Genomic DNA, 70,623 nt, shown 5'->3' on the forward strand with positions numbered 1-70,623 from the left:
ATTCCTTCAGCTGAGACACCAACAGCCCTGCCCAGCCTCCTCCAACTCAGACACCCCAAGGGGTGCTTCCCTTGTGGTATGGGATCTCCACCTGGAGACAAAACAATCAGAGACCTCACCCCTGGAAAGCCACCTAAAGGATACCTGGGCTGGACCAGCACCCTCATGCCACATCTCCCAGTGTGGCCAGAAAGGTTTCCTAGCCCTGGGTGGGCAGGGCAGGAGAGGACCAAGGAGCTCCAGCCTGCATCTATCTGCGGCTGAGGAGTCAGGGAAAAAGCACCCTTTGGAGATGCTGGTGATCCAACCCAGGACCTCCCACATGCGAAGCGGGCACTCTTCCACTTAGCTACATCCCCTTGACATCTGCCAGCAGGAGACACTCTACTCCCATGACAAGTCTATGACAAGCATGATCCTGTTGTCCTTGAGTGCCCAGGGACCCTCTGCAGAAAGCAGCACTTGAAGCCTTCAGAGACAGAGGAGGTTGGGACTGCCTCTCTGCTGCAGCCTGATCCTGGCACAGGGCTGCACTGCAGAGCTCTCCCCCTTCAACGTCTCTGCAGGGCAATGGGGCAGTAGGAGACTTTTGCTGCAGGTGCCACTCCCACTCTCTGGCCCACTCCAGGGTGTTTCAATGGAGAGGAGCACACTCCTTCCCCTGAGCCTCCTCTGCCACCCAGGGCTACAGCCCTCTGTGTCACATCTGTCCCCAGCCCCAAAGCAGGAACAATGCAACAGGGTGAGGGAAACGCCCTTTTTGGGGTGAGGTGTCCCCAAGACAGATATCTTACACTCTCTCCTCCAGGTACTGGGCCTCCTTCTGCACCCCCCTGTGCCCCCCATCCGTGGAAGTGAGTGGAATAGCAGGCTTCTGTCTCCATGCAGCTGGGGCTGGGGATTGGGCCTAGGGACCTTCCCACTCCTGTAACCCTGAGGACTGTTGAGACAGCAGAGCAGTTCCCTACGACAGCCCTGGCTGGAACCTCTGTGGCAGGGTGGGTGAGTTTGGGTTAACCACATGCAGGGATGGAGTCCTTGTGGTCGTACAACTGGGGTAGTTGCATTGCCCAATGCCATAAAGTTTTCCCCGCTGGGCCCCTGCCTGGCAGAGACGATCTGGGGGAATCAATGACCAGCAAAAGGTTGCAAGAGGAGAACCCAGTAGACTGCTGGAGCTCACGAGCAGCAAGAGGTTGCAAGAAGAGAACCCAGCAGCTTGTTGACCTCATGAACAGCAAGAAGTTGCAAGACGAGAACCCAGCAGCTTGTTGGAGCTCATGAGCAGGTCTTTCTTCCTCTGGTCAAGGAGTGATGGCTTGGAGGGGCTGTAGCTGGGCTGGGCAGTGCAGACTGGTGGGGACAAGGTTTGGGCAAGGAAACTGGGGAGAGTCGAGACACTTGTGCTGTGAGCCCTGCGTGTGGTGCTGAGGGGATGGAGAGCACAGTGCAATGTCATGTGCAGAGGAAGGTACATTTGGAGAGTAAAACGACATCGAGTGTTTGGGCTGGGGCTGTGCTGAAGACAGAGTGTGAGAGCTGATGACCTTCCTTGCAAGACCTCAGGCAAGCCACTGCTGGCATTTCTGTCCCATCTTGTGCCCTTGCCACAGGGAGGAACTGATACTGAGGGATGTTCATGAGGGACTCCAGAGGGATCCCCCTGTGCTGTGTATCTCCCTGCTGATGCACAGAGAGGAGCACGTAGGTGTTTCGTCAGTGGTTGCAGCAAAGGGGCAAAGCAGGCCAAGAAACTCTGCTCAGGACAGCATGTCACTAAACACCACTGGTGCCCAGACACTGAAGTGGATGATCCTCAGCACGGTTTTGTCAACTGTCCTGGGCACATCAGAGGTCTCCCTGTGACAGACCTCTGGAGAAAGGATGCTGCCATTCAGGTCTCTGCTCCAGGGAATACCTGACCCTGAGACTGTGGAGGAGGTGGAATCTGGTCTGGGAACTGAGGACGAGGTGAAGGATGTGTGTGAGGAGGGAAGCAGGCTGTGCGCCATTGAGAATGACCAAGAGAGAAACAGAGTCTTTGCAGAGCCTAGCAAGAGATGAAAGAGCAAGTGTGGCTGGGGCAGGCTGGAAGAGGCAGAAGGTCTCTGCAAAAAATACAAGGGAGAAAAACATTGCGGAAAACTGGAATTGAACCAGGAACCTTTAGATCTTTAGTCTAATGCTCTCCTAGCTGAGCTACTTCTGCCTTGCTCTGCTGAAATAGCCCTTGTCCCTGTGTCACCCATGCCAGCCCACAGTCTGACAAAGACACGGAGCAGTCCACAGGCAGGTTCTCTGGGAAAAGTTGTGCCCAGACCCAGGCAGAGGTGACCTGCCTGCTCTGTGACTCCATGGCCAGGTGGGCTCCAGGTTTGGGTGGATGTCAGCTTACACTGGGCGTGTGTCATAGTTTAACTTCGCAGCTGGCAACTACAGACTGGACAGCCACTCGCTCACCCCTCCTCTTCCCCCTCGGCAGGATGGGGAGGAGAAATGGACAAAAGGGAAAGTTCATGGGATGAGATAAAGAAAGTTTAATAATGCAACAAGGTAAATACTAATACTTATAATACTACTAATAAAGACAATAATGAACATGCAAAACAAACTATACATAATACAGTTTTTTGCTGATCATCTGATGGCCAGTTCACAGCCCAAAGAAAAATCTCGAACTCCTGGCCAAGAGTAGATTCGAAAACTCACAGAAACTGAAAAGCTGATAGCTTTCTTTCACCGGCCAACCCCATTGATAAACTGAGCAGGACGTCTATGGTATGGAACATTTCTGTTGGCTTAGCATGGCTATCTGTCTGGCTCTGCTCCCTCCTGCACACCTACTTGTTAGCTGAATAGAAGAAAGTGGAAGATGTCCTTTATTTACAGAAGCAACTGTAAACATTGCTGTTATCAGCATTCTTCTCGTCCAAACCACAGCAACTACTGGGAGGAAAATTAACTCTATTCCAGACAAAACCAGGACAGTGTGCCAAGACGTCTGTGGACCTTGTACAAATGTGACAGTGGTGGAGGTATGTGGGCAGACCAGGCATGTGCAACTGCAAAGGCTGAGGGTGGAAGAAGCGTGAGGCTGGTGGAAGACCTTATCTCCTTCCCCATAGAAGGCCTTTTCCCACCCTTTTTTTCTCTGGCTCCACTTCACTTCTTGATTCTGTAGGAGTAACTTTGAATCACTGTTATATCCTTTGTGCAGTAAGTAATAGAGTGAAACTTCCATCAAAGTCGTTAAGTTTCGGTAAAAACACTTTTGCTGCTCCCTTTGGCATGGGTACATTAAATGCTCTAATTCACCTGTCCATGAAGAATTGGCATAGTCAGCAGTATTCTGCATCAAGATCCGTGACAGATCTTATTGCAGCTGTGCAAGGTCTAAAGGAGGCTTATGAGATGGAGAGAGACTTTCACCAGGACCTGTAGTGATAAGAGAAAGGGTAATGGTTTTAAAATCAAAGAGGTTAAATTTAAATTGGACATAAGACGATGTTTTTATGGTGAAGTTGGTGAGACACCGGAACACATTGGCCAGAGAAGTCATGGATGCCCCATTCCTGGAAGTGTTAAAGGTCAGGTTGGATGGGGATTTGAGCAACCTGGTCTAGTGAAAGATTTCCCTGCCCACTGCTGGGAGGCTGGACTAGATGATCTTTAAAGGTTCCTTTCCAACCCAAACCATTCAATGATTCCATGAGTCCATGGTTCTATCTTGTTCAACTTCCCTCTTCTTTGCAGCAGGCAGGTGAGCAGAGGTTCAGAGAGAGGAGAATGGTCAAGGGTGGAGAACCCAGGTACAGGGAAGGGCACCCTGGTGTCATCTGCCTCCGTGTCCTGCCGCATCCCTGGGTGTAGAGGGCACAGACCTTGCATCTGTGCCGTGGTGTTGGTGTCACTGGACTCCTTAGGGAGGCCCTGCGGTGTCTGCCCCACACCAGCTCTAACAGGGTTTGGCTCTTCTGGAGGTTCAGTGCGGTGTTTGCCTGCTGAGTGGCGTTGTGTTTGGCACCCTGGCACCTGGCATGGTGATTGAGGCTGCTTTTATTTTTTTATGACGTGAACATGACAGCCCTGGAATAAATGTCTTCAGTGCAGGGATGTGGATTTTTCTTTGATTTATAGTGACTGGAACTTCAGTGAGTACACTGCAGAGAGAGACACCTGGGTCTCCTTCTGGGGCAGTCATCGGTTTGATCAGTGCAGGGACATTCAGGCACATTCAGGTGCCCGAAACATCTGCAGGAGAACAGCTCTGTGGAGAGAGACCTGGGTGTGCTGGTGGACAACAAGTTAACCATGAGCCAACAGTGTGTCCTGGTTGCCAAGAAGGCCAATGGGATCCTGGGGTGCATTAAGAGGAGTGTGGCCAGCAGGTCGAGGGAGGTTCTCCTCCCCCTCTACTCTGCCCGAGTGAGGTCCCATCTGGAGTACTGGGTCCAGTTCTGGGCTCCCCAGTTCAAGAAAGATGAGGAGCTACTGGAGAGAGTCCGGCGGAGGGCTACGAGAATGATGAGGGGACTGGAGCATCTCTCCTATGAGGAGAAGCTGAGGGACTGGGCTTGTTCAGCCTGAAGAAGAGAAGGCTGAGAGGGGACCTAATAAATGTTCATAAATATCTGAAGGGTGGGTGTCAGGAGGATGGGGCCAGACTCTTTTCAGTGATGCCCAGTGACAGGAGAAGGGGCAACGGGCACAAAACAAAGCAGAGGAAGTTGCAGCTGAACATGAGGAAGAAATTCTTCACTCTGAGGGTCACTGAGCCTTGGAACAGGTTACCCAGAGGGGTTGTGGATTCTCCTTCTCCGGAGATATTCAAGACCCGCTTGGACATGGCCCTGTGCAGCCTTCTCTAGGTGACCCTGCTTCGGCAGGGGAGTTGGACTGGGTGACCCACAGAGGGCCTTTCCAACCCCTACCATGCTGTGATTCTCTACTTCTGTGGTGTTACTGTGGGTGGCCAAGGATATGCCCATTCTCCCTCTGGCCCTAAGGTGATGCTCACAAAGGATGTGCACCTGAGTTCCCACTGAAGAAAGATAAGGAGCTCAGAATTGGGGCTCACATACTGAAAACTCTTTCATGCATCCCCAAACTGAACCAAGAGGATTCTCAGCTCCTCTGGGGCTCTGGGGCCAATGAGGGGAGCTGAATCCCGCTTCAACCCAAGGGCTTATTGGTCAGGATGAGATGCCTGTACATCTTCAGCTCAATCCTTTCCCTACACAGTGGAAGCCAACCCCCTCCCTGCCCCTGTCGGTGTGTACTTCTTGTTAATGGTCAAGAATATCAGTGTCCAGAGAGGAACACTGATGCCTATTGTAGAGGACCACATTCTGCTAGAGGAATCCATGCTGTGGGACTCAGTGTCTCTGCCCTGCTGGTCATTATTTCAGGTGACTTGAAGCCATGCTCACCAGGGTGCATTTAAGGAGCTGTCAGCTCCAGTGCCTCAGCAGCATCTCCAGTGAGCCCAGAAGGGGAACAGAAAGTGATACCTTGGGCTGGTCCTCTGCTGCTGAGCTGGGCAGGGCTCCTGGGATGGAGGGAGCTCATGGCAACCAGGCAGCGCTGCAGAGAGACAGCTCAGTCTGGGAGAAGCTCCTCTGTGAAGTACAGCAGGGCTGAGGGCACTGCCTGCAGGCAGCGAGGGGAGAGGAGTGAGGCAGAGAGAGGTTAATGGCAGTCTGGGGTGGAAGGACAGAGAAGAGCTTACTTGGAGAAAAATCTGAAGAACCCTTAATAAGGTAGGTCTTTGACTGCAGGGCAATGCAGCTGCTGTCATTGGAACAATGCCCTAAAGCTGGCACAAATCACAGCCTGTGGGATCTGTCTGGAGGTCTTGCAGTTTCTCCAGTGTAGAGGAAAAGGCCGTGCTCTGCAGCACAGCTTCTCTGTGCCCCATCAGAGGGACGGGGCATGTCAGCTGCCTTCACTAGGGGATGGCTGCAGGGCGTGAAGCCGGGTGTGCACCCAGGGTGTTGTACTAAGGAATCAAAAGGGGAATCAAAATGTGAAACGATAATTGAAATTGATCAGACTATTGCAGCTGTGGGTATTTTTGTAAAGCCCTGCCCTCATTACAGTTAAAAGTTTCATAATCTTGTAAGCTTATAATTATCTATAGGACATTTAGAGAAAATAAGAAACAGGATTTTGAATAATGTGTTATTGTTTCATAAGAAGGATGTAGCTGTCGAAAGCAGAACCAGAGAGTGGTAAATTGTAAGAATATCTAACGAGCTGTGAAGAACAGGTGAGATTCCCAAAAGAAACGGGTAACTAGGGGAAAGGTAATTCTGGCATGGGGAGATTGCAGCCACCAACTCATGGACCACCTACCCCGATTGTAACCCAGACTAAAAAGATGAAGAAATGGAGCATGTGTACTAACTAACACGCTGGACAAAGAGCCACTAACCAATCATTCCACAGAATAACAATGCATATGTATTAGGGAGTTGAATATGTTAATGCTTTGTGCATAAATATTGATATGTGAACAAGGTGTGCTGTCTTGCGACAGACACCCTTATCTGCGCAAATATGCAATAAAATACCTGTGCTCTGGGTGTAGATTAGCATATTGCACATGGGATAAACAAACCCCGATTTTGGGGGACAACAAGGGGTGCTCAGGGCTGTCCTTCTAAGCAGAGTCCCTGCACCCCAGGGAGATGTGTACCATGAGAGGGACTCTGCTGCCTGCCAGGGTCAGCACTCAGCCTGCCCAGGGAGCTCCCCAAGGTGGGGCAGGGAGAAGCTGCAGGTGGGAGAAGCAACTCCAGGCAGGAAAGCATCCTTCTGCTGTCAAGAGGGTGCTGCGTGGGTCAGGGCTGCTTACAGCTCCAGATCACTGCCAGGACATTTCCGAGGGCACTTTTCAAGAGGAAGGTCGAGGCAGGGATTACTACAAAGAGATGAGCTTTTCTCAGTCTGTTTTCAGTTTCCTGCTTTTAAAGGATTTGGAAAAGGAGCTTCACCAAGTCTCTGAGACTTGTGGGCTGTAACGTTGAGTGATGAGTAAGTCTTACAGGAGCCCACTAAAGTGACTGATTTCCACTGGTCTGTGATACTGTTATCGTTACCTTGTTCGTGCTGTCAGGCTCTCTGGGGATGGGCATTGCTGCAGCCAAGTCAGGCACCAGTGTTGCGATTCCTTCGTGCACATGTGTCCATGGGAATGAAGTGTCCAAGCTTTCCTCTAACCTGTAGGGCTGTGGGCGGAGTAGTCTGGGGACTGGGGAAGGAGCTGAGTCTCTCTTATTGAGTTATCTTCAACAAGACACTTGGGTATCTCCTTGGGGTGTCCTTCCTAGCTGTGAGCTTCCCTCCATGATGCAAATGTTTCCTGTAGCATCTTGGTGTTATCCGAATACCCCATGGAGAACTGCAGAGATGCCACAACTGAGGAAATGCTGTGTGTCCTTGGTGAGAAGCGGCGTGCTGACACCTTGCTCAGGTACCGTAAGAAAAGGTGAGACTTTTAGTGATCCGACCACTCTCAGCAGTGTCTGGCTTCTTTTCAGGGTAAGACAAGAATAGATTGTCCTTTGACACCCACAAGTGCAAGAACAGGGTACTTTGGAATAATCTTATCCAGCCTCCCCTCCCCTCATCCTTAGCCACAGTGAATCCCTTTGTCTCTTAGCCTTACAGTCTCTAGCTCAAAGTGCAGCAGAAGTGCTGGGGATTGCTGACTGCAGAAAACCAAGCATGATGTCTGGGTAGGAAAAGGGTTCTCAAAAACTCCTTTCTAACCCTCACATTCTTTACAACTGGGAGTGCAGATGCTAACAAGTCTCTCTGTGTAAGGAGTGGTTTACTCTGATGAATTCTGAATATCCAACCCATTCCCCCTGTCCCATTCCCATGTACCCACTCCAGCAGCACAGGGATGACCTCTTGAGAGCCTGCTCGCAGACACCTGGCTACTCACAGCACAAGGAGACAGCACAAAATAAAGCTCAAGTCAGGGACCTGAATGCAGACTTCCCCCTGAAAAGGAAACCGCGTGGAAGCGTCAGAGTGACAGAGCAATGGCATTGGTTTTGCTCAAAGTAGCATGTCCTAACTTGGCACTGTCTTTTCCTTTTTCAGCAGTGCCCCATGTCCAGAGTCAGCAAATGTCCAACGGCAGCTCCATCAACCAGTTCCTCCTCCTGGCATTCGCAGACACCCGGGAGCTGCAGCTCTTGCACTTCTGGCTCTTCCTGGCCATCTACTTGTCTGCCCTCCTCAGCAATGGCCTCATCATCACTGCCATAGTCTATGACCATTGCCTCCACACACTCATGTACTTCTTCCTCCTCAACCTCTCTGTTCTTGACCTGGGCTCCATCTCTACTACCCTCCCCAAATCCATGGCCGATTCTCTCTGGGACTCCAGGACCATCTCCTATGCAGGATGTGCTGCACAAGTCTTTCTGTTAGTCTTTTTGATCTCAACAGAGTTTTCTCTGCTCACCATCATGGCCTATGACCGCTATGCTGCCATCTACAAACCCCTGCACTATGGGTTCCTCCTGGGCAGCAGCACTTGTCTCAAAACGGCTACAGCTGCCTGGGGCAGTGGGTTTCTCAATGCTGTGCTGCACACTGTCAATACATTTTCCATACCCCTCTGCAAGGGCAATACTGTCGACCAGTTCTTCTGTGAAATCCCTCATATCCTCAAGCTCTTCTGCTCACATGCCTACCTCAGAGAAATTGGCTTTGTCATTTTTAGTGCTTTTGTATTTTGGTGGTGTTTTGTTTTGATTGTGCTGTCCTATGTGCAGATCTTCAGGGCTGTGCTGAGGATCCCCTCTGAGCAGGGATGGCACAAAACGTTTTCGACGTGTCTCCCTCACGTGGCTGTGGTCTCCCTGTTTATCAGTACTGGCGTATTTTCCAACCTCAATCCCCCCTCCATCTCCTCCCCATCCTTGGACCTTGTGGTGGCAGTCCTGTAAGTGGTGTTTCCTCCAGCAGTGAACCCCCTCCTCTACAGCATGAGGAACAAGGAGCTCATGAATTCCCTGAAGAAAGTGATGACTGTATTTTTTCAGAAGAACTAAACCCTCTATGTTTTTCTGGAAATTACTCATAATGTAACTTCTCATAGCTGCAGCCTGTTTTCCACCATTTGTTTGGGGTTTTTTTGTTTGGTTTGATTTTTTTTTTCTAATTGTGATATTTTCCACAAAGAGATATCATTAGTTGTACCTTTTCTACACCAGTATCTATCATTCTTGTGTGACCCAGAGACTTTCAGGACTCACAGTCTCTCTCTATTTAAATAAAGTAAAGTACCCTGCACTGACTTGTTTGTCCAAGATCCTTCCTCAGACCTTCTCTGGAACCACAGGGACAGTACATGTGTGCAGAGGTGGAGAGGAAGAGCATCCAAGCACAGCAGCACGACCAGGGATAACCAGTGCTTACTCTTTCCAAAGCTGTCCTTTCCATCTCCACATGCTGCTTCTGAGCCCTTCTGTTAGTTTCAGGCCTGAGTGCTCCTATAGTTTGGTCATAATCCTGCGTTTAAAAGTCCTCTGACCACAAGCCGGGACAGGCAATGGGCATTTTTGTGACAGAGGTGGCCTCCATAACAGCAGTTCTATCATGAAAGGGGATCTGCTGAGGGCAGTGCCTGAAGGCTTAGATCTTTCAAAGCTGCTCTCAAGAACATGTCCAAGGAACAGACTCTGAAGAGGCTCATTGTGTTGCTTGTTTCTCCATGGGCTCAGTGTCATGAGATCAGGGTTCCTTTATAGTTATTAGGGAGTGAGGACTGGTTCAGGCATTACTTGTTAGCGTCCAGCAGCCATGCAGGTGGTGAATGGTCTCCAGTCAACCTGTCTGGGACACTAGTATGTGTTAGTGCTGATTGTAGATGAGTGTTTTCTTGGAGTGAATTGAGAGTTTCTAGAATCTGGTGATGGCAGAGTAACATCTGCACACCTCCATAGACTTCTTCCTGGCCAAGCCGTCCTCCCTGATGACCTGCTATGGCTCCAAGGGTCTCGACAGTACTTAGAGACTTTAACAGCCCTGACCAAACTCATATAGGACCTCCACCCACTCCTGCCGCCCAGGGGCCCAGGGGCTTTCTTTAAGCTCAAGCCTGGGCCTTCAGTCCCTGTCTGATACATGATGCAGTAGCACTGATCTGGCTTTAGCCATGCCTTACTATGGAGCCTGTTCATCTGGACTCAGATGCAGAGACTGATATCCTTGCTGTGTCCTGGATCTGTGTTGCCACTGCAGATCTGCCTGGCTATCACTTGACTGCATGTGACCCTGCTTACGCTCATCAGCCTGACCCTGACTTGTGTATTGACTTCCATGTGGGGCCTCAGCTCTGACTGATCCTCACAAACCTGGCTGTGACCTGGAAACTTGTTTGACCCTGGTTGCCATCCCCAGCCTACTCTGCTCACCTCACTCAGTTGTTGTGGGATGGGCCCTAGGCTGGCAACGCCCCTGCCCTACTCACTTGCTTTCTGTGTTAAGCCCCTTGGTTCCTGGCTCCCCATCCCTGAGGGTGCAGTCAGGCTCTCTGCGTCCTAGTACAGGACTTGTTGACCTGGAAGAAGAAAGTCCTTCTGGTTCTGCTTCAACAGACATGAAGACCTGGAAAGGACATGCTGTGCACCAAGCAACCCTTTAGGCATGTAGGATTTTCAGTTTATTTACTGAGAAGAGGCAGAGCAGAATTTACTGAGAAGAGGCAGATCAGAAGCCAGGTCCTAAGGTAGAAGAGAATGGAGAAAACATTGCTTCCTTGTTTGTTTTTTTAGGTAAATGAAATGCTGGTCCTGTCTTTGGGGGCTGTCAAATGACATGCCCTTCTCTGGATGTGATCAGAATACAAGACTTTGGGAGCTCTTTCCAGGAGCCATCTTGACCACGTCTTCCCTCTGTGGAATTATTGGGATGGGGGTGGTCGCCTTCAGGTTTGCGTGTTCCCAAGGCAGATTTGTGCAGTTCATCACAATATTCCAGCTCCTTGGCTTTTCTGTGATCGTGTCCAGGTCAGCAGCATTGCACATACCCATGCAGGTGTCTCCCGTGATTGCAGTTGCCTGGGGTTCCTCAGGCTCACCTGTATGCTGGGCACAAGGAGTGAGGGCCTTGGGAAGAAGTCAGCTGTGGACTGGGGGCAGAGGGCAAATGGGCGAGATGGTGAAGCATCAAGGTATCTGCAAAAGCCCTCATCACCCATGTGTGGTGAACAGTGCTTATTTCTGCAGGCAGAGACTTCACTGCCAGCCTTGTTTTCCCCCAAATTAGGGTTCTTTTACCTGGTGTGAGAAAAGCAAATCAACACACAGAGTCAAGATATTTATTTACTTCATGTCTGTGCAGAGATGGGTGCAAGGTGGCAGCTCCACAAAGCTACCACCTTTTGCCTAACACAGAATAAACATTTATAGATTTCGAGCATCAGTTACCAGAACTTTTGCAGTTATGCTTAATAACCCTCTTTCCCACTGGTCCTTACATGTCTCGTCTCTGCTTAAAGTCGCAGTATCCGTCCTTTTTTGCTGTGCATGTTCCATGAGGGACTTTTTTTTGGTAGAGAGCTTTTGCTACTTGAGGCTGAGTTTTCTAACGTGCTAACTAGGATTGTTCAATCATACTTGAAGTAGTCTTCTCTTTATCGGCAGTTTTGTTGCACTTAGTGTCTTGTTTTAATTACTGCGGTGACTCTTCAAGGCTGTCATGCTGGTCCTTGTTTGTTTCTTGTGTGCTTTTGCTATCCTCCTCTTAGTTGTTTGTCATCAATCCCTTAGCCTGGAACTCACACGAACCTCCTGGACTGAGCTTCCATAACTGCTGGGGAAGTGGGAAGGACTTGTGCTACACACAGAAGTGCAGGGAGAGACTGGTGTGAGTGTGTAGAAGTCATTGTGCTAAAGGCAGGAAGAAGACTTGAATTAGTGTGGAACAGGTACAGTCTGGAATTTGAGGCAGCAGAAGCAGGACGAGCATTTCAGTGCCGGGATGTGGGGAGCAATAGCAGATCCAAGCAAGTCTGTGGCTGTGACATCTTGCGTACTAGAGAAGCATTAACAGGGCGCTGGAAAAAACTGGTGTTGGGAAACCGAGAGGCATTGGCAAACCCTCAGGTAAACACAGCTTTTTGTTTGAAGCAACAGTGAATGAGGACAGAGGGACATCAGGAAAGCTTGGGAGATCCGAGGGTCGGAGTGAGGTGGGGAAATGAGGCAGTAGCTAAAGTCTGCAAGGAAACAAGCACAGGCATAGGACAGTGTAGGACAGCCTGTGGTGGGAATGACCAAGGGCCTTGGGCCAGCTGGGACCACCCCCTGACAACACAAATGCAGTCTTCATCCTCTTGGCTATGGCTACTCTCCCTTCCACTGAGGCCCATGAGAAGACACCAGTGCCTTACAACCCCAGGGCATTGTTGGTTTCTCACTCACCCCCACAGAGCCTGGGAGGTTTCCCATTGCTCTCCTGCACTGAACAGTCCACACCCCACATCACACTGCTCCAAAGAAGTGCCACGAACAGGCTGTGAGGCAACAGAGCCCGATTCCCAGGGGATGGGGGTCAGGGCTTGGCTGTCCTGCTTTGCAAAAGACATCAAGGTCTTCCACAGCCACACTCCAAACTTGATTTTCCACCTGTAACCAGTGCCTCTGACTTCCTGCTTCATCCTGGGGGATGCATCAGGGATGCTCACCTCTTCTTGTAATTCCCTCCACGATCTCTTTGCAATGATGGTGCTGAGTTGGGCTTGATAACATCCTCAGAAACTTGGAGAGTTGCTGCTGAATTTTACTTCTCTAGAGACTTGCTCAGTCTTTCATGATCTGCAGTTCAGGAATTCAGCACCAGAGGGCTCATTAACATTCAAAATGCCTTTACAAGCCAAGCCTCTGGGAAGAACTTCAAGTTCTCAATTCTTCTGTGGTTAACTAAACAGCTTTCAGGAGCAGAATTCAAAGTGAAATAAACAACAATAAGAAAATATTTTTCCCTCTCTTTTTTTTGGATTCTTTACACATTACTTGATGTCAGCAATCTCCAACTGCTATTAATCCTGAGCATCTCCTAAGGCAGTCTGAATATATATGAAAATCAAGACTCTTTATTTATGACAATCAAGCAGTCTTTGTCCCTAGCCCCTACCTCACCATTTCCCTCATCAAACACCTGGGACTTACAGAAGCCTTGTTCCAATCTCAGCTTGCTCCCCTTAAGGCTGTAGATACAGGTTTCAGCCCGTTGGCACAAACTCCCACTTATTTTACTTGCAGAAAGAGCTGCAAGTAGACACAGAAAGATCTTTCTTAATGGCCAGTGAATAAAAACACAGGAAGGCATAGTTTGATTTAAAAAAAAAAAAAAAAATCATTCCTCTGCTGTATATTAAATCCACTTCACCTCCACGAAAGTGCACTTTCCACCGCAGATAACCTTAGACCAATGGAAAACACCTCCTGTGTCAAGCATAGATCCCAAGATCACCCCAAACACTCCCTGTCCCAGACTCTGTCAATATTTCCTCTTTGCACACAACAAGTTACCCACTAAAGTCACAAGCTCCCTCAATTCATAGGGCGAAGAAAGGAGAAGTGCTCTCTTTTGCACAGCCAAGTCTGCACTAATCCAAATATTTTGGGGTTACAGGGACTTTACCAAGTGTACCCTGAAGCATCTACTCCCACTCATTTTTTATTTTTTGCAGGGTTAACTACGTGTGTCTCCAATGTAGGGGAAGGCAGAGAACAGAGTTATTTCATCTGGTGTTGGACACTTTGAGCTCAATTTCCCAGCTTTCCCTTTCTAGTCAAGAGAAAGAAATCAGCTCTCTTAACTGAGATGCCTTGGGCTTCCCTGCCTGGCCACCAGCTTCTCCTGCACATATGTTCCTATAGGACCTCAGTCACATTTCCCAGTCTCACGTGGGGTCTTCAGCTACCTCAGGGTGTCTTGGAGGCACTGCCCACCTCTCTGTGGGTGACTGAATCAACCCCCGAATGAAGACTTCAGGTGTACAATGGCATATCACTATGGGCCTCCAAGTAGTCAACATGGCTTCATGAAGGGCAAGTCAACACGAAGGGAGCAGTCAATACGGCTTCACGAAGCGGAAGTCATTTTTAGCTGACCTTATAGCCTTCTCCAATGACATGACTGGCTTGGTAGATGAGGAGACAGGAGTGGTGATTTGCCTATATTTCAGAAAATCTTTCAGCACTGTCCCCCTATGATATCGTCAGATAGAAGCTGTTAAAGTCTGGACTGGATGAGAAGAAAGAGAGGTGGACTGAAAACTTGCAGGCCCATCAGTGGCGATCAGTGGCATGAAGTCTAACCATCCACTGCAGGGTTTTCTCCTCCAGGGTCCTGCCTCCAGCCACAAAGGCCTGGGAGAACACAGAGTCAAAGAAGCCATTGAGTACCTCAGCCCTACCTGCTCCTACTCTAATGAAGGTCAGCAGCAGGCTCACATTACACCTCTACATTCTTTTAATGAAGCAGTATCAGCTCATCTTGCAGCCCTTACCATCCTCTGCAAGCATCAAGACTACGGGAGCTTTGGCTTTGTCATCATTCTCACATCCATGGACGAGGTTTCTAAATTCCCCCTTTGCATCTTCCCCTGTTTCCAGCTCCTGTGTTCTGCCTTTCTGCCCTGGAACTCAAACAGCTCATGTCATCAGCCTCCTGAGAAGAATTCTTCTCTTCATGAGTGTTCAGATAGATCATCCTTGTCCTCCGAGGAGGCTGTAAGCCTTATCAGATTTCCTGAGCTCCTTCCCCCTGCAGAGCTGCTTCCCATGACACCACCAGTATCAGTATCCCAGGTATGTCAAAGTCGTCTTCTCTGGACTTCACCCATCTGTACTCCTCTGCTGGCCTTCCTCACTCCTGGCACCTGGGACCCCACCATTCTCTGGTCACTACAGCCAAGGCACACGCTGATGATCACATCCCCAACCAGCTGTTCCTTGTTGGCTGGGGCCAGGTCCTGGTGAGCATCGCCCTTCTCAGCCCACTTGGCAGCTGTGTTAACAAGTTGTCCCAAGATCCTCCAGACTGCTGGCACCCTGTTTCCTTGCCTGGCTGAGGAATGCCGGGGCAGTTACTGTCCCCCATGGGAACCTGCTCATTGACCTGAGACTTCCTCGGGTTGCAGACAGAAGACTTCTTCTGCTTCCTCACCCTGATCAAGTAGTTTGTAACTTCCAACACAATGTCACTCTTGCTGACTTCTCCTCTCAACCTCACACACAAAAGTTAACCAAACATGTTACTCAGCTTCTAGAGGAGCTCCATATATCCGAGCTGATCCCTCACACACAGAGCCTCCCCCTGGTACTCATCCTCCCTGCCACTTCCTGCGGCAGAGCCTGTATCTTTCTGTTGCATCACCCGAGCTCAGATAATTGTCCCACCACATCTCCAGTAATCCAAAAACTTCGTAGTGCTGTGAGAAGTCATTGGGCTTCAGCTCCTCCTGCCCGTGCTCCAGCTCCTCCTGGCCATGCACATTCGGGTTGCAACATCTCAGCTGTCGCACCAAGGTGGAGCACAGACTGCTCACAGGGAAAGCTGAGCTCTGCTCCTGACCAGAAGACCACTGTAGATTGAGCAGTTTGTGCTGCGCTGCATAGATCGCTCAGCAGCAGGACAACCTCAGCAGCTCGTTGTCACAGTGGAGCCTGCAGGCAGCTCCCACCCGGTACTGACCATTCCACCACCTGAGTGGCCTTGTCTCTATCTAACAGTGTAGCAAGAAGTTCTCATGAGAACATCCTTTCTGTTGGATTTAGAGATGATGAATACGGCTGTTACCTTGCAAAGAAATACAAGAAGAGGTTGAATGACTGAAATGAGACACTCTTTTCTATGGAGGGGTTCTGCACGGCATGCTGCATGTGGGTGGGAGTACCTGTTGATGCCACACCACCCAGGCGTACAACCACCTAAAAGGAAGAAAGACTGCCTATACTATTCTCTCCTTACAATCTTCATCCTAACAGCATATTACCTCACAGAATCAGAGTACCTTTCTTAATTGGCCTCCTAACTGACAAGCACCTCCCAGTAAAAAACTCTCGAGGCATACATGGATGCAGTGCCTCGTCTCCCACGGACTGGTAAGGCTGTAGCCTGCGAAAGTAACCACTGGCCTGATCGCCATCCACCGCTGTCTGTTCTCCTCCAGACTCCTGCCTCAAATCTTAAAGGCCTGGGAGTCCTGGCTGGCAGTAACTGAGGCAAAGAGGTCATAGACTATGTGAGATCTATCTAGACCTCCTCTTATTAAATTCAGCAGTGGTCCCACCCTCTCTCTCTCTTCTTTAACTGTTCCGAATGTAGCACAGCTCATTTTGGTGCCCGGTGCATTACATTTTCAGTTTCAATTCAGTTAAGGATTAATGCTTAAATAATAAGGATTTTAGCTGGGCCTGGAGGAGGCTGTTCTTAAGGACAAGCTGTATCCAGGCACACTGTGAAAAGGATTGTTCTGTTCCTTGACTGTGTCATCATGGGTGTGCACAATGCCTGCAGCTGCTGGATAGGGGAGGGACAGACCTTGCCTCTCTGATGACATCCGATGACCGATGCCTCTGACTGAAGGCATCAGTCAATGTCACTGAGGCACCAAATCACACTCATTGCGATGGCATCTGGGGTGATCTTTCACACATACCCTGCCCAATATGAGAACTGCTTTTCAGCAGGTCCTCTGCTGTCCCTGCAAGCCCTGGCATCTCAGGTAGCTCTGTGGGCCTGGATTTGAACATGAAATTGAGGAGCTGCCCTGAATTCTCTAAAGCAAGTGGGGGAAGAACATGAAACTGCCAATGTAGTCAATGGAGACCTAGTAAATAGAGACAAAGGTGAAGAGAGAGACTGAGCTCTTCCTATGGCCCACGACCTGAATCATTCAGGTGAATGCCTGTGTCGGTCACCCTGAACATAATGAGTAGGGTCAGGTTCGGTTGCCCTTATTTTAAGCATCAGCTGTCATTTCCATTGGCCAAAGGAAATAGCCAGCAGCCTCTCAGAGGATGCCCCCAGATGTTGCCCTGTCTTGACAAACTGCACCATTTGTACCTGCATGTATCTTAGACCACCTCTGGCATCTCACATGCCACCAGACATTTGCACCTGAACCTCTCTGTCCTGGCCTCCATCTCCATTAATTAGCATGGGAGATGTGCATTTAATGCCCACCTGAAAAGAAGCAAGGGGAATCCCACCTCCTGTGGGGTTATGGCAGGCATTGAGGGGAGCTGAGTCCCCTTTGAGCCCCAGGACTACAGACCCAGGGTGAGATGACTCAACTGATTCATCTGATTCCCTTCCCTCAGTAGGGGTGAAGGACATCCCTGCCTGTCCTGCACTGGCTGTCCTGCCTAAAGATGGGACAAGGAAAGATGATCCTTGGAGCTAGCTCTTTTGGTGATAGGAGAAATGACACTTTGGAAATGAAAAGATTTCCTCTCTCTCCCTAGTTGAGGGAGGAAACATCAGTAATTGCTTTGACTTGTTTCAAAGCAAGTTGTCCTGGAGACCAAAAGACATCTCAAGGGAGCCCAGAGTAGGGAGAAGTGGTGCCTTGGGCTGGTCCTGTGCTGCTGAGCTGGGCTGGGTCCTGGGATGGAGGGAGATCACAGCAGGTGAGGAGCGCTGCAGACAGTGAGCTCTTGCCCAGGAGCAGCTCCTCTGCAAAGCACAGCAGGGCTGAGGGCACTGCCTGCAGGCAGCGAGGGGAGAGGAGCGAGGCAGAGAGAGGTTAAAAGCACTGTGAAGTGGAAGGATGCTGAGAGCTCACTGCAGGCAGGAATCTTTTCAGCCTTTCACACAGTAAGTCTCTGCATGCAGGACAATGTGTCTGTACTTTGTGGAAAGATCTCCTCAAGCTGGAACACCCCAAAGCCTACAGCATGATGCACCATGAGGAATATCACAGTTTGTCTCTTATTGATGATGAAGATGTGCTGCAAAGGAGTGACTGCCTGCTGCACCCTCAGAAAGACAGGCCGTGACAGCTGCCTTCTCCCAAGGATGGTTGCAGCGTTGGGAAGGTGGATGTGCAGCCTGGACTGCCCCAAGCTGTCCTTCCGAGCAGGGTCTGTACACCCCACAGGCTGTGTGCTGGGGCAGGGACACTGCTGCCTGCCAGGGCCAGCACTCACCGTGCCTGGGGAGCTCACCACAGCATTGCGAGGAGAAGCTGTGGGTGGAAGGAGTGACCCCCAGCGGGACAGGGCAGGGTCCTTGTGCTATTGAGAAAGAGCTGAATGGGTCAGGGCTGCTCACAGATCCAGATCACCTCAGGGTATTTTCCTAAGGGAGTATGTGAAGGGGAAGGTCAAAGGAGGGATGACTATCAAGCTCTCCAGCCACATGCCCATTTGCCTCTGAGAAGCACAGGGGCAGAGAGCAACTGCCTGGCAATGTTGGAGTCTGGGATGTGTGCAGCTGGAGAAGTGTAGCAGTGTCCTGAGTGCCTGGCTGACTCTCCCTCTTTCACGTAGAACCTCACTGTGTTTCTCCTTATTGCTCCACTCGTCCGTGTTACTGAAGTAGTACCCATGTTCTCTCCGTCAGGCTTTCTGGGGATGGAAGTTTCAGCTGCAGAGGCAGACACTGATCTTGTGGGTCCTCCCATGCAGTGTGTCCATGGGAATGAGGTGTTCCAGATTTGTCTAAGCTGTGGGGCTGTGGGCAGTGAAGACTGTGAGCCCAGAGAACAAGCTGGTTTTCCCTTAATCAGATGCCATCATTAGGACACTTGGCTATCTTTATGAGGTGTCCTTCCAAGCTGTGAGCTGCTGACGTGCAGAATCAAACTTCACAACTCAGAGAGTTATAAAGCAGGTATGTTTATTGCGGCGCCGGGTGCAAGGGGGATCGCTCCTCCTAACTTGCACACCGAGTCACGAAGCATGCACCTATTTATTACAAAGCTTATCTAAGTAGGCTGGACTATTGTAATTATTTCTAGGAATTCATTATCATACTCCACCCCCCTTTAGCACTTGCGCAGTGTCGTCTGGTGGTCGTCTGTGGGGGTCTTCTGGATGAAGGCTCGTAGTCTTCCTCGCTGTGTGCTTTCACCTTTGGCTCAAAAATTCCTGAGTTGTCTGTGTTGGCTGAGTCCCAAACCATAGAAGCAGTTTCAGCTAGAGACTTGCTTCTTACAGACAACAAAGTTCTGGTTATCAGTCCTTGTTTCTCTTTGTCTGTCTCGCAAGCAGTCCTTGTTAGCTACATTTGAACCACAAGAGTCCTTGTTAGCAAGATTACAAAAGAACAGAACTAAACTGAATAACAGTGTTTAACTCTTACTTTAACATAGATGCAAAATTATATAACAAAATTCAACTAAAGCTATAGCAAAATCGAACTAATTTTCAGTTCCCCACATCAAGTCCCCCCTTTTCTTTCTTCTTTTGCAAATTCTTTTGCTATAAAGTTACCCTCCTCAAGGGTTTTGGTAAAATATTTGGCACTGTCACTGTCAGATATCTTGAGCCTGTAATGAATTTCCTTCACAAATGTAGCCTTGGTGTTCTCTTGCAATGCATGTTTCTACATTAACTGTTAGCAACCTATTCTTACTTTGTCTCGTCCATTTTTCATGTTCCAAAGTGTGAACCAAAGTCCCATTAAGAAATATCCCTAATGCAACAGTAGGATAAATGTCATATATGGTGGCCTCGGATATTGTTAACACAAATGCTGTGGCTATGTTATTAAAGGGATTATACGTAAAGTTAAGTAATTTCCACCAAGACTGAAAGTTCTTCTCGAATTCTGTTGCATTTTCCCAAATTACCTTTCGAATTTCCAGAGGTAATATGCCTTCTTCTCCCTCCCTGACAATAGCTGCTGTCATAGATTGTGTTTATAACTGAGCTTGAACACAGCTAAAGGCCAAGGTGGTACTATTCTGGGTGGCTTCTACAGCTTTAACTATGGATCTCAGGTTTTTCTCATTTAGCCCTTCCCATTGAGGTAGCACATCTGACACTAGATATTGGTTATTACCTATGGCTAAGAGTAACAATCGTAACGGGTGTTGTATTTTATTTAAATCTTGCATAATGGTGGACAACTTATTCACCAGCACCTCAGAATCTATACTGTTTAAAATTCCTAAACCCGTTCCCACAAAGCCTGTTGTATCCCTTTTTCTTCTCTGAGATGTGAGAATCATTATTAGCTCCACTTTCTTTAATGAACTATCATTTTCCATTTGCCCATACGCTCAACTATATAGGGGCCCGCTTCATATACATAAGAAGCTGTCATTTTCTGGGGTGTAGAAGTTGACACCATGATGGACACAGGTATAGCCGTAGTCGAAATCTTTTCCTATGATATGTCCAACCCAAATTTAAATGATAATGCTCTGTCTCCTGTGCCAGTGCTCTTTAAACAGACAACAGATACGGACTGAATTATAGTAAGATTGAAACAACAAACATCAGATGCATAATGTTCCCCACCTATTGTGGGTTCTGTTCTTTGTTCAGAAAATCTTCTCATAGTAACTTGGGTAAAAGGAGGGAAATATTTTCTACTGCTAGCACTAAAGATTCTGCAACTACTTGGATTGTTTTCTCTTTATCGACCTTCCGTCTATGCATCGAATGCTTCCATTCTGATTCATGTAATTGCAATTCCCTGTTGTCATATATGATGACAGTTGCTAGATTCATTCCCACTAAGTCTTTTCCCATAATTCCTTTATATCAAAAATAGGCCTTTGACCAAGGCCATTCCCAAGTATTAACTCTCATGGGTTTCAGCACAGTTACCACCCACATTATTGCAAAGGTTCTTAGCTTGGTTAGTCCATGTTAGCGACTTTGGATGCGGAGCTTCAGGGGTCCAGTGGACGTTATTTTCCATTGCTGTTGAGGAGCTTTCTTCACTCTTGTATGACGGATCCAGGATGTCTGCTCCTTAATCTTGACTGCTGTGTGGGATGTCAGCAGCACTTGGAACGGTCCTTCCCATTTCGGTTCTAGTGGAGAATCTAAAAGAGATCTGACATATACATAGTCACCAGGTTCAATATTATGTATAGGTCCATTAAGACCTTGGGCTCTAGTTCCTAAGACCAGTTTCTTTACTTTTCGAAGTTGCTTCTGTAAACTTATTATATAGCTAGTTAATACCTCATCCCCAACTTGAGTTGATGTTCCTGCCTGTACAATGTAGGGCCCCCCGTATATTATTTCGAAAGCATTTAGTCCTTTTTTTGGTTCTGGGTTTGGTTCTAATTCTTAGGAGTGCTAATGGCAATGACTGGGGCCAAGACAGGTTAGCCTCCTGACCCAGTTTTACAATTTGCAGTTTAATTTGGTGGTTCATCTTTTCTACTTTACTGCTTGATTTTGGATTATATGGGGTATGTAATTGCCAATCTATTCCCAACAGTTTACTAACTTGTTGAATGATCTTGGCAAAAAAGTCAACCTCTGTCTGATAAGATTACTGCAGGCACCCCAAATCTCGGTATTAGTTCTTGCAATAGTACCTTGGTTACTTCCCTAGCTTTATTAGTTTGACAAGGGAATGCTTCTGGCCATCCTGAAAAGGTAATCGTCAAGACTAGCAGCTATCAAAACCCCCCTTTTCTTGGCAGTTCTGAGAAATCAATTTGCCACTGCTGCCCTGGGTAATTACCTTTTCCGATTTGTCCTAGTTGGGCTTTATGTCTTGTCTTAGGGTTACTTTGTAAACAAACCCCGCATTGTTGTGTTACCTGCTTGATAGTAGTGTATAGATTTTGGGCGACGATCAGCCGGTTCAAATATTTATACAGGGCTTCTGTTCCCTGGTGAGATTTTCTATGTTCTGCCATAACTACGGCCCATAACAATGTAAATGGTATTATTATTTTACCTTGTGGAGTCTTTGACCACCTACCTTTCTCTATTTTTCCCCCTAGGTCTTCAATTAATTTTTGATGTTCTTTAAAATACTTGGGTTCATGATCAATTTATACTTTACTGTCTGGGACTAAAGACTGCACCCCCAATTCACTCTTCTCAGGTACTCTTTTAGCCTCGCAGTCTGCCATGGTGTTGCCCATTTCTTGAGTGAAGTCTCCTTTCTCATGAACTTTACAATGCATAATAGCCACTTTCTCGGGTAGCTGCACTGCTTCCAGGAGCTTAAGAATTTCTTCGGCATGTTTTATAAGTTTTCCTTGGTTAGACAGGAGTCCTCTTTCTTTCCACACAGCTCCATGAGCATGGACTACCCCAAAGGCGTATTTAGAGTCCGTCCAGATATTAATTTTCTTGCCTTTAGCTAGTTCTAATGCTTAAGTTAAGGCTATTATTTCTGCCTTTTGAGCTGAGGTGTTTGAGGCAAGGCTTTTGGACTTGATTACCTGATCTGTAGTGGTTACCACATATCCTGTCTTGCGGACTCCTTGTCAAACAAAGCTGCTTCTGACAGTGTACCAGCAACCTTCAGCGTCCTCTTTTAGGTCTGGTTGGCTGGAATAGACTGCTTCAATCGTTTTCAAGCAGTCATGCGATACTGGTTCCCCTGTGGTCCTGCTGAGGAAAGATGCTGGATTGACAATGTTAGTAACTACTATTTTCACACTATCTTGCTTTACCGGGATAGCTTGACATTTAAGAAACTTTTGTGGTGAGAGCCAGTGTCCTTCTTTCACCTTTAATACTGCTGATACAGTATGAGATACCGGTACTGTAATCTTTTGGCTTAGTGTAAATTTATGTGTTTCTTGAATGTTCAGCACTACTGCTGCTACTGCCCTCAGGCAGCTAGGCCACCCCTTGGTTACTTCATCAAGTTGTTTAGAGAAGTGTGTCACTGCCCTCCGATATGGTCCCAGATTTTGGGTTAGGATTCCTAGGGCTATTCCCTGCTTTTCATGAGAGAACAGCCAGAAGGGCTTAGTAGTGTCTGGTCATCCCAAAGCAGGGGCATCCATCGGCTTTTTCTTCAGCTGTTGGAATGTTCTTTTTGCTTCCTCATTCCAGATGAGGAGTTTTTTATCAGATTTTAATAGTTCATAGAGCGGTTTTACCAAGAGTCTGTAATTATAGATCCGTAGGCGAAACCATCCTGTCATTCTCAGGAACGTGCAGAGCTCTTTAGGTGTCTGTGGTCGAGGGGTCTGACAGATGGCCTCCTTCCTTGTTGTCCCCGGTATTCGTTGGCCTGCAGCTATCTCATACTCGAGGCAGGTTACTTGCTGTTGAGCTATTTAGGCTTTCTGTGGAGAAACTCGATAGCTGTTAAGTCCAAGGAAATTTAGCAGACTGATTGTCCATATTATAAAAAGTTCTTTCATTTCAGTGGCTATTAATAGATCATGTACATATTGTAATATTGTTCCTGCTCCATGGGGTCGCTCCCATTGTTCCAAGTCTTTATCTAATTGATTTCCAAAAAGAGTGGGGCTGTTTTTAAACCCCTGGGTAACACAGTCCGTGTCAGCTGTGTCTTCCTTCCAGAGCCTGGGTTTTCCCATTCAAATGCAAACAACAACTGGCTTTCTAAACTTAATGGGATGCAAAAGAAGGCGTCTTTTAAGTCCAGGATGGTAAACCAGTCCAATTCAGGTATCAATTTAGTTAATAATGTGTATGGATTTGCCACAACAGGGTGCAGATCCTCAACAATTCTATTGATAGCCCTGAGATCCTGTACTATTCGATAACTACCACTTGTTTTTTAATTGGTAAAATGGGAGTGTTATATTCTGATGCACACTTTATTAATAACCCATCTTTGATGAACCGGTTGATCACTGGTTGATTTCCTTCTCTGTCTTTCATTCTAAGAGGATATTGTCTAATCCTTACAGGCTGTGCTCCTTGCTTAAGTTTGATTATTATTGAAGATGCATTTTTTGCTTTTCCTGGTGTCTCTGTGACCCATACTACTGTGTATACCTAGTTCTGGACTTCCTCAGGTACTTCTGAGGCAGCAGGGATATTTATGAGGGCCAAACTCAAAACTTCAATTAGCTGGTCACTTCCCACACAGAGTTCTACTCTCCTTTTGTCAAATCTTATTTCTGCCTTTAATTGTTCCAATAAATCTCATCCTAATAGAGGTCTTGGCAAAATAGGCATATATGAAAATTTGTGTACCCCCAATTGTTTCCCTAATTTGAATTCAAGAGGTTTTAGAAAGTACGCCTTTTCACTGTGGCCAGTAGCTTCCCTTACCATTACCAAGTCATCACCTACAGGTGTCAAAGCCTGATTGAAAACTGACAATGTTGCTCCAGTATCAACTAAAAATTCGACGCTCTGTTGCCGTTTCCTTAGCTTCAATACAACCAGTGGATCCGCTAGGGTAGATTCCCCAGGTCCCCGTCAATCCTCCTTGACGTGGGCCTGTATTCTTTTCCTCCTGCTCTGCCTTTCTGGAGACTCATTTTTTTAATGTCCCCTCTGCCTACAACAAGCACATTGGTTTCTTTCCAAGGGCCTCTCAGGTCCTTCACTTCTGAATCTTTCACTGTCTTGTAACACTGCTACTAATATCTGCTTCTTTATTTTCTCATAATGCTGCTAACAACATCTGCTTATCTTTCTTTGGATCCTCCTCCCTGTTACTAAACACTCTCCACGCCTCGTCTAGTAAATTTTCCAAATTCCTGCTGTCTGTCGCTCTCAGTTTCTGCATCACTTGCTGACTGCCCAATGAGTAATGTTCTGGCCGGTCAGATACATGATCCCGCCAGTATCTTTCATTTTATCCAACTTAGTACATCTCTGCCCTATACTACATGCTGAGCAACATCCTTTCAATTTCCTTGTTCTTCTTTCTTATTTTATACAAAATATAGGTCAAAGGGCTTTTCTTCCGTAACTCTTTGCTTTGTGAAATCCCCATTATTTACCACGTCTGTTTCTCTGTCCCTTAATCAACGTACGACAAACCAACTTTGCACTTGAACAAACCCTTTTAACACCGACAGCTCCAACTCTTAACCAAACTTCTATACTTTAAGCACCGAGAAACAGTTACCGGCTGCATACGAAACTTTATCCCACTTCTTTTTTCTTCTCAAAAATAACATCAATTGCAATAAAGTATTACAATTCAGGGTTCCATTAGAGGGCTATTTTCCTCATCATCTAATTTATACCAAAGCCATCACTGATTACAATACCTTATTAAGGTCCTTTTGTTCACACTCCTGCCTAGTGGTCCTCCTATATCCTTCCAGTGAGCCAAAATACAGCCTAAAAGGCTCTTTTTCACTGTCTCTCCACTTTGTTCACCTCTCATTATTCATTTAATGTTTTGCTCTCCTAGTGTATCCTAAAGGAACGTTTCCTGTCCTCCTCTCTTGCTAGTTAAGGAATGCAGTCTGATTAAACCGACAGCACTAATACCTCATCCAGGGCAGAAGGTGCAGAGGTGTACTCGCCCCACAGAAAATACACCTAAAGTCAAGACAATTATTAACATAAAACTCCTGTCTTCCATTTGACAAAATAATGTACTTCTAACACTTTGAACACTGAGTGAGAACAAACAGGCAACAGCAGTGACAAAGTGGCCAGGAGCTAGTACGAGCTCCACATTGAGGGGCCACAGTGCTACTCTGTCCTATGTCCCTTCCCATGTAATAACAAGAATTCTGTAGCTGTATTTTTATTGCCCAAATTTCACTGATTTTTAATATTTCCTACATTTCCTCAAATCGCTTGCTTAAGTCCACCAGAGTGATCAATCCTGTCCCAGTCAGACCGATTTCCACATTATGTACACTGACAATCGTCTCTAAATAGTACCCAAACGTTTTTCTCACAAACAAAACACTTAAAAACCGAGTTACATGAAAAATCCCCATGTACAGAACACCAAGGGTTAATACTTAATTCAAATAACACTGTTTCACAGTCTGCCACACGCTTCCTTAGTCTCCGGCTTGCTCTCCTCGCAGAGAACACGAAACTGCGGATCAGAACTCCACACTCACTTTGCAGCCAGGCTGCATCTCGCTCGCCCAATCACTCACCCAGCACTTTTAACACACAATAACAGCACAATAATACCCGTACATTCTGGGGCTAGCCCGGCACTTCATACAAACATCAAGGCCTTATTGTTAGGTGTTAAAAAGTGTTAGATGATATGATCCTTCACACAACACAGGGTACTGAATTTTTACAGCATATAACAATAACCATGGCAATACCAAATATAACTCCTGCTACTGCAGTCAGGAGAACCCAAGTTACCATTAGTCGGGGTACAAGACTTACAAGTCTTACCCCACCACCTTACGGGGACCTCAAACCCCCACCACCAAATTATGGGGACCTCAAACCCCCAACCCAGGGGTGAGCACCAATGCTCTTTACCTCGCATGGGACGTCTCCTCACGACTTACAGGTATCCCCTTACAGTATAAACATACCTGGTCTGCTGGTGATGGTCCTTTTCTGTCCCCGCGGTGACCTGGGTGAGTAGGGGAGTCCTCCCGAGAAATCTCGGGGGCCCCCGGAGGAGTCCCGTCCTTAGCAGATCCCGCAGCTGGAGGGAGAGGGTCCCATCTGGGTTGCCAAATTGACGTGCGGAATCAAACTTCACAACTCAGAGAGTTATAAAGCAGGTATGTTTATTGCGGCGCCGGGTGCAAGGGGGATCGCTCCTCCTAACTTGCACACCGAGTCACGAAGCATGCACCTATTTATTACAAAGCTTATCTAAGTAGGCTGGACTATTGTAATTATTTCTAGGAATTCATTATCATACTCCACCCCCCTTTAGCACTTGCGCAGTGTCGTCTGGTGGTCGTCTGTGGGGGTCTTCTGGATGAAGCCTTGTAGTCTTCCTCGCTGTGTGCTTTCACCTTTGGCTCAAACATTCCTGAGTTGTCTGTGTTGGCTGAGTCCCAAACCATAGAAACAGTTTCAGCTAGAGAGTTGCTTCTTGCAGACAACAAAGTCCTGGTTATCAGTCCTTGTTTCTCTTTGTCTGTCTCGCAAGCAGTCCTTGTTAGCTACATTTGAGCCACAACAGTCCTTGTTAGCAAGATTACAAAAGAACAGAACTAAACTGAATAACAGTGTTTAACTCTTTCTTTAACATAGATGCAAAATTATATAACAAAATTAAACAAAAGCTATAGCAAAATCGAACTGATTTTCAATTCCCCACATCTTAGGCAAGGATTCTGTGCTTTCAGTTTTTCTGCTCTTGGTTGGCTGGGTGGGCAGTGGGAGATTGGGGCAACGGGCACAAACTGAGGCATAGGAAGTTCCACCTGAACATGAGGAAGAGCTGCTTTACTCTGAGGGTGACAGAGCACTGGAACAGGCTGCCCAGAGGGGTTGTGGAGTCTCCTTCTCTGGAGATATTTAAAACCTGCCTGGACGTGGTCATGTACAACCTGCTCTGGGTGACCCTGCTTTGGCAAGGAGGTTGGACAAGATGATCTTCATACGTCCTCTCCAACCCCTGCTGTTCTGCGACTCTGTGGTTCTGTGAGATGCGAATTTATTTCTCTGTTTTGGAGAAGGCACTGAAACCCCAGTTCTCATTAGCATTTGTCTGAGCTGCTCCTCAACCCCCTCAAACACAGAGGTGTCCTTTGGCAGTGCCAAGCTGCCAGGAGATGTCTGCAGGACAGAGCTGAGCACACAGCCAGTGAGTTGGGTTCTGTGAGCATTGACAGGGAGGAGTCCCAGGGACACAGAAACAGCTCCCACAAGGGACAGCGCCAGGCAGCAGAGACACGGGCAGGGCGAGAGAGGGAGCTGCTACCAGAGATGTCGTGGGAGTGCAGATTCAGTCACCTCCCTGCCATCTTTTGCAGTGCAGACACATTTCCCAACACAACGCCCCGTCTCCTCTGCTACCCAGCAGAAACTCTGCCCATTGAGCCATGGGGTCTAGGTCATGAGTCACTGCCTCGCCAGCTGGACCTCCAGATGAAAGGATCCTGGAATATGGGACACAAAAGAATATGCTAAAAGCACTTGCCCTACAGTGTCATCATCGGAGTGGCAGCGAGCACAGTTGCATAAGGAGAAGGCTTCACAGCAAACCCGTATGCCTTTCTGTCTTCATTCCTTCTGGAGCATTGCAGTGTTCTTCCCTGTTTCTCCACTTGTCTGTGCTGCTCTTGCTCTCTGGGGCAGGGCTGGGGATGTGGGTCGGTTTTTGTTCTGACACCAACGCTGAGGGCCCTGGCACAGAGAAATCGTCATGGAAAGTAGGTGCCCAAGTTGCACTTAAAACTCTGGTGAACAATACCACTGTATTGGTAGCAACAGAGAAACAGCTGACTCGTTCCTCCTTCTGCTCAGGGAGGGGAGTTTCTATGCATAATGGCAAGTTTTTTTCCAGGGAGAATTTTCCCATAAACTGTCATTGTCTTTTCCTCCTTTGACAGGTTCCCATGCCCAGAGGTGGTAAATGCCCAATAGCAGCTCCATCACACAGTTCCTCCTCCTGGCATTCGCAGACACACCGGAGCTGCAGCTCTTGCACTTCTGGCTCTTCCTGGCCATCTACCTGGCTGCCCTCCTCAGCAACGGCCTCATCATCACCACCATAGCCTGTGACCACCGCCTCCGCACCCCCATGTACTTCTTCCTCCTCAACCTCTCCATCCTTGACCTAGCCTCCATGTCCACCACTGTGCCCAAATCCTTGGCCAACTCTCTCTGGGACACCAGAGCCATTTCCTACTCAGGATGTTCTACACAGTTTTTTTTCTTTTCCTTTTTGATATCAGCAGACTTTTTTCTTCTCACACTGATGTCCTATGACCGCTATGTTGCCATCTGCAGACCCTTGCACTACGGGACCCTCCTGAGCAGCAGAGCTTGTGTCCACATGGCAGTAGCTGCCTGGGGCAGTGGGTTTCTCACTGCTGTGTTGCACACTGCCAATACATTTTCTACACCTTTCTGCCAAGACAATGCTGTGGACCAGTTCTTCTGTGATATCCCACAGATCCTCAAGCTCTCCTGCTCACATTCCTACCTCAGGGAAGTTGGGCTTATCATTTGTATTGCTTTTGCATTTTGGTGGTGTTTTGTTTTCATTGTGCTGTCCTATGTGCAGATATTCATGGCCGTGCTGAGGATCCCCTCTGAGCAGGGACGGCACAAAGCCTTTTCCACGTGCCTCCCTCACCTGGCCGTGGTCTCGCTGTTTATCAGCACTGGCACATTTGCCTACCTGAAGCCCCCCTCCATCTCTTTCCCATCACTGCATCTGGTGGTGGCTGTACTGTACTCGGTGGTTCCTCCAGCAGTGAACCCCCTCGTCTACAGCATGAGGAACCAGGAGCTGAAGGTATCCATCAGAAAAGTTATTCCAGAGATGCTTCTCACTTGCCATAATTTTTCCGCCACTCTTCAGGAATGACTCTCATGTTGCCCCACTGCAGGCCTGACCTTTGTTTGCTGTTTTGTATTTTATTATTATTATCTCTATTGTCAATCATTTTTACTATTTTCCTGCATAAGTGTCTGAATTCATCTTAATTTTGTTGAGGAATGTAACTGCTCTAACCTGGATGTAATATACAGTTGTGTGTTTAACTGAGACAGAGCTGACGCTCTCATAGCATTTCCGAAATAAAATTAGACCATCCCAGTGCAGTGACTGACATTTGGGCTCTTCTTCCAAGGTTGATACCAACAACAGGCCCAAGGAATGTCACCCCAAAGGGCCTATTTCTCCTTGGAATTGGAAGAGTAAAGCTTGTGGTCCCATTGGAAGCTGTTAGAGACCAAGGGTTGGAATCTGAACTGACCCATTGGTGCGTGGTGACCGTGGAGATGGGGAATGGTGAGTGAGGTGTACCCAGGGCTTTCTTTGATAAGACTGTGCAGAAAAAATTCTCCAGGAAGGTAATCTGAAGCTTCCTGGGAGCCTTGAGGTTATACGGGGACCACATGTGCCTGAACTAAGTCCTGGCTGAAGCCCCGCTAAGTGAGCCATCACCCAAGGTGGCAGTCACCCAAACAGAAAGTGCAAAATACCAATATCTGCAGGGAGAGAAAGATGGGTGTACTTGACCATACACAGACCAGCTCCAACAGGGAGCAGCACCTTTGCAGCCACCACTCCAACAACAGAGCACACACAACCATGGAGCACACAATGGTCACCATTCTGCTCCCTTCTCAGTCTTATCTGGTGTGAAGGTCATGAGTGGTCTCTTCATCCTCTGCAGCATTTAGCCATGGGTGCACACACTCCCATGATCCCTCCAGTGCGCGTCTGAGTTTTAGGTCTGCCCGGGTATCCTACCCAGTCATGGAGCCACTACCCTCTAGCCAAGTTGAGCCTTGGGTGTCTCCACATCTTGGTGTCCTCCTCTTCCAGCCAGCCCCACGTGGATTTGGCCAGCAACGCATGTACGTACATTCATGTGCACACACACATGTACACACACTAATGAGCATGTTCACAAATAGCAAATAGCCAGAAGCAGATTTAAATTAGAAAGCAGGACACACACAGGGTTTGAACAGCTCAGCCTTGATCAGCCGCTTCCACACTGCAGCTGGACCCTTGCATCCCTCCCCTCTCCCCATCGATGGTACCATCGTTTGATAGTTGGGATACCATTACCTAAGTCATCTGGACCTTACATGGCATTACTGCTCTGTTCCCCTGGCACCGCTGGCATTGCAAGGCTTGACAACCCAGAAGCTCCCCAATGCTCCCCTCCAGTTATCCGTGCAGTTTGGCCTTTCCTCAGGTCTCTGCTCTTCAACCACTTGTGAGACCCATCTTGGACACATGGTGCTGCCTGTACTTCTAGTCCCTTCTTACATGGATCTCTCTCACATCCTGCAATTTCTCATGCCATGTTCCATAGTTGCCTATGTCATGTCATATACAGTTGGCTTCACCCCAGGGCAGGGCTTCACCAGGCGCCCAGTCATCGCTCTGCAGCTTTCGCTTCTGTTGTCCTTGATGACCTCATAATGTTTGTCTGTTCCTGGCCAATACAATTGCTGTCCTGAGGTGACATAACATGCAACAGTCCAGTCATTTTGGGTTTGCTTAACTCTACCCCTCTCCACTGACTGAGCTACCATTTGTGTCATGTTGGCATTTGTGATGCACTTGATGATGTCACAGGATCTGTCCACCTACTGCAAGTCACTCAGGTTACTGCAACAGAAATGACCTCACAATCCACCTCCAAGCCAGGTCATCTTCACCTTCCTCTGCATCTCCCCTCGCCCAACCTCTCAGCACTGCTGCCTGGATTTGCCGACACTCCAGGCGACATCTCTGGGCCTGCCTCAGCATCCAGCCAGTTTGGATCTTTCCAATGAAATTACATCAAAATCCACCTCCCAGCTACATCACCCTTCTCCAGCAGCAGGAGTAACCTCCCAGCTGACCTCCCAGACACTTCCTCTTTACCTGCCTCTCCTCTCCCCTCCCCAGCGCTGTCCTTTCTGCTGGGCAGGCAGCAACTTGCCTCCCACAGGGACTGCAGAGCCCTGGTGGGACAGCTCGAGTGGTGGGAGGGCAGCCAGAGATGGCAAGGGCTCCTCAGGAAGGCAGGCAGGAGGATGAGGAGGTGGAGGGGAGCGCTGGGCAAAGGAGAGACTGGTGAACACAGAGCCTTGCCTTGGAGGAAGCCTCACGGTCACAGGTCCTCAATTACAGGGCAAGTTCAACCACCCCACAGTCTGCTGGGAGGGCAGCAGGGCTTGGCACAAGCAACCCAGGAGATTCCTGGAGGTTGTGGAAGGCAACATTTGGACACAGACACTCGATGAGCTGACTAGGGCTGGTCTCCTACTGACAGAGAAGGTGGATGTGGCTGGGGATGGGAAGGATGAGGGCAGCCATGGCTTCGATGACCATGAGCTGGTGGAGAAGTAGAAAAACTGCCAGTATAATGGTGCAGGACTGGAGAAGAGATGGTTTGAGTTATCTGATGATCTGCTTGGACTGTCCTGAAGGACAAAGGCACTGTGAGGGCCTCTTGGATCCTCAGGGACAATGTCCTCAAAGCCCAGGAAGAAGCCACTCTGATGCACAGGGAGTCAAGCAGGGGCTGGCACGAGGCCAGTGTGGATGAACAGGAACCCCTCTGACTTAGGAGGTCAAACTCCAGAAGGAAGTGCAGGGAGGCTGGAGGGGGGCCAGGCTGCCCAGGAGGCAGACAGACCCCTGGCCTGTGGGCGCAGGGATGGAGCCAGCAAAGCCAAAGCTCAGCGGTGCCTGGGAATGGCCCAGCATGGGGAGGGCACCCAGAAGGGCTTCTCTGAATGTGTTGTTGGCACAAGGAAGGCAGCTGAGGGACCCCTGGTCCCAGTGTCCACTGGGGCAGGGGACTGAGTGACCAAGCCAGTACAAATACAGTAATTCCTCAGAACAGAGATTCTTCCTTTTGAGACTGTTGAGAGGAAATTAATTTTGCTGACTAACTGGACACACCTATATATTTTTCTACACATTTACTAACACATAAATATAGATTATTGCATATACTTACATAGAAAGACAGATAATATAGATTTCATGTGAACAGTGCAACCTTGACAATGGAGTAAGAGATGGTTTCACTGAAGCTTTTTACTCCACTTTCCTACTCCACTTTCCTGCATCAGGCAAAAATGTTCTACACTTCTGAGCATGACTCACTCAGTGCCAAGAGTTAGAGGTGGCATGGGCAGTGCAGGGCAGGGAGATTGTTGGGGCCCTGGGCTCTATGCAAGACACAATATTATATTTCTTAATGATGTAGGCGCCAGTATGATGGAAATGTTGAGGACATTTAGAAAAAAAAGTACAAAGAAATAGAATGAACGATGCAGAGTGAAAGAAGTGTCCTATTGAAGCTTTAACCTTAATACATCGTTCGTGGTGTTATCCGCCTTGCTTTATTTTAATATACTGATCTCTGCAGGATTTTGTGTATTGCCTTTCTATTAATACTGTACATCCCAGTATGATGGAAAAGTAGAGAACATTTTATAAAAAGAAAGAAACAGAGAAACAGAATGAAAGTTTTAGAGTGAAAGAAATATCTAATTGCAACTATTTGATTCTTCAGACACGTCTCAGCAATCCAGTTGCTACTTTGAGTTTCAGGGGGTTGAAAGCTTGGCCATCTTTCAGTATGCTGTGTAATTCTGCCTTTAGCTAAGTCTTTAATTGTGTTGATTTTATAATTGCCTTTCTGTCTAAAACAGTTCATGCCTTGTTATGCCTTGTGGAAGCAGAACATCATGGGTGGCAGCTTGTTGTTGGCACAGAGAGGAGGAATGGGTTTTATGTAAATGGTGAACCTTGTAACTTTTACTTTGTTTATTCAAAAAGCAGAAGAATCCCTCTGTGCCTGTGTGCAGGCAGTTCTCTAAGGAAAGCAGGTGGGAGCTGGTACAAAGGAGCTGGAACAGGCAGCTGCAGAGCTCAGAGGAGAAGGCTGATGTGAGGAAAAGGGGTGTGAGTCCCAGGTGGCCCCAAGGAGAGCAATGGTGGGTTTGGGGAGGTGTGGAGCAAGGTTGTCCATACTGTGTCAGACCTCAAGGGACAGCTTTTGCAACCGGGAAAGACCTCCTGAGGAGAGACTCTGCATCAACATCAGTCAGAGAATGCTGCTGTCGCCTCATCTCAACACTAACAAATGATAAACTACACACCAATAAATTAAAAAACCATTTTTGTTAGAAGCTTTTGAAAATCTTCCTCCATAACTACGTTACGAAACCTCTCTACTTAACTGTACCAGACTAGAAGTGAATTACCAGAAGAGGCATAGTTTGTTAGGGCTATCTTCACTGTAATGAGCCCCATGGTGCATTTGAGCTGAGTCCTTGAAGCTCAGATACTGAGGGGAGATTGCACAAATCATTCCTGATATGAAAATGAGGAGAAAAAAACATCCTGTCTACCTTGAAGTATGGTGCAGTCCCACTAAGGGCCATTACCAGCAAAGCCTTCCCAGGGACTCGTTAGAGAACAGAACTGGAGGCCATGATGGCAGGTAGCAAAGGGAAGGTGCAGGCAGCTCAGACGCTGAGAACACCCTGGGTGTGTCTGGTGAGGCAGAAAGGCCAAGGGCTGAGCCCCAGCCCCTGGCAAGGCAGATCCTGTCCCTCAGGCCTTGCTCAGGGCTCTTGCTGGGGCAGCGGGAGGTGGGGTGGGTGATGCTGAGGGAAGGCCAACGGGGTGACAGTTCCCAGCCTTCCTGGGGCTGTGCAAGGAGGCAATGAGCCCCCCCAGTGCCTTAGGACAACAGGTCTCCTCAGAGGCCTTGGCGGCAGAGACACCTGAAATAGCCAAGGGGACAAAGCCTTGGGTTCTCTTGGCAAGTGCCAACCTTGCCAGGGCCCTTTGCCATCTCCTCCACAGCTTGTCCTACGCTGTCCCACAGCTGCTTGTGTTTCCCTGCAGGCTGCAGACACCCATCTCACCTCCTCACCTTGCTCTCACCCTGCCATTTCCATCCAGTCACTGGTGTCTGTCCTCCCTCACACTGTGTTCCTTGAAACACAAAGAGATGGACTGATCTCATCCTCCTTCAGGTTTACTTCTTATACCACAGCACTACAGCACTACCCACTGAGTGACATTTCTTTTTCCGCATGTCCAGCGTCCACCTGTCAAGTTGCACTGTGTGTCAGTGTTGCTATCCCCTGGTGTTTCCTACCTCCAAGGAAAGCTCTGTCATCTTGGAAACAATCCATCAAGAAGCATCCCAACCCACCAGCCTTCTTGAGGCCTTTCATTTAACCCCCAAGGAGTAGCCTCCCCACCATCTCCCAAGGCTGCCAGACTTTCAGCTTCTCCAATAGACACACCCAAGCTGTGTGCCTGCTGCTGTCCCATCTTGTGCTTGGACAGAAGAGACACGACATCCAAACTGTCAGCCCTTTTCCTAGAGTGAGCCGGGGTCCCTCGGCAGAGGGGGTCTCCCAGTCACTGTGCCAGCCAGGTGCCTGCTGCTGGCCTGTCACAGACACTGGCAGAGGCGAGGTTAAAAACACATCTCCCCACCACGAGCCAAGGGCTGACCTATCAGGTGCTTCAGAAAGACGTGACGTCAGGGTCCCCTTCTCAGCTGTGTGCCTTGCTGTTGGTCAATGACCACCAGAGGCAGCAGTGGGCTCACAGTGGTCTTCACAGCGATTGATTCCCTACTGGATTGTGAGTTCCTTAAAAACAATTGTCCACATGGTATTGTACCTGATCATGACCCTCATTGGGGCCCAGTTCCTGAGCAGATAAAAATAAACTTGTCTCCTTAAAATTATCTAAAAGATTTACTACCAACATTTGGAGTGGAGAAATGTTCCTCAGAGGAACTGCTCTATTTAGACTTGTTCATTTTTTATATTTGCTTCTGCCTCCCTGCTTTTTATTCTTCTGCTTTCTGTTCTGTCTTCTGAGAGTTTTCCAAAGAAAAAATTCATTGCGTCATAGAATATCACAGACTGGAAGAGACTCCTGAACACCACTGTTCTGGGTCTGGCTGGGACAGAGTTCAGTTTCCCCACAGCAGCCCACATGCTGCTGTGCTTGGACTTGTGGCTAAGAACGCCGTTGATCACGCACCAGTCTTTTGGCTATTACTGAGCAGTGCTCACACCGCGTGAAGGCTGTCTCTCCAACCACCCCAAAGCTGGTTAGCTCAGGGTGGGCCAGTGGTTGGGAGGTGACATAGATGGGACAGCTTACCTGAAATGAACAACGGAATATTCCGTAAGTGTGTTGATACATCTCTTTGCTTTTGCTCTTTGTCTTCTGTCCTTCTTGAATGAATTTTCATTGTTATTAACTGACATCTGTCAGGCCTACAGACATTAAAACAAGACCTTCTGGTGTCTTGAACAGAGCCTCATGGCCTAAAAATTTCCCTGCAGAGGCATCCTCAGTCTTTGCCCAAAGCGAGTCATGCTGAGGTGCCTTAGATGTTGGTTTAGATGGTCACTTACAGCACAGGGGGATATATACGCAACAAACATCTGCTCTGCTCCAGGTAGAAAAAGGGCCAGACATCGTAGGATGGTAAGAGAACTGACGTTGAAGGCACCTCAGGAAGTCTGCAGTGCAACCTGTCAGAAACAGGGTCAGACCACGTAGTTCAAGGCTTGGTTCAGTCTGAGTTTCAAAAACCCCCAAGGACAGAGACTGCCCAACTTCTCAGGGTGGCCTGTTCCAGAACTTGGCTGAGCCCCTGGGGAATAATATTGTCCTCTGTCCTGCCTGAACGTCTCCTCTTTCGCCTTCCCCATACTGTCTTTTGTCCTCCCACCATGCACCATGCAGAAGATACAGGCCCTGTATTCTCCGTGTCCTCCTCATAGGTACTGGCAGGCTGGGATAAGGTCCCCCTCAGCCTTCTCCTCTCTGGGCTGGACAAGCCCAGCTCCCTCAGCCTCTCCTCACAGGCCAAGTGGTCCAGTCCCTGGCTGTCCCAAGGGCCCTTTGCTAAACCCTCTCCAGCTCGCCAATATCATTCCTGCATTGGGGATCTGAAATATGAATCTCTTCTCCTTGCTCGTAACTGTTCTTGCAGCCACCAATTTTAGGTGGTTACCCCATGGCCGTTGCTTTGTGACCCCTGTCAATGCCTGGCCAGTCCCAGCCCAGCCCCACTGTCCCACACATGGCCCCATGGACCCACTGCTCAAGCTCAGCATGGTAAAGGGTGTATTCGCTGTGAGGAAAGTTTATCGTGGGTGATTGCCAAGACACCTCCTTGTGACCTGTCCCCCTTGTGCGCCTTCTACTTGAGATACCCCCCCTCCAGGTCCTGGAACCTACCCAGTCCTATCCGCATGCCTTGTGGGGCTTTACAGACATCCCTGTTCCGCAGTTTGCCAGGGTCTAGACAAGGAGAGAAGTCGAGCAGGGCTGCCTATTCCCTCTGTGCAGGCACTGAGCCCAGCAGAAGGAGGGAAGTGGCCATGCAGAAAAGACTATTGATAAACCTGTGGTCAGGTCACCAGTGAAAGCTCACTCCAGTTCCACTCCCTATCACAGCATCCCATGTCCTCCACCCCACAGCCCGTACAAAAACCCAGCAAAGCAGCACAACCTTGTGAGGGCAATTTCTTCAGGCTGTTCCTGATCTCAGTCATGGAAGAAGAGCCCAACCTCCAGACACTGGCACAATGAAAATCCCCTTTTATTAGAGAGATTTTACAGTGGATGACAGCTGTACCATTGTGACAGACACATGTGCCTCTAGGTCAGACAGACTGTGTTCATGTCTCTGCAGCAGTGGAATGGATGCAGACATTGCTGGAGAAAGAGAATTATCACAGGAAAAATGCACAAAGCAGAGGAGGTTCCCCAGACACATCAAAAATCTTTTGTGAAGAGACATGGGGCAGCTTATTGCTGCTAAAAGAACACTGACAGAATGAGGTTCTTCAGGGCGCCGTTGAGCTCCTGGTTCCTCATGCTGTAGAAAAGGGGGTTCACCGCTGGAGGAACCACTGAGTAGAGGAAAGACACCAGCAGGTCCAGGGATGGGGAGGAGATAGAGGGGGGCTTCAGGTAGGAAAATATGCCAGTGCTGATAAACGGGGAGACCACAGCCAGGTGAGGGAGGCATGTGGAAAAGGCTTTGTGCTGTCCCTGCTCAGAGGGGATCATCAGCACGGCCCTGAAGATCTGCACATAGGACAGCACAATGAAAACAAAACACCCAAATACTAAAGAAACACTAACCCCAAGAAGCCCAGCCTCCCTGAGGTAGGAGTGTGAGCAGGAGAGCTTGAGGATCTGGGGGATTTCACAGAAGAACTGCTCCACAGCATTGCCTTGGCAAAGAGGTATGGTAAAAGTATTGACAGTGTGCAGGAGAGCATTGATAAAAGCACTGCCCCAGGCAGCTGCTCTCATGTGGACACAAGTTCTGCTGCCCAGGAGGGTCCCATAGTGCAGGGGTTTGCAGATGACAATGTAGTGGTCGTAGGCCATGATGGTGAGAAGACAATACTCCGCTCCAACCAAGAAGATAAACTGAAAGATTTGGGCAGCACATCCTGCATAGGAGATGGTCCTGGTGTCCCAGAGGGAATTGGCCATGGATTTAGGGACAGTGGTGGAGATGGAGCCCAGGTCGATGAGGGAGAGGTTGAGGAGGAAGAAGTACATGGGGGTGTGGAGGCGGTGGTCGCAGGCTATGGCAGTGATGATGAGGCCGTTGCTGAGGAGGGCAGCCAGGTAGATGGCCAGGAAGAGCCAGAAGTGCAAGAGCTGCAGCTCCCGGGTGTCTGCGAATGCCAGGAGCGTGAAATCAGTGACAGAGCTGCCATTGGACATTTGGTCCCTCTGGCAATAGAAACTCAATCCAAAGAGGAAAAGACAGTGACAGTTCAGGAGATTGTTCTCTGAGCCTCTTCTTTTAGACCCTTCCCCTGCTACACACCCCTTCTTTTCTCTTTCTGTCAGATTTTTCTTCATCTCTGTGACTGAAGCTTTGATTGGTGCTTGCTGAATGTGCTGTGAGGAGAAAGACCTCTTCCCACGGGCTGTTAAGGAGTCAGCCTTGCTCTGCAGATGTAGGTTCATGAGCGTGGCATAGGAGGGGACCTGTCTGGGTTTTTGTCAGATGAAACTGCTCCTAACTTCAAAAGGGCTGGCCAGCACCTGCACTCCCTGTCCTAAAGAACTGGGATAGCAGAAGGCAGTTTGAAAGGTTTGGGGTTTTTTGACAGCTCCCCTCATCTCACCTGGGGAATGTTCTTGGATCTCAGAAATCCTCAGCATTTCTGTTGTGCTCAGGGAGAACAGGGCTGCCCAGCTGCCATGGGCTTGCACCGTTCTAGGATCAAGAGTGATCGCACTCCCGTGTTATCCTGAAAAGCCACCAGACACTGCTGAGAGCAGAGGAATCCACAGCAGACCATCTAACATGTCACCCTTTCCTGTGGTCTCAGCACAACACTTCTAATCAAGGACACCTGCAGCTCAGTTCACCAACCCAAGAGCATTTCCTCGGTCAGGCATAGCATCTCTGCGCTTCTCCGTTGGGGTTTTCAGATAACGCAGTTGTGTTATGTTAAAGATTTACACTCTTGAGGAAAGCTCCGATCTTGGAAAGACACATCAGGAAGATAGCCATGTGTCCTAATGGTGGTTTCAGATTTTGGGAAAAATTACTTGTTCTCTGGGCTCACAGACTTCACTGCCCACAGCCCCACAGCTTAGACACAGCTGACACATCTCTTTCGCCTGCACAGGATGACCCACAAGATCAGAGCTTGACTCTGCAGCTGAAACTCCCATTCCCAGAGAGCCTGACTGAGAGAGCAAGGGAACAGCTTCAGTAACACAGACAAGTAGAGCAAGAAGGAGAAACACAGTGAGGTTCTGCATGAAAGAGGCAGAGGCAGCCGGGCACTCAGGACACTGCTACACTTCTCCAGCTGCACACATCCCAGACTCAAACATAGCCAGGTAGTTGCTCTCTGTCCCTGAGATCCTCAGAGGGAACTAGGCATGTAGCTGTAGAGCTGGATTGTCATCCTTGCTTTGACTTTCCTCTTCGCTTATCCCCTGTTCAATATCCTGGGCTAATCTGGATCTGTGAGCAGCCCTGACCCATGCAGCTCTTTCTCAACAGCAGAAGGATCCTACCCTGTCCTGCTGGGGTCAATCATTCCACCCAGAGCTTCTCCTCAAAACCGCATGAGGAGCTCCCCGGGCAGGGTGAGTGCTGGCCCTGGTAGGCAGCAGAGTTCCTGCCCCAGCACACAGCCCCATGTTGGTGCAGACACCCTTCTCGGAAGGACAGCTTGGGGCAGCCCGGGCTGCACATCCACCTTCCCAACCCTGCAGCCGTCCTTGGGAGAAGGCAGCTGTCATGGCCTGTCCCTCTGAGGGTGCAGCAGGCAGTCCCTGCTTTGCAGCACATCCTCATCTTCTACATGCGGTAAATTGTGATACTCCTCATGGTCCATCCCGTAGGACGTGGGGTGTGCCAGCTTGAGGAGATCTTTCCACAAAGTGCCCACACATTACCCTTCATGCAGAGACTTACCATGTCAAAGGCTGAAAAGATTCCTGCCCGCAGTGAGCGCTCAGCATCCTCTCAGCCCACGCTGCCTTTAACCTCTCTCAGCCTCGCTCCTCTCCTCTCGCTGCCTGCAGGCAGTGCCCTCAGCCCTGCTGGGCTTTGCAGAGGAGCTGCTCCTGGGCACAGCTGTCTCTCTGCAGTGCTGCCCACTTGCCTTGAGCTCCCTCCATCCCCGGAGCCCAGCCCAGCTCAGCAGCAGAGCACCAGCACAAGGCAGCACTTTCTTTAACCACTCTGGGCTCGCTCCCTTGAGGTGTCTCTTGGTCTCCAGGACAACTTGCATTGAAACAGGCTGAAGCAATCACTGGTGTTCCCTCCCTCAGCTGGGGAGAGACACTTCGTTCCTGCAATGTCATTTCAACTCTTAGAGAAAGTTAGAAACAGAAGTCATCTTTCCTTTCCCCATCATTGAACAGGAAAACCAGAAAGTGACAGGGAGGGATCTCCTTTAAGCCTAATGAGGTAATGGATTCAACCTCATAATTCAAGGCATCTCATCCTGGGTTTGAAGTCCTGGGGCCACAAAAGGACTCAGGTCTCTCTCATGCTCACTACAAAACCCACAGGAGGTGGGATTCCTCTTGCCTCAGTTCAGATGGGCACCAAAACAGGCACCTGCATGGCAGCTCCTTTTCTCAGTTCCCTTGCTAATTATTTGAGGTGGAGGGCAGGAGGAAGATGTTCAGACACAGTCACCTAGTGACACGTTTGGTTCCAGAGGTGACCAAGATGCATTCTGGTAACTGCAAGCTCTAATGGAGCAGTTCATAGAGACAGGGCAGCATCTGAGGGCAACTTCCTGGAGGCTGGTGGGATAGGCCTTTGGTCAGCAAAGATGACAGAAGGTGCCCACATTTAAGACAACTGAACCTGTAACTATTCCTTATGTCCAAGGCTGCCTAAGGATGTAATCAGATGATGAAATGGAGTCCTGTGGTACAGGGAGAGATAAGTGTTCTCTATGAGCTGTATTTTCTACATGGTCTTAAAAGTATAATTGCATTTGTCTAAGGTGCATCCTTTCATTGCCTAACCTCATTCAGGGCAGCTGAATCTTCATTTCATTTACAAATCCAGGCCTGCAGTGCTATCTGAAATGCCAGAGCTCTCTAGGATAACAGCATGCACCTGTCATGGACAGCACAGGTCCTACACAGGAACCCCATCTCCATTCAGACTCGTTGTGTGACAGGCACCACCCAGGGCATCTCACACAGATTTGGTGCCTGATGACCAGTGACTGAACACCACAACTGCAGTGACACACTTCTGTCCCTTCTCTACCCAGTGGACACAGGGCAGTGCATGACCATCAAGAACATCACAGCAGGGTCTGCTCTTGAGGACATTCCCTCTCAAACTCTGCTGGATCTTCTCTCACCCATTGTTTAACCATCCCCTCGATGGTACAATCATGGATCGGGCTCTTGATGATGTCCTGGCAAACAGGGGAGGTCCCAGGTGACTGGAGGATTGTCATTGTAACACCCATTTACAAGAAGGGCCAGAAGGAGGATCCTGGGAACTATAGGCTTGTCAGCCTGACCTCGGTGCTAGTGAAGATCACGGAGTCATTCATCCCGAGTGCTCTCACCGAGCATGTGAGTGACAACCAGGGGATCAGGCCCCAACCTGATCTCCTTCTATGACCAGGCGACCCACCCAGTGGATGAGGGAAAGGCTGTGGCTGTCGTCTACCTGGACTTTAGTAAGGCTTTTGACACTGTTCCCCACAGCATCCTCCTGAAGAAAACAGCTGCCCATGGTTTTGATGGGTGTACTCTTTGCTGGATAAAGAACTGGCTGAATAGCCGAGCGCAGAGAGTGGTGGTGAATGGTGCCAAATCCAGCTGGCGACCAGTCACAAGTGATGTCTCTCAGGGCTCATTTTTGGGTCCGGTCTTGTTTAAAATCTTTATCAATGAGCTGAATGAGGCGACTGAGTGCTCCCTCAGCAAGTTTCCAGATGACACCAAGCTGGGTGGGAGTGTTGATCTGCTTCAGACTATGAAGGCTCTGCAGAGGGATGTGGACAGACTGGATCAATGGGCCGAGGCCAGCTGTATGAGGTTCAGCAAGACCAAGTACCGAGTCCTGCACTTGGGTCACAACAACCCCATGCAACACTACAGGCTTGGGGAGGAGTGGCTGGAAAGCTGCCCAGAAAAAAAGGACCTTGGGGTCTTGGTCGACAGCTGGCTGAACATGAGCCAGCAGTGTGCTCAGGTGGCCAAGAGGGCCAACGGCATCCTGGTTGGATCAGGAATAGTGTGGCCAGCAGGAGCAGGGAGAGGATCGTGCCCTGTACTCAGCACTGGTGAGGCCACACCTCGAGTACTGTGTTCAGTTTTGGGCCCCTCACTGCAAGCAGGACATTGAGTTGCCAGAGTGTGTGCAGAGAAGAGCAATGAGGCTGGTGAAGGGTCTAGAGAACAAGTCTGATGAGGAGCGACTGAGAGAACTGGGGCTGTTTAGTCTGGAGGAGGCTGAGGGGAGAACTTATTGTTCTCTACAACTGCCTGAACGGAGGTTGTATTGAGGCAGATGCTGGTCTCTTTTCCCAAGTAACAAGCGATAGGATGAGAGGCAATGGCATCAAGTTGCATCAGGGAAGGTTTATATTAGATATTAGGAATAATTTCTTCACTGAAAGAGTGGTCAGACATTGGAATAGGCTGCACAGAGAGGTGATTGAGTCACCATCCCTGGACATGTTCAAGAAAACATGTAGATATTGCAGTCTGGGACATGGTTTAGCAGGCATGGTGCTGTTGGGTTGATGGTTGGACTTGATGATCTTAGAGGTCTTTTCCAACCAATGATTCTGTGATTTTCACAGTGTGCCTGGATTGCAGGATGTCCACACCCAAGGACATTTTCAACATCACTTCTTCCTTCCTGAGATCAGCTTTACCTCCACCACAGTCCCTCAAGGCTGCAGAGCCACAGCAGAGAGCATACCCCTCTCCTGGCCTTGCCAAAAGCAGGGTTTGCTCTCTTTGTGGACACCTCCTTTCTCCTTTACATTTCCAGCTGCCATCCCCTCCAGCATGTCTCTGCTCTGAAGCAAAGCCTTTGCACACACAAGTCCTTGGGAACTTGGTAGCAGGTTTCTTTCTGTAAGTCTGCTCTCCACCCAGACATGCCACAGCTGAGGTGCTGGAGCCCAGCCATGAACCAATGGCCTCAGCCTGGGGCACAGAGAGGAGGAGCTGGAGACCTGCAGGCCATCTCTTCATCCCACTTGGAGGGAAGAATAGCTGAAGCATGTTGAGACAGCTGACATGACTGGGGACTGTGATGGGTGGCTACAGGTTGATCAGGAGAGACAGGTCAGAAAGATCAGGAAGGAGGTGTCCCATGTGTGAAGGAGATTCTTAGATGTGTGGAGCTCCTCTATGGGATGAACAGGCTGGGTGAGCACTTGTGGTTGAGGGTTAGAGGAGAGACTGGTAAGGGTGACACTCTGGTGGTGATAAAGAACGAGTTAATGTCCCTTTGCTGACTTTAATTGCCTTGGCATTTACTGGAAGGGAACCACAACAGCATGCAAATTGTCCTAGAGGTTTCTGGGGGGTCTTGTTCAAACACAGCTTGGGACACCAATCTTTGTAGCTCACCTGTCAGGCTGATCAATATTGGTGATGTTCATATTCATCTGTTACTCAAAAAGAAGGAAAAGCTGCTTCAAGGGTGAAAAAAACCAGTATCAACCTTGACTGTCATGACCGTGAAATAGTGGAGTCTAATCTCCCAAGGAGAATGAGAGCAGAAGAATGCAGATGCTGTGCTTCAAAGTATCAGATTTTGGCGTAGTCTTGTGACTTCTGTTGGGGGACCCCATGTGACCAGCATAGAAGGGCAGCAGAGCTCAGCACAGCTGGTCTTCCAGGACAATGTCTTTGAAGCAGGAGACTGTGCATGTCAGTAGTCAGGACAATAAGCAGAGCTATCAGGAGAGAATCTTGGGGAAACAGAAGACTTATGGGAAAGCTCCACAGAAAAAAGGAAGCATACGAGAGCTGATAATAAGGACTGAAACAAAGGAGGAATTCAGAAATGTGCTTGGTTTTAGAAAAAACAGAGCTCTGCCAGAGTTGACACTTGCATGGGAGTTCAAGGCCATAACGATGAGCTGTTACTTCTCCAGAAAGAGTTAAAGAAGAAACAAAGATTGTGTGTGGCCACTTCTGAATTCAGGAAGAGCAGATGTTGATAGGTCTGAGATTCTTTCTGTCTTCTTTGCCTCTGACTCCACAAGCAAGGTCTCCCAGTTCCAGGTGTCTAAGAGGACGAACACTAGGCGAGACCCAGCAGTGGATGAAGATCAGATCAGGGATACTTTAGATAAGGTCAAACCTTATCAGCTCATTGGACCAGAGGAGATGCATCCAAGGATGTTGAGAGACCAGGCCGATGTCATAGCAGCGCTACTCTGATACATTTTGGAAGTTCATCGTGACTGGAAAAAACAGAAAGCAACTCTTGCATACATCTTCTGCAGAGACCCAAGGACTGATCAAAGGAGTTGCACGCTGCGGTGACAAAGGCCAGGAGCTGTGTGGCTGGACAGCAGCTCTGTGGAAATGGTCCTCATGGTCCTTGATTTTCCTTAGGCAAAACAGGAGCCAGCAGCAATGGCAGCCAACAGCATCCTGGGCAGTATGAGCAGGAGCCCAGCCAAAAGCAGTGATTACCACCCTCTGCTCAGTACCTTTCACACCACATCTTGCACAATGACAGTGAGACAATGGCAAAGAGGAACAGATTCACTGGAGGGCCACTAGGGTGGTAATCCTCCAGTTACCCTTCAAGTATTTGTGTGATTTCCCTAAGAGTGGCAATATGTACAAGAACAACACCAACAAGAAAAGCATTAATCTGCCGAAGTATAAATATCTGCAGGGGAGCAATCTGCATCTGTGACAGCCCCTCTGGGCAATGCCAATGGGATCAGAATTTGCAATACAAGGCGTGATATCCAATCTAAAAGTACATTTCTGAAGGGGTTCAGATGAAAGGTGATCTTGGAAAAGTCACTCTTTGTGTCCCCAGGAGGCGTGGCCGCTGCTGGTTTCCCTCTCCAGAGAGTGGCAGAGGCTGGCTGGCTGCTGGCCTTAGCAAATCCTTACAACCATGTCTGAGCCTAGAAATGGTAAACAAGTAGATGATGCCTTCAGGTAGAGGAGGAGGAAGAGGATTGTTCTGACAACACAGCAGGAAGGAAGTTCCCTCCTGTGCCCATCAAGGATGATACGGACATTTCCATCTGGTGTGCATGCCTCAGCCCAGGAGATGGGGAATGCCCACTGCTGGGGGTGGCTGTGCTCAGTCGTCCACATGAGCTGACCTTGCTGACCAGCACCCTTGGCTGCAGACTATCCAATTCAATGAACTGATAAGGGGGTAATTTGCTAAGTAACCCCTGACTTGATCCTCATCTACTGCTGGCTGTTCTTCTCCAGAGTCCTGCCTTAAAGCTCCGAGGCCTGGGAGACCTTGCTGGTGTTAACAGAGGCAAAGAGGACACAGAGTATCTCAGATCTAACTACACTTCCTCTTACTAAACTCAGAAGTGTTTCCACACCCTATCCCTTTCTTCTTTAACAGTTCCCGATGTAGCAACAGTTCAACTTGGTGCCTCTTAATTTTACAAAGATATGCCTGTCCTGGTCTTGCTGTGCTGCCTAATGATGGGAAAAGACAAACTGATTCTTGGAGCTAACTCTTTTGATGACAGGAGAAATGCCACTGCTGAAACTAATTGTCTCTCCCCAGCTGAGGGAGGCAACTTCAGTGATTGCTTCATCCTGTTTCAGAGCAAGTTGTGCTGGAGACCAAAAGACACCTCGAGGGAGTCGCAAGTGGCTAGAGAAAGTGATGCCTTGGGCTGGTCCTCTGCTGCTGAGCTGAGCTGGGCTCCTGGGAAGCATGGAGCTCATGACAACCAAGAAGCACTGCAGAGAGACAGCTGTGCCCAGGAGCAGCTCCTCTGCAAAGCCAAGCAGGGCTGAAGGCACTGCCTGCAGGCAGCAAGGGCAGAGGAGTGAGGCAGACAGAGGTTAACATCTGTCTGGCGTTGGAGGACGCTGAGAGCTCACTCTTGGGAGGAACCTTCCCAGCCAGTTAGTCTGTGGCTGCAGGACATAGCATCTGCAGATCCTGGGGGGATCTCCTCGAGCTGGCCCATCGCACAGCCTGCGGGATCTGTAAGTACAACTCTCAGAGATACTCTGGTGTAGGGGAGGAGGACGTGCTGCAGAGCAGGGATTGCCTGCTGCAGCATCCTGGGGCTGTGTGCTGGGGCCGGGACTCTGCCGCCTGCCAGGGTCAGTGCTCAGCCTGCCCAGGCAGCTCCTGTGGTGCTGCGGGGAGAAGCTCTGGGTGGAAGGAGTGACCCCCAGCAAGGTGGGGTTCTTCTGCTGGTGAGAGGGTGCTGTGTGCATCAGGGCTGCTCAGAGCTTCAGCTCACTCTCAGAGTATTTCCAACAGGGGGTTTCAAAGAGAAGATCAGGACGAGGTTTGCTATAAAGATAAGGATTTTCCTGGCTCTTTGCTTTTCAATTTCCTTCACTTGGTGCATGGGAAAGGATAAATGATTAAGGAGTTCTTAATTTTGACAACTGAGACTCCAGAACTGCAGCTTGGAGTGGTCAGTCGATCTTCCAGGAGTTTCCTAATGTGCTTTCAGCCACTCCTCTGCTTATGGACAGAAGTAGCATCACCTTTGCTGGACCCATCAGGCTGAGTCTGACCTGTGCTTTTTCCATCCTGCAAACAGGAACACGCACCCAGGCCGTGCCCTGCAAACTGGCAGGTTTCTGGAGGGCCAGGGTGAGTGCACAGGGGTTGGGATGGGGTCTGAGTGCTGACAGGGAAAGACATGGGAATGGAAACATCTTGCAGGAGGAAAATGTACAGGAAGCGATCGTGTGATCAGGGAAGGAGTAGAAAGGAAAACCAGAAATGTGATGGGAGGGAGAAATCAGAAAATTGTGACCAATTCCACATATTGCAGACCCCTTCCTCTGAGCAAGCCCCCTTGCCTCCTCTCCCACCCACCAAAGCCTCTGCTCTCAGGGCTGTGGGCTCCAAGCCATGAACCACCTCCTCTGCAGCAGAGCTCCAGCAGAGCCGTGGGGCAGCTCTCCAGCCACGTCTCCATTTCTCTGCTGCAGATCACAGGGGCTCAGAGCTCAACTGCCCGGCAGTGTTGGTGTCTGGGAGGCGGCGTGCACAGCTGGGGAAGGGTGACGGTGTGCTGAGGGCCCGGCTGCCTCTGCCCTGGCTTCTCTCAGCCAGACCCTCGCTGCATATTTTCTTGTTTCTCCACTTGTCTGTGTTCTTGCTATTGTGACTTCATTCTTGCTGTCAGGCTCTCTGGGGAGGTGGAGTTTCAGCTGTAGGGTCACAGGCTGATCTTGTGGGTCCTTTCCTGCAGGTGTGTCCATGGGAACAAGTGTCCCAGCTTTCGTCTCCCCTGTGGGTCTGTAGGCAATACAGTCTGTGGGGCTGTAGGATTAGCTGGTTCTCCCTTCATCAGATGCTATCCTTAGGACACTTGGCTATTTCCTTGAGGTGTCCTTCCAAGCTCTGAGCTGCCCTCCAGAATGCCAGCCTGTCCCCTCACACCGTTTTATTATCTGAAAGCCCCATGGAGAAGGGCAGAGATGCTACAAGGGAGGAAATGCTGTTGGGTTGGTGAAAGGAGCCATCGCTGTCCTTGGCTAGAAGTGAGGTGCTGAGACCTTGAGAAAAGGTGAGACAATTAGCAGTCTGCACTGGATCCCTCTGTTTTTGGTAGCACCTGTTTTATTTTTCAGGCTAACACTAGAGTATGATCACTCTCCATCTCATGAAGAACAAGCTGAGGACAGCTAAGAAGAAATCAGAGGGACAGACCAGCTGCCCTCTTTCTGCACTGAGCCACGAGAAATTCTTACACCTTGCAAGACTCCCTTTCTTCTCCCTGAGTGCAGCAGAAATGCTGGGGGTTTCTGAAATGCAAGAAAACTCTCCGGGTAAGACGGGGAGAGCTATAAATACCCAAACATTTTCTAACTTTCCTCCGCAATCCCCTCTTCTTAATGCTGGGAGTGCAGATGGTGACAAGCTCTGCTGCATGAGAAGTGGTTTTATGTGACAAAGTTGAATACCAGGTCCGGCCCCTGCTCTCACTATTACTGAGAACTCGTTCCTGAATCAGGGCTAACCCCTCACAGCTAGTGCTAAGAGTCCCTGCTGATCACAGCACACTTGGCCAGCATAAGCCAGAGCTGCAGCAATGGAGCTGAAGGAAGGTCTCCTGGCAAAGGAATGAGGAGGGAAGATTTTCGGAGAGTTTTAATCTAGGAGACAGGCTTTGATTTTCCTCTGAGAAGTATCCCCTAACTATTCATTGATTCTTCCTCTAGGAACAGGACCCCATGCATAGAGGAACCAAATGACTAATGGCAGCTCCATCACCCACTTCCTCCTCCTGGCATTCGCAGACACATGGGAGCTGCAGCTTTTTCACTTCTGGTTCTTCCTGGGCATCTACCTGGCTGCCCTCATGGGCAACGGCCTCATCATCACCGCCATAGCCTGTGACCACCACCTCCACACCCCCATGTACTTCTTCCTCCTCAACCTTGCCCTCATTGACCTGGGATCAATCTCCACCACTCTTCCCAAATCCATGGCCAATTCCCTCTGGGACATCAGGGACATCTCCTATGCAGGATGTGCTGCCCAGCTCTTTCTCTTCGTTTGCTTGGCTGGAGCAGAGTATTGTCTTCTGACTGTCATGGCCTATGACCGCTACATTGCCATTTGCAGACCCCTGCACTACGGGACCCTCCTGGGCAGCAGAGCTTGTGTCCGCATGGCAGCAGCTGCCTGGGGCAGTGCTTTTCTCACTTCTCTCCTGCACTCTGTCAATACACTTTCCATACCCCTCTGCAAGGGCAATGCTGTGGACCAGTTCTTCTGTGATATCCCCCAGTTCCTCAAGATCTCCTGCTCAGATTCCTACTTCAGGGAAGTTTGGCTTCTTATAATTATTTCATTTCTAGTTTTCGCTTGTTTTGTTTTCATTGTGATGTCCTATGTGCAGATCTTCAGGGCTGTGCTGATGATCCCCTCTGAGCAGGGACGGCACAAAGCCTTTTCCACGTGCCTCCCTCACCTGGCCGTGGTCTCCCTATTTTTCAGCACTGCCATGTTTGCCTACCTGAAGCCCCCATCCGTCTCCTCCCCATCCCTGGACTTGGTGGTGTCCTTCCTCTACTCAGTGGTTCCTCCAGTGGTGAACCCCCTCATCTACAGCATGAGGAACCAGGAGCTCAAAAATGCAGTCATGAAGCTCATTAAAGCAGTAGTCTTTCAGCAGCAATAAGCTGCCCGTGTGTCTTCACAAGCGACTTGCAGTGTATCTGGGGAAGCTGCTGTGCTTTGGGCATTTTATCTGTGATAATTCTGTTTCTGCAGGAAAGTCTGCATTCATTCAGCTTCTCCAGAAACATGAACCCAGCCTGTCTGGCCTGGAGGTTTTTTTACATATATGTCTGGCCTGATGCTACAGGTGGCTTCTCATCTCGTATCTGTCTAATAAAAGGGAATTTCCTCAATGACTGTGTCTGGGGTTTGGGCTCTTTTCCAATGCTCATGTCAAGAACAGGCTGATTAAATTGCCCCCATGCGGCTGTGCTGAATTTCTCCGTAGGATGAGGGGAGGAGGGCGTAGGATCATGTGTTATGGAATGGGACTGGAGTTAGCTTTCGCTGGTGGCCTCCCTCTCCAGACACTTTCAGCACTTCCATTCATTCACTACAGTTTTATGGGTGAGTTTGGCTGTGTGGCCACTTGTATCCTCCTTCTGGGCTCTGTATCTGCATAAGGGAATGGCCAGCCCTGCTCCACCTCTCTCGTTGTCCAAACCTTGTGTCCTGGGTTTGGCCAGAACAGGGTTAATTTTCACCGGAATCCAGGAAGGGGCACAGCCGGGGGGTGGGGGCTGACCCCACCTGGCCAAACAGAGCCCGGTATTCCATACCATGTGACGTCACGCTGGGTTCCGGTGGGGGGGGGCGGTGCGCCGGGAAGGCACTCGCGGCTTGGGGGGGCGCAGCGTCGGTCCTGTTTCGGGAGAGCGGCTGTTGTACGGTTCGTGGTTGTGTTTTCTCCTTATTTGTACCGTTGTTGTTCCTGTTTTCCCTCTGTTTGCTGTTCTGTTAAACTGCCCTTATCCCGACCCACCAGTTTCTGCCTCTTTCTTTCCATTCTCCTCCGCACGCCGGCGAGGGGAGGGGCGGCCGCGTGGCGCTTTTGTTGCCGGCGGCAGCCGAAACCAAAACATTAAATTGGCGCCCAGACGTGGAGTGGGGATAACGGCAGGGCTGAGCAGCGGGTGTTAAAACTGCTTTCATAGATTTTGTTAAAATTTATCATACGCATTTACTGTGTTAGTTAAAGTAGCCGGTAAAAATGTTTCTGACTTTGATCAAATATCTGTGCTACGTAAATCCTTACTTGCTGTATGTGTTTGTGGCCGTGCTGTTTGTTACCTCGGGAAAAAAGATCAGGATGATGATTTTGCTGTACTGTATGATATCGACTTATGATATGATAACATCACTGTGCATGAAATTAGGCTTGTGTTTGCATGCGGCTCTGCGGTCATTTCCGTACCTCGGACCCTATGTCTTAGATTTTGTTAATAATCAAACCCAGTCTGTGGGGAAAGCCGAAGGGGATACCTTCCCCCACTCTTTCGCCCCCCCCCTCTCCCTCAGGCTGGTCCTAACTGCTTTTGAGAATTTCGAGTACCCCTGGGATGCTCAGGGCAGCACTCTCCTTTTGTTATGCCTCCTGAACGGGTTTTGGTTTTTGTTTAGGGCTAAGCAAGTCGTTAAGAACATCGTGCAGAGACCTGCCCTGGGGCTGGATAGCTGTGAGTGGCTGGGTGTGTGGGACAGCATGGGCAAGTACCTAGGGCAGTGGGCACCACCGGTGTTTTTTAAACTCACCCCTGAGGAAGTACAGGATCCGGACAAACTAGTAAAGTATCTGCAAAAAGTGTGCTGCCACCCTGGGAACTCCAGAGAGACACAGATCACCGCAAGGTGCTGGGGTCTGGCCCACGCCTACCGAGCCATGTTCAACACTGTTCAGTGCCTTAAGGGGGAAAGGGGGGGAAACGAAGCAGCAGGCACTGCGACTGGTGCTGCCCCCCCCAGCCGGCCCTGCAGCCCCTCCAGCCCAGCAGGCAGTCACAGCCCCCCCGACCGGCACCACGGCTGCTGCAGCCACAGCTGCAGGGTCTGCCTCGGTTTCCCCAGCGGGCACAGCAGCTGCTCCAGCCCCAGCTCCAGGCACAGGCACAGTGACTGAGCCCAATGACCAACCTGTGCCGGTAGCAGTCGCCCCCGTAAAACTAAAGAAAGATGCAAAGAGAGCAGATCGCTCCGGGAGGGATGATGATGAGCCAGGGTCATCACGGGAGATAGAGACAGAGATCATCACCCGGTCCCTGTCCCTGGGCGAGCTGAGAGACATGCGGAAAGATTTCAGCCGCCACCCAGGCGAGCACATTGTCACCTGGCTGCTGCGGTGCTGGGATAACGGGGCCAGCAGCTTGGAATTAGAGGGCAAGGAAGCCAAGCAGCTGGGATCCCTGGCCAGGGATGGGGGCATTGACAAGGCCATTGGGAAAAAAGAACAAATCCTCAGCCTCTGGAGGAGACTTCTGTCAGGCGTGAGGGAGAGGTACCCCTTCAGTGACGATTTTGTATGCTATCCTGGCAAGTGGACCAATATGGAAAGGGGTATTCAGTACTTGAGGGAATTAGCTGTGCGGGAGCTGGTTTACTGTGACACAGACGATGAGCAGGTACCCACAGACCCAGATGAACTCCAGTGCTCACAATCCATGTGGAGGAAGTTTGTGCGGAGCGCACCCTCCTCGCATGGCAACTCACTGGCAGTTGTAAACTGGAAAGGTAAAGACGCACCAACAGTGGATGAGGTGGCTGTCAGACTCCGCCAATACGAGGAAAGTCTCTCTTCCTCCCTTGTCTCAGCCGTGGAGAAACTGGTCAAGCGCCTAGACAGGAATATGTCCTACTCCCCACCTGTACGGGCCAGTGTCTCAGCTATTAGGGGCAGGCGTTTCTCTGCTCAGGAGAGGGAATACAGAGGCTATACACCCCGGGGCACCCTGTGGTTCTACCTGCATAACCACGGAGAGGACATGAGGAAGTGGGATGGAAAACCCACCTCAAGTCTAGAGGCATGAGTGCGTGAGTTGCGAGGTAAAACAATCACAAAAGGGGACTCTGTTAGGAAAAATGCTGCTCCAGTTTCCAGAAGCCAGCTCTCCAGACCAGGTAGACAGTTTGACCTTGATTCCGATCCTCTGGAGGGGACCTCCAAGTCATTCTTACAGCAAGTGAGCAGCAAATTCTCTGACGAGGATTAGAGGGGCCCTGCCTCCAGCCAGGTGGAGGAAAGGGACAACCGTGTCTATTGGACGGTGTGGATTCGGTGGCCTGGCACGTCAGATCCACAAGAGTAGAAAGCTCTGGTGGACACTGGTGCACAGTGTACTTTAATGCCATCAGAGTTCAAAGGGTCAGAGTCCATTTGCATTTCGGGAGTGACAGGGGGGTCCCAAGAGCTGAGTCTACTGGAGGCTGAAGTGAGCCTCACTGGGCAGGACTGGCAGAAGCACCCCATTGTAACTGGCCCCGAGGCTCCGTGCATCCTTGGGATAGACTACCTTAGGAGAGGCTATTTCAAGGACCCAAAGGGGTATCGGTGGGCTTTTGGCATAGCTGCTTTGGAGACGGAAGAAATTAAACAGCTGTGCATTTTGCCTGGTCTCTCGGAGGATCCTTCCGTTGTGGGGTTGCTGAGGGTTGAAGAACAACAGGTACCCATCGCGACCACAACGGTGCACCGGCGACAGTATCGTACCAACCGAGACTCCCTTCTCCCCATTCATCAGCTGATCCGCCAGCTGGAGAGTCAAGGGGTGATCACCAAAACTCACTCACCCTTTAATAGTCCCATATGGCCAGTGAGAAAATCTACTGGAGAGTGGAGACTGACAATAGACTACTGTGGCCTGAATGAAGTCACACCACCGCTCAGTGCTGCAGTGCCAGACATGCTAGAACTTCAATATCAGCTGGAGTCAAAGGCAGCCAAGTGGTAGGCTACAATTGACATCGCTAATGCATTCTTCTCCATCCCTTTGTTAGCGGAGTGCAGGCCACAGTTTGCTTTCACGTGGAGGGGCATCCAGTACACCTGGAATCGACTGCCCCAGGGGTGGAAACACAGTCCCACCATTTGCCATGGACTAATCCAGACTGCACTGGAAAAGGGTGAAGCTCCACAACATCTGCAGTACATTGATGACATCATAGTGTGGGGTGACACAGCGGAGGAAGTTTTTGAGAAAGGGGAGAAAATAGTTCAGATCCTTCTGAAAGCCAGTTTCGCCATTAAGCGAAGTAAAGTCAAGGGACCTGCGCAAGAGATCCAGTTTTTGGGGATAAAATGGCAGGATGGGTGCGGCGATTGAGAGACGGGACACCGCTTGATGCAAGCAGGATGATGGTTTTATTGTTCTTACACACATACATTTATACAGATCAGAAGGTAGCGTGTTTTAAACTGATTGGTTAAGTTTCAAACTAGCCACCTATTGATTGGTTAACACAGTTGCTAATACAGACACATTCTTTTCCTAAGCTCATCTGAACTAAGGCCATGCAGACACATTCTTTTCTTATCTTATCCAAGGCCTTGCTTCCTCCTCCAGGATGGCTCGGCACTATCTCTCTTCTTCTCAGGGTCAGGATGGCTGGGCACTAACTCCCTTCTTCCCAGGGTTTATGGCCCACAAGTTCCAACACATCCTCCCTCATCAATTGCACCGCGCTGGGGGCCCTGCTGAGGCCCACATCTCCCCCTTCCTGTTGTACAATAAGAATTCCTTTTACTGAGCGTGTTATTAGTTTTTGCAAACACTGCAACAGGCATGGAAGGAGCAATAGCAACAAAATAAAAACTATTAAAACATAAACTGCTATTTTTACCAGGCTTCTTAACCATCCAGACAGACCCCATCTTCCAAAAAGTGTGTCTAGCCAATCCCACTTGTCGTCCTGACGGAGTTTGGAGACTCCGTCCTTAAGCTTTTGGATGCTGGCATGGATTGACTCAGAGTGATCAGAAAGATTCATACAACACATGCCCTCAAAGTCCTCACAGCCATGGCCCTGTGCTAAAAGCAAAAAATCTATGGCAGCTCTATTCTGTAATGTAGCATGGCGAACGCTATCTACATCTAATAAAATGCCCGACAATGCACTGCTAGTGGCATTTGTTTGTTTAGCAAGCCAGCAGCCAAGCTTATGTAATGTTGCCAATGCTTTTGCAGCGGCAGCTCCAGGTAAAAAAAGAGAGGCGGCAAAACGCTGACTAAAGAACCAGAATTCTACATTATCATCACACTCAGGGGTGTAGGCATGAACATTACGTTTTGCCCTATGGGAGAGGCGCTGTTGCAAAATCATAGATGTGTTTAGGGGTCAATACTGACAAGCGCCCAAGACTACACGGACCTCCTTTTATATGCGAGGGGATACCGGGCCATGCTCTGTCTCCACAAATAAAAAATATCCCTGGAGGCAACAAGAGGGGAGCATTAGTAGACTTAGACAAATTCATTGCTGTATAATTGCACCAGACAGTGTTATTTTTGAAGATAGGGTGAGCAGGCGAAACATCCCATGCCTTAGATTGATTCTTTCCTGTGTAGTTAAACCTGACACAAAAGTCCATCTTTACAGACCCTAACAGCTCAATTTCTTGTGGCTCCAGAGTAGCAAGTGGAAGCTGGGGGGTCCACATGTCCCAACAGTCTGTTACATTTCGAGACACGTTTTTAGACGGGAAGATGGACTGAAAAGCTCTGGGGATCGGCCAGTTGTTTAATGGCAAGCCCACAAGACAGGTAGAAAAAGGGTTGTTAGGAGAAGCTGTAGCGAGGCACAAGGTATCCTGTCCCGTAAGATTCGCTAGTGTCACCCATACGTTAACTTTGGGCAATGCAGGCAAAACTGAATAGTTAGATGCCTCCCCTATCATAGCCATAATTAGAAGTATTATTTTCAGAGCAGTTTTCTGCCCTTTTTCACCTTCCAAGCAAACCGTTTCTTGCATCGTTCTCTTGTTTGATTCCAGTCCTTTTTTAAGACAGACCATATAGCAGGCACTAGGTTAGTTCTACTACACTCTAAGTTAGAAAATGATATATCCTCTGCTCTTTTTAGTACTAGATTGGCCCACTCAGCACAGTTATAAAAGTATCGGTTGCTGCCCGATTGTTCGTGCCCGGTAACGAGTAGAAGTCTAGCTACATCAATTTCTCTTTCTAAGCAAGCATCACACCAACGTCTGGCGAGTGTCACCCGACGCCACCATTCCTGCCCACAAGTGTAGCATTTACACAAAACCCATGGTTCGCAAGTGTTACAGAAAAGACACGAAACTTTCGTGACTGGTGTTTCTATATGCTGGTTCATACAGTCCTTCTATTTTTATGATTCAACCGTCCTGATTGTCCCGGTCCTCTGGAGGAGGTTCACCAACTTGCTGCTCTGAAGGTTGGTCCCGGGTGCGATCCGATTCGTCCTCAGACGGTTGTGGCAACGATTCACGGAAAGGCCGCACGCTTTTTGCTGGAATCCATCAGGGGCCTCTTTCTGTGGAAACACAAGCATAACCTCTGCCCCATGTGATAAGGGGGTAGGGTCCCATGATCTTACCTGTTTCAGGATCTCGAATCAATACTGGGGCCTTGATTGTTGCTTCAAACGAAGCGTTTGTATTAAAATGACGAACTATCGGAGGGTTGCTGTCTAACAGAGAACAATTCAAAAAATTAAAAACATATAAGGCTTTCTGTAGACGCTCCTCAGGGGTAGCAGTCCCTACTCCCCCTTTTTGTTGTTGTAACAAGCGTTTCAGAGATTGATGAGAGCGTTCAATTAAGGATTGGCCTGTAGGGGAGTGAGGAATGCCAGTAACGTGAGTAATCCCCCAGGAGTTAAAAAAGGCTTTTGTTGCGGCGGACACGTAGGCAGGGCCGTTGTCCGTCTTGATTTGAGAGGGTATACCTAAAGTGGCAAAGGCACGCATTACATGTTTTTGAACATCACGTGTCTTTTCTCCTGTGTGGCAGGAGGCAAATAGGGCACCAGAAAAGGTATCAATGGAAGAGTGAATACATTTTAGATGACCAAATTCTGAAAAGTGGGTTACATCAGTTTGCCACAGTTGTAAGCTCTGCAGTCCCCTAGGATTAACCCCTCCCGCTACCGACGGAAAGGAGTGTTTTTGACAGTCAGGACACACGGCGATAATGTTAGTTGCTTGCTGGGTAGTGAGGTCAAATTGCCGTTTAAGACCTCCAGCATTCTGGTGAAAAAAAGAATGGCTGAGTTTAGCCTGTGCTATGTGATGTGGTAATACTTGCACTGGTAACGTAAGCATATCAGCTTGTCGATTCCCTTCTGCAATAAAACCAGGTAAAGCAGTATGTGCCCTGACGTGCATGACAAAATAGGGATGAGGGCGCGAGTCCAGGAGGAAAATAAGTTCCTGCAATAAAGCAAACAATTCAGAATGTGAGACATCACGTAACACAGATGCTTCAGCCCGTTCAACAATTCCTGTAACATAAGCTGAGTCAGTAATTATGTTAAGCGGTGTGGACCACTTTCGGAAAACTCGAACAACCGCGTTCAGTTCTACTATCTGAGGAGAACCAGGCACAGTTTCTATATCCGAGTCCCATTGTCCACGCTGGTCATCCCACCATAAGATGACCGATTTATGCGACTTTCCAGAGCCGTCCGTAAACACGGTGAGGGCCTGCAAGGGTTGGTTGCTTCTTTTTGGCCTGGACAGAAGACGAAAGTCAGCATTGAGTAGCTTATGAGATGGTGGGTGAGAAGTAAGTTGGCCTGTGTAGCCAGCTATTGCTACACTGAAGGCATCGGATTGTTGGTGGAGCCACTGTAAGTAAGTACTTGCCACAGGCAAACAGATGCAGGCAAAGTCCATTCCTGATAGTGTCAGCAAACGTTGCCGGGCTCTAATGATTAAGGATGCAAACATCTCGTGCTGTGTTGAAATAGTCTTTGAAGACTGATTCGGTAAGAAAACCCATTCAATAATCAGCAGTGGGTCTGATTTTTGAGAATCCCACTGAAATATTAGCGCATGAGGTTGTCGAGCGGGGTTTAAAATAATCAGAAAAAAGGGTAGCTCGGGAGCCCATCGATGTGCCTGTCGAAGACTAATTGCTGTAGCAACCTTTTGCAGGGAAGTAGTGGCTTCAGGGTCAAGACTGCGGGGGGAGCGTAAGTCAGTGTCCCCTTTTAGCAGTCTAAATAAAGGACTTAGGTCCTCATTAGAAATCCCCAACAGTGGTCGAACCCAATTGATTGTTCCCAACAATTTTTGTGCATCATGTAAATTTTGTATGTCTGTCTGTATCTGCAGAGGTTGGGGAATTATAGTTTGGGCCCTGATGCGCCAACCTAAGTATTTCCATGGAGATATCTTTTGAACCTTTTCCGGCGCAATACAGAGGCCTGCCGAGTTAACGGCAGCCATGACAAGAGCTACGGCTTCCTCCATGACTTCATGAAGTTGTGCAGCCACCAGGATGTCATCCATATAGTGATACAACAAGACATTGGGCATCGTAGTTCTAACAGGAGTAAGTACTTTAGCTACATACCACTGACAAATCGTAGGACTATTCTTCATTCCCTGTGGCAGCACAGTCCACTGGTATCTTTGCAACGGGGCTTGCATGTTGACACTTGGAACTGAAAAGGCAAATTTAGGAGCATCGTCTGGATGCAGTGGGATATTAAAAAAGCAGTCTTTGAGGTCAATAACAGTCAAGTGCCAATCTCGAGGGATCATAGTAGGCGACGGGAGTCCTGGTTGAAGGGCTCCCATGTCTTCCATAGCGTCATTAATTTTTCTAAGGTCATGGAGTAAGCGCCACTTGCCAGTTTGTTTCTTGATGACAAAGACAGGTGAATTCCAAGGGCTAGTGAAGGGCACGATGTGCCCTTTTGTTAACTGCTCCATGACTAATTCCTGGAGGGCGCGAAGCTTTTCCAGAGGGAGGGGCCATTGATCTACCCAAATAGGGTCATCGGTTTTCCAAGTTAATTTCAGGGTGTCGCGCACTTCAATGGCCCCACCTAAAAATGGGTCCGAATGGACATTCCCCACTGAGACAGTACGTCGCGCCCCCACAGAACCATAGGAACAGGTAACACAAAAGGCTTAACAGAAGCTGTATGCCCTTCCGGACCTTGGATTTGGATTAATTCTACGCTCTGGTGGCTTTTACCAGTTCCCCCAATTCCAGCCAATGTCTGGGAAACATTAGCCAGAGGCCATTGTGGAGGCCACTTGGCCTGGGATATTACTGTGACATCAGCTCCAGTATCAATAATCCCATTTAATATTACTTGCTGCCCCCCACGAATAAGGGTACATTGGTACACAGGTCGTTTTTGGGAAATAGACTGTACCCATAAAATTTGTGGGTACCCCGTAGATTTAAACCCTCTCTGCCTTGGCTGAGGTTGGTTAGGAATTGGGGAGTCCGTCACTGTGGGAATCAATATCAATTGTGCTATACGGCTGCCTTCTGGTACTGTGCAAGGAGGAAACGGGGTCCATGCCATGATTTTAATTTCATCAGTACTGTCAGAATCAATAACCTCTGGTAGTACAAAAAGTCCTGACAAGGTGGTAGATGATCTTCCTAACAAAAGCGCTTGAGTTTTTGGGGGTAGGGGCCCCGAAACATTTGTTAACAATAAGTGAACCGAGGAATCGAGCAACGTTACTGTGTGGGAGGTTGCCAGGTCCAATCCGGCGCTACCAGCTGCTGTTGGGTGGAGACTTGAGACACTGCTGGTTCCCTCCGTAGGGGTTGAAACGTCGGCTGCGGTACTTGTGTCTGCGCGCGTCGCTGCCCCGCGCTCCGCGATCGGTTTCCCTGTATCGGTTGACCCTGGAAATCATACTTAGACCGACATTGATTAGCATAATGACGCCCTTTTCGGCATCTAGGGCAGACCCCAGGGGCCTGGGGCCTGGTACCAGCATTGGTAGCCAAACAGTTCCTTTTCAAATGACCTGGTTTGCCGCAACCATAACAATTCCCGGGCCCCCCAGAGGCGCGCATGGCCGCGAAAGCAGCAGCCATGGCTTCAAATTTATGATCCATAGTGCCAATTCTATTACAAGCCTCTACCATTTCCACCAGTGTGGGGTTTGGATTTGGGAGAGATTTCAGTAACTTTTTACAATCCACATTAGCATTTTCTACAGCCAATTTTAACAACAAAATCTCCCGCGCTTCTGTGTTGTCTATCTGACCCTCCAGGGCTTGCTTCAGCCTGTCAATAAACTGCATATAAGGTTCCCGGGGGTCCTGGGTAATCGTAGTGAAGGTTTTTAGCGGTTTTTGTGAGTCAGGGACCTTAAAAAGGGCTTTTTTAGCTTTTTCACGAATCGCTTCAAGAGCTTCCCGTGGGATATCCCGGGCTTGAGCCACCGGATCAGAATACTGACCCGTGCCAGTAAGGTGCTCGATAGTCAGCGCAGCTATAGCTGCATTGCCGTGACCCACGTAAGTCGTGAGAAGTGCCTGGAGTCCCCCCCTCCAGTGTGACTCCCACAGGGAGTACTGTGTCGGAGTCAGTAACAGTTGCGCTAAAGATTTTAAATCATGCGGAGTCATAACATAAGTGTCGAAAACAGAAGACAACAAACTTGCAAAATACGGAGACGAAAGCCCGTGCTCAGTAACAGTACGACGCAGTTCCTTAATTACCGAGAAAGATAAAGCCTCCCACTGAGCCCCCCGACCCTGACAGATCACGGGGGCTACAATTGTTTTAGCGATTTCTAACTCCCCCTCCTTCAAGGCTTGGCGTCTTATATTAGCCCACACATCGCGCGGGTTAGGGGGGTAGAGATCCGGTTCTTTTTCAGGATCCACCGGACCTGGGTCAAAAGGATCCCCCCCCGGGGGGTATCCTGCAGCACACACTCTTAAGGGTTTGTTCTCCAGCAGCACCGGAGGCACCGTGGGAGAGTTATCCTCCTCCCCTGCTTTGTCGGTGGGCATCTTCACTTGTACCCATTTAGGCATTAGTTTAAGATCATGCCCAGAAATATTCTTTCCATGTCTTTTAAGGAGAGCTTTCATAAGCTCATATACGTCTCTGTCTGGGGAAGACGTCTGACTTCCCATGTTTCCCACAGCTCACCTCTCAGCTCCGGAGGGATTGTTTAAGCCGGCTCCTGCTTCCTTTCAGCAGCTCATTCAACGTCCTGTGGGACTCGCAGCATGCCATGCAGATAGGTGGTTTTTCTCCAAATCACGTCGGGGTCACCAATTTGCCGCGATTGAGAGACGGGACACCGCTTGATGCAAGCAGGATGATCGTTTTATTGTTCTTACACACATACATTTATACAGATCAGAAGGTAGCGTGTTTTAAACTGATTGGTTAAGTTTCAAACTAGCCACCTATTGATTGGTTAACACAGTTGCTAATACAGACACATTCTTTTCCTAAGCTCATCTGAACTAAGGCCATGCAGACACATTCTTTTCTTATCTTATCCAAGGCCTTGCTTCCTCCTCCAGGATGGCTCGGCACTATCTCTCTTCTTCTCAGGGTCAGGATGGCTGGGCACTAACTCCCTTCTTCCCAGGGTTTATGGCCCACAAGTTCCAACACATCCTCCCACATCAATTGCACCGCGCTGGGGGCCCTGCTGAGGCCCACAGATGGGCGCCGTCAAATCCCAATGGATGTCATCAACAAAATAGCAGCTATGTCTCCACCAACCAGCAAAAAGGAAGCACAGGCCTTCCTGGGTGTTGTGGGTTTTTGGAGAATGCACATCCCAAATTACAGCCAAATTGTGAGTCCTCTGTACCACGTGACTTGGAAGAAGAATGATTTTGAATGGGGCCCTGAGCAAAGACAGGCATTTGAACAGATTAAATGGGAGATAGTTCATGCCGTAGCCCTTGGTCCAGTCCGGTCAGGGCAAGATGTTAAAAACGTGCTCTACACCGCAGCCGGGGAGAATGGCCCAACCTGGAGTCTCTGGCAGAAAGCACCAGGGGAGACTCGAGGTCAACCCCTGGGGTTCTGGAGCCGGGGATACAAAGGATCCGAGGCCCGCTATACTCCCACTGAAAAAGAGATTCTGGCAGCATCTGAAGGCATTGGAGCTGCTTCAGAAGTGGTCGGCACTGAAGCACAGCTCCTCCTAGCACCACGATTGCCGGTCCTGGGCTGGATGTTCAAAGAAAGAGTCCCCTTTATGCATCATGCCACCGATGCTACGTGGAGTAAGTGGGTCGCGCTGATCACCCAGCGCGCCCGAATGGGAAACCCCAGTCGCCCAGGAATTCTGGAGGTAATCATGGACTGGCCAGAAGGCAAAGATTTTGGAGCATCGCCAGAGGAGGAGGTGACACGTGCTGAAGAGGCCCCACTGTATAACCAGCTGCCAGAAGATAAGAAACAGTATGCCCTGCTCAGGGATGGGTCCTGTCGCATTGTGGGGAAGCAGCGGAGGTGGAAGGCTGCTGTATGGAGCCCTACACGACAAGTGGCGGAAACTGCCAAGGGAGAAGCTGAGTCCAGCCAGTTTGCAGAGGTGAAAGCCATCCAGCTGGCTTTAGACATTGCCACTCGAGAGAATTGGCCAGTGCTCTATCTTTACACTGACTCCTGGATGGTGGCCAATGCCTTGTGGGGGGGGCTGCAGCAATGGAAGAAAAACAACTGGCAGCGCAGAGGCAAACCAACCTGGGCTGCCCCATTGTGGCAAGATATTGCTGCCTGTCTGGAGCAGTTGGTTGTAAAAGTGTGTCACGTGAACACCCATGTCCCTAAGAGTCGGGCCACTGAGGAACATCAAAACAACCACCAGGTGGATCAGGCTGCCAAGATTGAAGTGACTCAGGTGGATCTGGACTGGCAACAGAAGGGTGAACTCTTTATAGCTCGGTGGGCCCATGACACCTCGGGCCACCAAGGAAGAGACGCCACATACTGATGGGCTCGTGACCGAGGGGTGGACTTGACCATGGACACCATCGCACAGGTTACCCATGAATGTGAAACATGCGCTGCAATCAAGCAAGCCAAGTGGGTAAAGTCTCAGTGGTATGGAGGACGATGGCTAAAATATAAACACGGGGAGGCTTGGCTGATTGACTATATCACAGTGACACAATCCCACCAAGGCAAGTGCTATGTGCTCACAATGGTGGAGGCCACCACCAGATGGCTGCAAACCTACCCTGTGCCCCATGCCACTGCCCCGAATACCATCCTGGGCCTGGAAAAACAAGTCCTGTGGCGACATGGCACTCCCGAAAGAATGTAGTCGGAAAACGGGACTCATTTTCATAATAGCCTCATAGACACCTGGGCCAAAGAACAGGGTATCGAGTGGGTGTATCACATCCCCTACCATGCACCAGCCTCTGGAAAGATCAAACCGTACAATGGGCTACTAAAAACCACTTTGAGAGCAATCGGAGTTGGGACTTTCAAAAACTGGGATACCCATTTAGCAAAGGCCACCTGGTTGTTGAACACCAGAGGATCCACCAACCGGGCTGGCCCTGCTCAGTCAAAACCTCAGTGCCCCGTAGAAGGGGATAAAGTCCCCGTAGTGCACATGCGGAACATGTTAGGGAAGACGGTTTGGGTTAGTCCTGCCTCGGGCAAAGGCAAGCCCGTCCGCGGGATTGCTTTTTCTCAAGGACCTGGGTGTACCTGGTGGGTAATGCGGAAGGATGGGGAAGTCCGATGTGTACCTCATGGGGATTTGATTTTGGGTGAGAACAGTCCATAAATAAATTGTACAAAGTTAATTGTTAAATAACTCTGTCACTGTCTGTTATCACTTTTATAATTGTTGTATGTTTTACCAGCAGTAGCATAGTAAGAATCGTCCAGATTAAAGAAAGATGGACTTTTCAATGAAACCTAGCAAAGCACAGCGATGATGGGACTGGACCTGGTTTTCAACAACTGCCACCAAGCAACTTCGTCAAGATCGACATTTCCAACCTGCAGACTGTGGGCACGGGCCGCACCAGATACATCAGCCGTGAGCTCCGGATGCAGCAAGTGACCGCCCATCACCACATACCACCTCTCCTGCCACGGAAGACCATTATGACAGATGGAGCCCCAAGTCATGGATTAAATGAACTCAACGGACACTTTAGAGTGATGATCCGTAGACTAAAGGAATGATATCTGGAGACAGGAGAAGTGGTGGTGATCAACTGAACAATGGGGGACCTGGGCATGACGTGGACTGAGGACTGGTTCCTTTTTCCCAATGGCCTTGTCAATGCCCTTGTCCCTGGCCAGGGATCCCAGCTGCTTGGCTTCCTTGCCCTCTAATTCCAAGCTGCTGGTCCCGTTATCCCAGCACCGCAGCAGCCAGGTGACAATGTGTTCGCCTGGGTGGTGGCTGAAATCTTTCCGCATGTCTCGCAGCTTGCTCAGGGACAGGGACCGGGTGATGATCTCTGTCTCTGCCTCTTGTGATGACCCAGTCTCAACGTCATTCCTCATGGGGCAATCTGATTTCTTGGTGTATTTTTTTTTCTGTACAGGGGCGAGTGGTTTCGATTATTAATAAAGTCTGAGAGATAGCATCCGAGGTATGCAAATGACTACAGTGCTGCATGCAAATAGCAGCCTAATTTCATGCCTAGTGATGTTATCATGTCATACAGTACAGCAAAATCATCATCCTGATCCTTTTCCCATTGATGATGAACAGCACCACAGGGAACACATACAACATGTACGGCTTCACATACCACAGCCATTCGATCAAAGACAGAAACGTTTTTTAGCAGCGACTCTACCGCCCCTCCCCTGCTGGAGTGGAGAGGACAATAGAAAGAAAAAGCACAAACTCATGAGTGGGGGGGGATAAGGGCAGTTTAACAGAACAGCAAACAAAGGGAACAGTAACAACAACAATACGGATAAGGAGAATACACAAAATGAACAGCAGAATGCACAGAACCACTCTCACCGTCCTCTGCCACGTGCAGTTTCCTGAGGGGGCTGCACATCCACAGGTCCCCCTCCTCTAGTTCTAGTGAGAAATAGCCATTCCTCCTGACATAATAATATCAATCTGTTTTTCTGCAAAGTCTGAGACAACGGTGTCTTGCTCCAATTTTCTAAAATCTAAGCAAGACTGCCTGCTGCCTTCTCTGCACCACTCTCTGCCCCACCACAGTCATCCTCAGCTGTGAGTGTCTCTTCGCCAAGGGACTGGGCGGGGTTGGCACTTTGTCCCCCAGACTCGTCTTTAGCGCCCAAACTTTATTTTAGGGTTTAAAGTCTTCTTTATAGGTCCCAAGGCCTCATTTTTACGTACAAAATTTCATATCTAAGTTCCAAACCCACCTTTAAACTTTCAAAGTCTCACCATAATGGCCAAACCATCATTTTGAAGGTGCAAAGTTTGAAGCCTTCTTTATAGAGTCCAAAGGCTGTTTTCTGGACCCAGCTCTGAAGTTTCGCTTCCAAAGGCTTCTTGTCAGAAGCCAATACCTCCTTGTAGAATCCAGACTCCTTCTTTGAAGGAAATAGTCTCATTTGTTGAATGTCCCAAGCCTCATGTTGAGGGTCTAAAGACCCATTTTTACAGAGCAAAGCCCTAATTTTCAAAACCAATGCATCATCTGAGGGCTCAAAACCTAACTTTAATGTTCAAAGCCTCATTTTCATTTCCAAAGACCCATTTTTAGCCTGTAAGTGCCATTCTTAAGGCCCAAACTTTCCTTTGTAGGCTTCAAACTCTCATTGTGGAAGCCCGAAGCCCACTTTTACAGCCTGAAGTCTCCATTCAACTGCCCAAAGCTCTATATTGAGGATTACAAGTACATTTAGAAACACAGAATCACATAATGCTTAGGGTTGTAAAGCACCTGCATAGGTCCAAAAGCCCCTGCAGTGAGCAGGGAAATCCTTAACTAGATCAGTTGCTCAATGCCCTGTCCAACCTGGTCTTGAATGTTTCTAGGGATGGAGCCTCCACTACCTCTCTGGGCAACCCCTTTCTAGTGTTTCACCAACCTCATTGTAAAAAATTTCTTTCTTGTATCCGATCGAGATCTACCCGCCCTTAGTTTAAAGCCATTACTCCTTGTCCTTTCACAGAAGGCCTTGCTAAAAAGCTTGTCTGTATCTTTCCTGTAGGCCCCCTTGAAGTACTGGAAGGCTGCAATAAGGTCTCCCTGAAGCCTGTTCTTCTCCAGGCTGAACAGCCCCAATTCTCTCAGCCTCTCCTATTAGGAAAGGGGTTCCATCCCACTGATCATTTTTGTGGCCCTCCTCTGGCCCCACTCCAACAGGTCCATGTCCTTCTTGTGCTGAGGGCTTCGGAACTGGATGCAGTAATCCAGCTGAGGTCTCACCAGAGCAGAGCAGAGGGTCAGAATTACCTCCCTTGACCTGCTGGCCACGCTTCTCTTGATGCAGCCAAATATACAGTTGGCCTTCTGGGCTGTGAGTACACATTGGTGGCTTATGTCCAGCTTTTAGTCCACCAGTACCCCCAAGTCTTTCTCTGCAGTGCTGCTCTCCATCACTTCATTCCCCAGCCTGTATCCATAGCAGGGGTTGCCTTAAGCCACGTGCAAGACCTTGCCCCTGGCCTTGTTGAACCTCATAATATTTAGGCAGGCCAACTTCTCGAGCTTGTCCAGGTCCCTTTGGACAGCATTCCGTCCTTCTGGCATGTCCGCTGCACCACTCAGCTTGGTGTCATCTGCAAACTATCTGAGGCTGTACTCAATCTTGCTGTCAAAGTCATTGATGAAAATATTAAACAGCACTGGTGCCAATGTGGACCCCTGAGGGACACCACTTGTCACCAGCATCCATCTGGACATAGAGCCATTGACCGCTACCCTCTAGCTGTGACCTTCCAACCAATTCCTTAGCCACTGAACAGTCCACCCATCAAATCCATATCTCTCTGGTTTAGAGAGAAGGATGCCATGGGGACCATGTTGAAGGCTTTACAGAAGTCCAGGTAGACAACATCCGTTGCTTTTCCTTTGTCCACAGACACAGTCACTCCATTGTGGAAAGCCACTTGTTTGGTCAGGCAGGACTTGCTCTTGGTGGAGCCACGCTGGAGATCTTGAATCATGTCCCTGTCCTCCATGGGCCTTAGCATAGCTTCTAGGAGGACCTGTTCCATGATCTTCTCAGGCACAGAGGTGAGGCTGGCAGGCTGGTAGTTCCCAGGGTCCTCCTTCCTACCCTTTTTAAAAATGAGCACAATGTTTCCCTTCTTCCAGTCACCATGATCTTCGCCTGACTGCCATGACCTTTCAAATATCATGGAGAGTGACTTGGCAACTAGATCAGCCAGTTCCCTCAGGACACTGGGATGCATCTGATCAGGTCCCATAGACCTGTGTTCAGTTTCCTCAGGTTGTCACAATCATGGTCTTCTCTTATAGTGGAAGCGGCTTTACTTCCCTGGTCTCTATCTCGTGGTCCATTGACTCGGGACAGCTTAGGAGAGAGGCTGCCAGTGAAGGCTGAGGCAAAAAAGTTGGTACTAAGTTACCATCTTTGTTCATCGCGAGGGGTACGCTTTCTTTAACCTTCCTTTTCTGGCTGACATGCCTGTAGAAGACCTTCTTCTTATTCTTTGCACACCTTGCAAATTCAGCTCCAGCCGTGCTTTGGCCCTCCTGACCTCATCGCTACACAATCAGACAGCGTCCCTATACTCTTCCCAAGATACTTGTCTCTATTCCCACTGCCTGTGCAGTTCCCTCTTGCTCTTTAGTCTGACCAGCAGGTCCTGACTCAGCCGTGCTGGTCTCTTCCCTTCCTTGCCTGACTTCTTACACCTGGGGACTGAGAGCTCTTGCGCCCTATGGAAAGCACCCTTAAAGAACTGTCAGCTCTGTTCTGCTCCCCTATCCCTGAGGACCATTTTCCAGGGGGTCCTACTGACTAACTCTTTGCAGAGCTGGAAGCTGACTTTCCTAAAATTTGTGGTCCTGACTATACTTCTCCCCTTTCCCATATCCCTCAGGAGTGTGCCAATGCATGATCCCTGCAGCCCAGGCCTCACAGAGGTTCTTCATATATCTGAGCTGCTCCTTCAGACACAGGGCATCCTGCCACCTCATCTTTCTTGCCTCCATGTTACACCTCCTAGCGTTCCCGACTACTAAAGGGACATAAGATTAGCTGTACGATTCTCCCCGTACAGTGACAGACCTAATGAACAGTATTTGAAATCATGCCTCACAGAGTCTGAGTGCCCTTTTTACTGGGATCATAACAGACCAGCACCTTCTGGGGTTAAAAACACTCTCTCAGCACCCTTGGATGCAACCCCTCCAGTCCCATGAACTGGTAAAGGTGTAGTTTGCTCAAGTAATTTCTAGTTTGATCCCCATCAGCCACTGCTTGTTCTCCTCCAGACTCCTGCTTCAAAGCACAAAGGCCTGGGAGACCTTGCTGGTGGTAACTGAGGCAAAGAGTACACACAGTATGTCAGATCCATACACACCTACTCTTACTAAATTCAGCAGTGGTCCTACATCACCTTTGGCTCTGCTTTAATTTCTCCTGAAATACCAAAAGTTCATCTTACAGTCACAAAAGCATAGATTCATTTAGGTTGGAAAAGGCCTTTAAGATCATCGAGTGAGTGGATGTTGGTGCCTTTGAATTACCTGTCAAGATTCAGTTGAGTTTTGATATGGACCATTGCTGTGCTTGGAGGATGATGCCCTTGAAGACAAGATGTATCCATGCATACTGTGAAAATTATTGGTCATTTCATAGATGGTGTCATCAAGGGAGTGAGTAGAGATCCTTCTGTGATATGTTTCATGTCCATGGAATGCCTGCAGCTAGAGAGTAGAGAAGGGACAGACCTCACTCCTCTGATGACATCAGATGACTGATGCCCCTGACTGACCACATCAGCAAACGGCACACAGGCACAAAATTGAACTCTCTGCGATGCCATCTGGGGTGTTTGTGATACACCTGCTCTCAATGGGAATTGCTTTCCTGTAGGTCCCGTGTGGTCCATGCCAGCCTTGGCACCACATGTAGCTCTGTGGGTCTGGGTTTGAACATTAAACAACATAACCGCCCTGAGTGCTTCTAGGCAATGTGGGATGAATGCGGGATAAAAGCCATGAGAGTCACTGGACATCTAGTCAATTCAGCTGAAGGAAGAGAGGGATATCTATCTCTGTCATGCATGACTGCAATCCTTCATACAAAAACATATAAAAACTGCCATGAATGTAATTAGAAGGTAAAGGTTCTTTTGGCCTTGCTTTTGGCTGACATTTCACTTGGCCAAAGGAATTTCTAACCAGGCTCATACATGATGCCTTAGATGCGGTCCTGTCTCTATGAGCTTCTCCATTACAGCTTGCAGTTACCTGCATGGACCTTGGAGCACCTCTGGCACCTCCAATGTCACCAGGTATTTGCTTCTGAACATCTCACCCCTGCCTTCCATCTCCATTAATTCCCATGGGAGCTGAGAAAACAAGTTCACCTGCAGGTGTCTATTTTGTGCACACTTGAACAGAGGCAAGAAGAACCCCACCTCCTGAGGGTTTGTGGCAGGCATGGGAGGGAGCTGAGTCTCCTGCAAATGGTAGGAAGAGAAACACATGATGAAATGCCTCCACTGACTCAGCTGAATCCCTTCCCTTGGGAAGCCTTGGGCTGGTCCTCTGCTGCTGAGCTGGACTGGGCTCCTGGGATGGAGGGAACTCATGGCAAGTGGGCAGTGCTGCAGAGAGACAGCTGTGCCCAGACAGCTGCTCTGCAAAGCCCAACAGGGCTGAGGGCACTGCCTGCAGACATAGAGAGGAGAGAGGAGGGGAGTAAGAGAGAGCTTAAAGACAGTCGGGAGTGGGAGGACAGAGGATTGCTCAGCTGGAGAAAAATTTCCACAGCCTTTAACAGGGTAAGTCTCTGACTGCAGGGCAATACAGCTGCAGTTTCTGCCATGATCTCCTCAATCTGGCACACCCCAGAGCCTTTGGGATCAATCAGGAGGACTCACAGTTTCTTGAGCATAGAGAAAAATGATGTGCTTTGGAGCAGGGCTTCCTCCTGCACCATCAGAGGGACAGGGCATGTCAGCTGTCTTCAGCTGTGTATGAAGCCGAGTGAGCAACAAGGGGTGCCCAGATCTATCCTTCCAAGCAAGGAACCTGCAACAGAGGGGGGCTGTGTGCCAGGGCAGGGACTTTGTCTCCTGCCAGGGTCAGCACTCTGCCTGCCCAGGGAGCTGCCCACAGCAGTGCAGGCAGAAGTAGTGTGTGGAAGAATCAGCACCTGGCAGAAGAGATTGTCCTTCTGTCAAGAGGGTGCTGCCTGGGTCAGGGCTGCTCACAGCTAAGGATCATCCCAGGACTTTTGCTTTTAAAGCCGAAAGTCAAGGCAGGGATTATTATGAAGATAAACAGCTTTCTTAAGTCTGTGTTTTCAGTTTCTTGCTCTTGGGAGATTTGGGGGCAGAAGTGGAAAAGCAGATTTAGTGCTTGAACAAGCCTTTGAGACTCTTGAGCTGTAACTCGGAGTGATCCGCAAGTCTGATAGAAGCCTGCTAAAGTGCCTTCAGCCACTCCTCTGCCTATGGACAGCATCAGCATCACCTTTGCTGGATCCATCAGGGCTGGTCCGACCTGCCCTTTTTCACCTGCAAACAGGAACATGAGCCCAGCCAGTGCCCTGCAGCCAGGCAGGTTTCTGTGGGGCCAAGGTGACTGCACAGAGGCTTGGATGGCGTTCTGTGAGCATTCACAGGGAAAGGCAAAATTCAAAGGCAAACCCCTCCCAGTAGGAAAATATTCAGACAGTAGGGGAATTATCAGGGAATGAGAGTTAACGAAAACTTTAAAGGTAGTGGGTGAATTCAGAGAACTCTCTATCATCCCCTCCAATGCAGAGCCTATTCTCTGAGACAAGACCCCTCTCCTCCTCTCCCACCCAGCAAAGCCTCTGCCCTCAGGGCTATGGGGTCCAAGTCGTGACCCCCATCCTCTGCAGCCAGAGCTCCAGCAGAGCCGTGCTGCAGCTCTCCAGCCACGGGCCCAGTTCCCTCTGCAGTGCACAGGGGCTGAGAGCAGCTGCCCGGCAATGTTGGTGTCTGGGAGGTGGCGTGCACAGCTGGGCAGGGGAACACTCTGCTGAGTGCCTGCCTGCCTCTGCCTTTGGCTCTCTGAGCCAGACACTCACAAATATTTCCCTTGTCTCTCCACTGACTGTGTTATTGTTGAGATTTTGCTGCTTTTGCTGCCAGGCTCTCTGGGGATTGGAGTTTCAGCTGCAGAGTCAAACACTCATCTTGTAGGTACTTTCATGGAGTTGTGTCCACGGGAACAAGTGTACCAGCTTGC

General features: G+C 49.2%; 3 protein-coding genes across 3 annotated transcripts; 2 read left to right on the plus strand and 1 right to left on the minus strand.

The window, feature by feature from the left end:
* Nucleotides 1-28,434: 28,434 nt before the first annotated feature.
* LOC104338065 (olfactory receptor 14A16) lies at nt 28,435-29,394 on the plus strand. The gene has a single exon (XM_009944081.2). The coding sequence runs from the start codon at nt 28,435-28,437 to the stop codon at nt 29,392-29,394; it is 960 nt and encodes a 319-aa protein (XP_009942383.2).
* A 7,826-nt stretch (nt 29,395-37,220) lies between these two features.
* LOC142364815 (olfactory receptor 14J1-like) lies at nt 37,221-41,621 on the minus strand. Its single transcript, XM_075444940.1, has 5 exons — nt 41,589-41,621; nt 41,424-41,480; nt 37,530-38,466; nt 37,376-37,454; nt 37,221-37,257 (listed from the first exon to the last, which is right to left on the minus strand). The coding sequence occupies exons 1-5, from the start codon at nt 41,619-41,621 to the stop codon at nt 37,221-37,223; spliced, it is 1,143 nt and encodes a 380-aa protein (XP_075301055.1).
* A 6,792-nt stretch (nt 41,622-48,413) lies between these two features.
* On the plus strand, nt 48,414-49,421 carry LOC142364854 (olfactory receptor 14C36-like). Its single transcript, XM_075444977.1, has one exon. It carries the CDS (start codon nt 48,486-48,488, stop codon nt 49,419-49,421), a length of 936 nt encoding a protein of 311 aa, XP_075301092.1. The 5' UTR covers nt 48,414-48,485.
* Nucleotides 49,422-70,623: the final 21,202 nt, after the last annotated feature.

Source organism: Opisthocomus hoazin, chromosome 29 (assembly GCF_030867145.1).
Source record: "Opisthocomus hoazin isolate bOpiHoa1 chromosome 29, bOpiHoa1.hap1, whole genome shotgun sequence".
Taxonomy (NCBI): Eukaryota; Metazoa; Chordata; class Aves; order Opisthocomiformes; family Opisthocomidae; genus Opisthocomus; species Opisthocomus hoazin.

Excerpts from the sequence above, each read along its gene's own strand:
- LOC104338065 (XM_009944081.2), top strand. The coding sequence starts at position 28,435 with ATGCCCAATAGCAGCTCCATCACACAGTTCCTCCTCCTGGCATTCGCA.
- LOC142364815 (XM_075444940.1), bottom strand. The coding sequence starts at position 41,621 with ATGAATGACTCCGTGATCTTCACTAGCACCGAG. Across the intron at positions 37,455-37,529 it reads CTCCCCGTTTATCAGCACTG|TGGTTCCTCCAGCGGTGAAC; the intron begins GCATATTTTCCT and ends TCCTCTACTCAG. Across the intron at positions 37,258-37,375 it reads GCCCTGAAGAACCTCATTCT|CAATGTCTGCATCCATTCCA; the intron begins GTCAGTGTTCTT and ends CTCTTTCTCCAG.
- LOC142364854 (XM_075444977.1), top strand. The coding sequence starts at position 48,486 with ATGACTAATGGCAGCTCCATCACCCACTTCCTCCTCCTGGCATTCGCA.